We start from the raw sequence: 60,948 nt of genomic DNA on the forward strand, positions 1-60,948 counted from the left end.
TACGACTGTTACCTCCGGAGAACCAATGACGACGACGGTGACCGGCATCAAGAGACCGGCTCCATCGGGTTCGTCCCCGCCCGTCCGTACGTTCAAGCTCAAGAAAACCCGTAAGTACAACTCTTAGCTTTTATCTTCGTAGTTTAATCTTCAAGTCTTTTTAACACTTTTCTTCTTTACGCAGGTGTGGATGTTGGCGCATTCCAGGGTGAGGGGCCGAGTACTACCTCCCCGCCAATGACGGTAGGCTTGGTCAGCCTACCTGAGGCGTCGACCCAGGCGCCTGCGCCTGCTTCCGCTGGTTCAGTTGCTCATTCTGAGCCGACTGTTCCAGCCGAGATGACGTCACCGCCGGCTGTGAGTGCAATTTTTACAGCATCCTTCACAGAGCCGGCGGTTACTTTTGCCGCGGATTCTGCGGCAGCGACCGCGGCGGCGACCACGGCGGCTGCTACCATGCCCCCGGCAACGACGGCCGGACCCTCAGGTACGCGTGGGGCTTCTCGCATCTTTCCGCCACCTTCCCATCTGCCTGACCTCTTGGATGGATTTCCATTGGGTTCAGGTGATGGGTTCGGCGGCTATCGGCCTGTAATTGACCCTACAGGTGCGTAGGGTTCCTTTGGCCCTTTTTCACTTATATATTTTATCATCTTTTCCTAACTGCTTTTTGTTTTCTGCAGTTTCGGATTCCAATGAAGTGTATGTTCCGCGATGGAACATACGCCGAGGAACAACCCTTCGTACCCCTGTGGAGTGCGTGGAATGGGCTCGCCACGCTGCTCCCCATGGTGCGTTGGGGGAAGCCATGGCTAGCTACCAGGAGGGTAGGCTAACCAACGAGCTTCGAGTTCTCCAAGCCCGGATGCAGCCGCGCGTCGAGCTGCTTTGTCGTGAAAACGACAAATTGAAAGCAGCTCGCGCCAAGGAAGTATCCCAAGCGCGGGCTCTTCGGGAGGAGAACCAAAAGCTGTCCGCAGCTGCTGCGGAGAAGGAGAAGGCCTTCAAGGCCCTCGAGGTTGAGGTTCAAGCGCGACTCGAGGCCCGCTCCAAGGCTGCCCAAGCTGTTAACGAACAGCTTCGGCTAGCTAAGGAGACTGCGAGGAACGCGACCGAGAGGGCCACCAAGGCTGAAGCCGTTGCTGAGCCTTTACGCGTGGAGAACGAGGAGCTCAAGGCCAAATTAGAGGCTCTCCAACGCGCTCATGATGCCTTGGCGATGGAAGATGCCAAGAAGCTCCAGGAGATCTTGGACCAGAGGGGCGTGCTTGACCATACCGAGCGGAAGCTTAAGGGCGTCGAAGAGGCTGCCGCAAAGGAAGTGCTACTTGCCAACCTTAACAAAAGCGAAGCCGAACGCGCCTGCACCCAAGCTCAAGCCGCCCTTAAAGAAGCTCTGGTTGCCAAGGAATGGCTTCTTCGAGAAGCGTTGTCTCAGGTAAGTCTATCTTCATGTCTTCACGCTTTTCTTTGTAGATAGGGTGCTGACACTTGTATATTTTCTTATGTAGGTTGTGCATCGGGTCTTTTCAGAGACATCCTACGACGATGCAATGAGCGCAGCCCTCAACGCTTCTCACGAGGATGGGGAACGGGTCGGCTTCCTGCTTGGTCTAGGGTTTGTTGAGAAAGGCGTCCCGCCATCCAACTTCCCTTTGTACAATGTAGATACCGAAGCCATATATGACCAAGCAGTAAATCAATACGCCGCCTTCCCGCATCCGGTGGTGGAGAAGGTGAATGAAATTGCTGCTGCTGATGACGGGCTACCTATCCTTAAGGCTTACCTTGAACAGCCACGCTCTACTGACGGCGCTGGTCCAAGTGGTAGTGGCCCTGAAGCCTGATCCTGAAGATCCCTTCCCGCTGCTAGGATAGATTTAGTTTGTATAGATTTACTTTCTTGTAGGCGGGTAGTCACCCAGCCATTGTAACGAATATTTATGAAATGTAAATCTTTGTGCGGCTAAGACCGCTTGATTCATTGGATTCCTTGCTTTATAAACTTTATATGACTTGCATTCTTTAGTTTAAATTAGCAATTTTCCAAGTGTTTAGGATAAGTTAACCTTTGAACGTGGTAGATAGGTGTGAAGTTTTGCTTCCTCCTTCGTGATTGTGCGGGTATGACCGTCACTTGCACTTGGTAGGATAGCTAAACTTTACCCATATCTGACCTGCGTGTAGGTTTTCCTCATCTTTGAGGATAAGTTAACCTTTGAACGTGGTAGGTAATCGGTGTGAAGTTTTGCTTCCTCCTTCGTGATTGTGCGGGTATGACCGTCACTTGCACTTAGTAGGATGGCTAAACTTTACCCATATCTGACCTGCGTGTAGGTTTTCCTTATCTTTTTTTTTTTTTTTTTTTTTTTTTTTTTTTTTTTTTTTTTTAGGATAACCTTTGAACGTGGTAGATGATAGGTTGAAGTTTTGCTTCCTTGTTTGTGATTGTGGGGGTAAGACCGTCACTTGCACTTACAAGGATGGGTAAACTTAACTTTCATCATACCTGCGTGTAGGTTTCCCTTATTTTTAACGTTGTGTTTATGCGGGTTTTGCCGCCTTCCACACGTAACGACTTACTACTCCCCGTTTATGCGGTAAATACCGGCACCAGTGGGAAGTTCATAAGGATAAAGGTAAACACATTATGAAAGGAGAATCATTTCCATTAGAAGTGGCTCTAGGCCTTTTCTTTACAAGTTTTGGAATTGATCTACATATAACATTTGCGTAATTGAGCTCCATTCCATGTTCTTGGGATGGGAGTGCCATCGAGCCTTTCGAGCCGGTATGCGCCCTTTCCCAGGACTTCTTTGATAATGTATGGCCCTTCCCAAACCGGGGCCAGCTTTCCCGGGCGCTCTTGGTTTGAAGCCTCGTTGTTACGCAGTATGTAGTCTCCTATCTTGAAGTTGCAGAGTTTTACCCGCGTGTTGTAGTACTTTTGCATTTGTCGTTTGTAGTTCTCTTCACGCACTGCGGCTAAGTCTCTGCGTTCCTCGGTTAGCATAAGATCCAACCGTCTTTCCGCATCATTGTCTTCTGGCTGAATCAAGACCCTTGGCGAGGGTAGACCAATTTCGACCGGGACCATGGCTTCAGTGCCATAAGTGAGGCTGAACGGGGTTTCTCCCGTACTGGCCTTCTTCAGCGTTCTGTTTGCCCAAAGGACGTGCGGAAGCTCGTCCACCCAGCCGGATCTGTGTTCCGATAGTCTCTTCTTGATGCCTTCGACGATGCTCTTATTTGCTCTTTCCACCTCACCATTACCTTGCGGGTGTGCCACTGAGGTAAAGGTGTGGGTGATTTGAAGTTCTTTTAGCCACTGTTGTAGCTTCTTGTCAGCAAAGTTGGTGCCGTTATCGCTCACCAAATTCTGGGGAATGCCGGTGATCATCGCTACACCCTCAGCTGTCGGCCATCCCATCATGCCGTGGACTGAAGATACCACGGCGTTGAATCTTGCCATCCCGTCTCTTCCGAATAGGATGTCGTACGTGTGGTGTGGCTTTTTCATCACGACAAAATCCACGTCTTCTGTGCGTGAATGATTCCCATCAGTAAGAGTAACGGGGAAAGATAGGATACCCAGGGGGGTTTCTGTACTGCCGTCAAACCCTTCCATTGAAGCGTAGACCGTTTCCAAGCGTTCTTTGTCTTCGTCATCCAGCTTATCAAAGAACTGCCTGTACATCACTGTCGACGAAGCGCCGTTGTCAGCAAGAGTGCGGGAAGTGATGTAATGCCCCAGCTGGCTTCTGATGACGATGGGGCCTTCTTTGCTGGGGCCTCCTGGCACTCGCGGGAAGCGCACCTCAGCTTCCTTCCACGCGCATGGTTCTGTCACTCGTCTTTTTCTTCCTCGGACCTTGCCATGAACCATGTTGATGCTGATGTCGACGGGCTTTCGTCCGTTACCTCTGTACCGGTTGTCATTCCTTCCTCCCTTCCTGATTGATGCCACGAGATGTGCAAGTCTTCCATCCTTGACAAATGTCTCAATAATATCTTTCAAGGATGTGCACTCTTCAGTACCATGACCCTTTGTCCCGTGGAAATCACAGGATTTGCTTTGATCCGCATTAGGTTTCTGCCGGATCAATGGGGCTTTTGGCCATGGCAATTTTTCCGTGGCAAATATCTCCGTGACGCTCTTCGTGAGTGGCGTCCACCGGTGTTTTCGGTTTGAAGGGTGTGTGTTGTCCCTTCCGCCAACAAGAGGGCGAGAGCTGGATGAGGTGTCAAAGTTTACCCTTGACTGCCAAATACCTAGCCTCCTCTTTTTGTTCTGCCGGGCGATCCGGACATTGTTTTCTCTTGTCCTCTGCGTGTAGAGGTGTGTACTCTGGGGAAGATCCCTTCCCAGTTGCTTTTCTGTCTCGGCAAAGCGCTTTGCCGCCGTCATGATGGCATCCCATGTTGATGGCATGCCATCCTTACCCGTCAATGTGCGGATAAGTTCTGGGTATTCGGCGCCTTGGATGAAGGCGGCGCGAACCAGATCCTCACTTATGTTGCCGAGACTTAGCTTTTTGGAGTTGAAACGAGTGATGAAGTCTAGTAAAGATTCATCCTCCTCTCTCACGCAGTTGAGGATCATCCACTGCTCTTCAGTGTACTTCCTCTGTTGGCTGAAGTGCTGGCTGAACTTGTTTTGAAAGTCCGCCCAGTCATATATGTGGTGGATCGGTAAACGATCGAACCATGCCCTGGCCGCTCCGACCAGAGTCATCTGGAACATGTAGCACCACGTGGGTTCCGTCCAGTTGCTGACGGTAGCCCCCGCAATGAACCTGTTCAAATGGTCATCTGGGTCGGATAGACCATCATAAGTGCCGATGTTGGACATTTGTTTGGCACTTCTCGGGGCGATTGCTTCCGCAATGTCCCTTGCGAATTTTGACTTTCCTGCATTTGTAGCAGTTGGTCTAAAGGTTTTGGAGAAGTCACGCGGGTTTCTCTCCGCGATTGGTTTAAAGGCTTCCCCAAAATTCCTTTTTGGTTGGACGTCCGTCTCCTTACGCTTCCCTTTCGCCTTATGGCGAGGGTTCGCGTCGGTATCGGACTCCAACTCGTCGTCTGAGTACTCGCAGTCACTGCTCATATTGAGGTGTTGGCGAGTACTGCCGAATTCGTCAGCCTGTTGAGCTGAACGCAAGCGTTCATCCAATTCGGCTTGGAATTCTCTTTGCCGTGCTTCGGCCCACGCCTTCACTTGATCTAGTGTTTGGCGAGGGACCCTCGTTCGTTTTTCCAGCTGGGTATCGGTGAACCCCAGTGGAATATTTACTGCACTTGCCCCGGCTTGGGTAGTCGGGGTAGTGTTCGTAAGGATTGTATAACCGCCGGTGTTCCCCCCAGTTGCTGGGGTTGTTACCGGGGTTTCTTGGTCGGTTACAGGCCTTTGGACCGGAGTAACGTTAACCATTTCTTCAGAAATTGTGAAAAAACTAAAATAGTTCTAGCTTTTATGCACGGATGGCGCCAATGAAGAAACACTAAGTGACCCGGTACAGATTATAGATAATCTGGGGGTTAAGTAATGTTTCCCACGAGAATGAGGTCCAACAGAGACGGTTGTTCTTCAGGGGACCTGCAAAACAAACACCGTAAGCTCGTCACTGAGAAGGGGGGGTTCCTCCTTGTGACCACCCTCCGGCGTGAGAATCAGACTAGATTGCTCTGAATATAAGTGTATATTAAGAGATTGCTAGATAACTGGATAGCAGATGATCTTACCATTCCAAGATGTTGGAGTATTTATAGCCGAATGTAGGTTTCCTAGAAGGTACAGCCGGCTGAATAGTATTCCTGTTCTACCAACAGTGGACTATGCACAGGCCATACTGGTTGGTGGGTAGGTTACGGCCAACAGTGACAAAGTCGGCTGCACTATTCCACCAACTGTAGATTATGCACGTCCCACCTACTGTGGATTGTACGCAGGCCATGCTGGTTGGTGAATAGGTTACGGCCAACAGTAACACTATTCCACCAACTGTAGGCTGCGCATGTCCCACAGTAAGGGTTGGTGAGTTGGCAGCGGCTAATAGTGACAAACAGTACTAGAGGGTGCTCCTCCTCGCACTGTTGTCGGTGAGCTGTCACCCTGTGATTGGCTCATGGGCTGTTCTGGTCAGATCGTCTGTCCTATCCATACCTTGGTAGGTATAGTACAAAAGATCTTTCAGAATCATACAGACTGGCTCATTTAGGCGGGATTGTTCCCGCCTTGCTCATTCCTTCATGTGACTACTGAAGTATCTAGTGTCTTGTGCGTGTAGCCCTGCTGTCTGCGGGTAGCCTTCCCTGATGGCTTGTATCCGCAACTGCGGGAACAGGCGGGGTACTTCACCATTGGGAGGCTTTCCCTGGGTGTACAGCTTGCGTACTGCGCGTAAGATTCTATGAGCATGGTGGGTCCTGCGGGAGCAGATGGCCTTTGCGCAGACGTCCCTGTTCAAGGTGAGTCTTGCGGGACCAACTGGTCTCTGCTGGGACCTACCTCTTCATTAGGTCATTAAGTATCTTAACCATATTTAATCCTAGATTAAAATTCTCACATAATCTTTTAATCTTTCTTCTTTTTAATTTATGTTATCAATGGATCATGGGTGTAAATTGTTTGACCCATGAGTTAAACTTTCATCCATCTTTATTAATGTGATTATTTAATTTTGAATCTTAAATTTAATTTTCTGAACATAATCATTTAAAAAGAACTTTTAAACATTAAAGTCAAGATTAATTATACCTAAAAAAAATTGGAGTCCTACAATTAAAGTTTTTTTGCTAAATTCAAATTCTTTGTTTTTTTGGAAACCGTCAATTCCGTTTTTTTATTTCATAAAACATTTATCATATAATCAATTTCAACAAAGAAATAAGACCATATACAAAGAACAACTTAAGCTACAAAACATAGGAAAATAGGTATAATCGTATTTTTTTTTAATTATTTTGGTTTAGATAATTCCTGCAAAATGTAGGAACATGAGTACAATGTTGAAACAATTATAAGTTTGATATTCTAAATCTTCTTTGGAACTCACAACAATCACTATAATTTATACAATGACTTTTAAAGTTAGTATATTTTTTTGTCATTTACTTTAATATGAAATGTACCAAATCATTCTGTACACTTCTATTTTTTTGGTTTTATTGTTGTGAATCCATTTTTATTGTTTCTTCGAACTCATAGCAATATTTAATCCGTCTCTATGTTTTTCATATGAATGTTTATAGTCTAGAAACTGATTCAAAATTTCATATTTGGTGGCACGATTAGAACCTGTTTATTGTTGAATGTTGATGTATTTGACTAAAACATTGCTTAATACGTTTTTGGTTGTAAAATGACTTTGATTTTTGTTTGTTACTTTATGCACTCACTTGAATACATGTATAATTATATGTTAGTGGTGTGTACAACAAAGGTCCCAATTAGATCTATTAATTGTTCACTCCATTTGGTAATTTTAACTGAACCATTATGAATAAATATTGTCAAGATTGGTTTCGAAAAGAGATGCTGAATTTAAAGCATCCTCTAATTGTTGAAATATAATAATAACAAAGATCTAATTTATGTTAAAGCAATTATGAGACACCTAACTTAATGGTGGTATACATAACTCTGATTATATACAAATAACATCATGCTTAGTGGATCTTATATATATTACATACACATATGCATTATGTAGGTAAATGATTGAACGCAATTGAAACGATGTTATGAAACTATTTTAATAGTTTATTATATACACATAAGTATCTGCTTTTCAAAAATAAAAGATATAAAACATAAATTTTATAAATAAAAGTAACATTGTTATTTTTGAACTTTATTTTATTTGTTGCTACGTAATTCATATTAACGTAACAATCTAAATGTTATGTTATTTTCTACTTCATTTCTATTTTACTATCTTTAATTTTGTGTTATTTTTATTATTTGACAAATCTCATGTAATGCACGAGTTCAAAAGCTAATATATCCATATACACAAACATGTATTAAGGATGACTTTGTGTACTGGCTTATACCTTCACAACTAAAAATGTGGCCATGAAAGAATATGAGCTTCCAACATGTTTTTGATCGAAAAATAAAAAATTGGTGAATTCCGCACCTTTACTTATCCCTTCACAACTAAATCATAATTTAGGTTAATATATTAAAAAAAACTTGTTCGTTTAGTCAGTTCCAAAACAGGATACATTATTGGTCTGGTGATATGTATTTGAACTGGTCTAATTGAATCTATTTGAAGCAGTCATATCGGTTAAATTCACAAAGCTGACCATGTTGTTGGACTAAATTCTTTTCATCCAAATCAAAATCTCATTTATTGATTTATTTTTTATTTCACAATTCATTTTTTGTTTGTAAGATTTCATATTTATTAACTTTCAAATTAACTATACATCAGTTTAGTATTTTATTTATTTATTTATTTTGAAATTGTTAATAATACTTCTGATCATTTAAAATCGATCCTTGAAACAGGATGATCTTTTAAATTATTGATTAAAAGTGAGTGGTAGCATGCCAAATTTGTCGATGGTGGAGCAAGCTGATTCCACATAATTCATGTCTCCTATATATATTCTTAACTTAAAGATTGTCTATTTTTCTAAATATACCATTTACTTATTTTTCTTGGTGTTTAGAAAGGAAAATTACTTATTTTCTTATTTTTTTTTCCTATGTTTTTTCAATTTAACAGTCAACAAACCAAAAAGGGCAATTATGTAAATTTAACGGTGGATAACAAAACAGGCATATGAGTTATAAACAGGGGCGGACCCACATAGTGTGGATCGGGGTCCCGGGACACCAATGTTTTTTAAAAATTTATTAGAAGCGGTATATTAAATTTTTTGAGGACCCCATAAGATTTAATACTTGGAACCCATACTATTAATGTTGATGTGGTCTGGTGGAAAGTCCCTTGTTTTATCTTTGAAAGGTCATGGGTTCAAGTCTTACAAGGCTCAGTTTTTGGTTTTTTGTGTTAATTTTTAGTGTTAATCAATCATTTGATTGCTAATGTTGCAATGATAACTTTGGAAACATTCAAACACCTCTAAAATACATATCATTGTTTTCAACTTTATGCATGTTTTTCTTTAGAAACATTCAAACACTTTAAAATATCAGTTTTATTTTTCACTAGTTTAAGTTAATGGTTTTCAACACATGCTTATGAAAGGGTGGATCTAGGTTCTATCTCAAAAATGTTTAAGAAAGGGAAAACAAAGTGTTTATGTGTCAACCCGACCCATTTTGACCCGTTCAGGTAGTGATGATTGAAAAGAAAGTTTTATTATGATATTGTTTTTTATTATGTTCTTCGCCTCGACCCGACCTGAACAACGACCGACCCGAAAAATTTGAACACCGAAAATATGGGACCCCGTTGGCAAAAAATCCTGGGTCCGCCACTGGTTATAAATACACCAGGGTAACATTTGCACATGTGCTTGTCACCTTAGGTTGCATGGTTTAAAGTTCTGATCTAAATAATTCAAATGTGAGTTCAAAAAACTACTTAACTACTTACAAGTCAACCTCACACTGTAAGAAACATAGCTGAAATGAGTTAAATTTGAGCTTTTCAAATTTACTAGGACGTGTTTGAGCTTGGCTCGACTCGTTTACGCCCTGGCATCAAAGCTTTTAAGGGCAACACTTTAAGAATTGTACTTGTTCTCAATGGCAGCCTCTAAAAATTGTGCCTTGCTCTCAATGGCAACAAACTAACAATTGATTAGGGGACCGGTAGTAGTTGAACACACGGAGCAGTTTGTGATTATTTAAAATGGTTAGTTGAGAAATAAATGATTGGTTTAGTGAGCCCACCATCAGCAAGAATACACTCATTCTAATCGTGGTTAGATTTTAGAGTTTAATGCATAATAGTTAATCATAGGGATGAGCTCGGTACCGTACCGGTACTAGTACCGAAAATCCCGATCCCGAAAATCGCAAATTTTTGGTACCGGTACCGGTACCGAAATGTTCGGTTCGGTACCGGTATTTAAGGTAAAATTCAGGAAATACCGGTACCGTACCGATCCCAAAAACTCAAAACCTTGGTACCGATTTGGTACCGATGGTACCAAATCGGTACCGGTACCGGTTCGGTAACGGTACCAATCGGTACCATATCGATTTTTGCTCATCCCTAGTTAATCATGGTAATCCGGGTAATTCTACAGATTACAAATCTCAAATTCTCTCATACTCTAATGGAGCGCGTATTGCTTGTTCCAAATGTTTTGGATTTCGAGTTTTTCCCACCGAGTTTAGGTTTTATCGTCATCCATATGTTTAAGTCATTTTACACATTAAAAACTAGTTATGCAGAATATTAACATCGGCCTCTTTGTGAATTACTTATAAAATAATAAAAATACATTTTGTAAAATTCTTTAACTTAATTGTATTTTCAGCCTAATACATTTTAATTAGTTTTGTAGTTTGGACATCTATAATTACTCTTAAATATATCGTTACGATGTGCTTATTTTTATCTACATTTCTGTACAAACTTCGTTCAAATACAAGATGCCCTTCTTTTCGGCGTGAGGCGACGTGCATATTTTACTTACATTTTGGTATAGATTCGTTCAAAACATAGTCGAACTTTGTTTTGACGTAAATATTGTTAGAAAGTGAGCCATGGATATATTTTTCCTTTCTTTTTTAAATATGCTTTCGTGTCTCTTAACGCTTAATTTTATGATGACAAAACTTTTCCTTGATTTCTGAATGCATCGTAGCGTCCAACTGTGAAGCGGACCAAATGTCGCTAGTTAAGTTCCCACCGGCTTGTAAATTTTCAAATCCTAAATTTAACTCCTTTGTGCATCTTTCCATAGTTTTAAACTACTGCGTCAAAGAGTTGAATGATTTACGTGATTGTAAAACAATTGGAGAATAATTTCAATAGTCTTTGTCAAACCAGGGTTATCAAAGTGGTCAAACGACAAACCCCCTTAAATCATGAACTTTAAAAATTGATCCCGGACCATATTAAACGTCAAATTTCCAAATATTTCCATTGTGCGCCATTGATGATTGACCTTGAGAGTGAGTGTCTTTTCATCGTCCTGCAATGTTTTTCTACTTGATTTTTCATAGGCGAGTTTGACTACGGTTTGAAAAACGTACCACACTTCTCGCACCGAGTATGCCTTCTACTTGACATCTCGCATAAATTGAAATGTTTAATAAGATTGGGGTTTTGATTTAGGTAAAATATTGACAACTTGGGGCTCGATTGTTGATTAAGTACCAACATTAGCTGATGATTGGGATTGCTTGGTTGCTATTTGGGAGTTGTGAGAACGTATGAAAACAAGTGTTGTTCCAAACTGGTTACTTGTATCAGTTCATGAACTGATGGTTTCGAACCGGTTCCCCTTTGAAAATTTCAAACCGGTCCCAAACTTATGGTTTCGACCGATTTGGTTTGGGTTCAGGTTGTCGGTTGGTTAACCTGTTTCCTTTCACCTCCTTGATATAGTTATCTTTAGCACTCTTTCCCTTTTTTACTCTCTTGATAGAAACCGTTTAAATCCTCTTAGGAATCCTTGGATTCGATTTTGGGGACAAGAAAGCAAGGGCGCGTCTTAATTCAAAAGGTATTCCTTTTGGTGCATGCATGTACTACTTTCTTTTTGGAAAATTAGTCTGACATCCACATCTTCCTTATGTGAATGCTCTAACCATATGTTTTAATTCACAACTACAAAAGATGGGTTTGCTTTATAGAAAGGTAAGAGCGTATTCAAAAGTATCCATAGTTTAATGTATATCAATATTTCAATTGGATAAGAAATTTGGACATTGTATTACTTTTACATATTCAATTATTGATCCTTTTGTACACATAAAAATCGTGGGTTATTGTGGGTAACAGTCATCTTTCATTTTGACGAGAGCAAAGAAGATAAAAGAATACACAAATAACATATGTGTTGGAGACAAATTCAAGATGGTCAATCTCTCATTAAATTTACGCTTTTTAGTAGGTAAACACTCACGAAAGAAAAGAGGTAGAAAAACAATTTGTTCCAAATTTTCTGATGACATTTTATTTATGCACCAAAACTTTAATATGCAACAATGGCGGTGGTCTCCTCACCTGTAGGAGATCATACACAATGAAATGGAATCATGCAACAGTGTTCATGCATATAATTAAACGTGGATTTTAATCTAATCTATTTATGTTCCATGTCTCGCGAGTCTATTTCGCTTTGCAGCATGTCTTCTCAAATCCCTCAAACCCTTGCGGTTACCTTGTCCGACAATCGCGCTAAATTCGGGACTTTAACACATAAAGGTACCAAAAATCCTACCAAAAAGGCCATGACCAAATCTTCCAAAATGATCAAAGTCGATTTCTCCTCAAACCCCAACACCAACCACAACAATAAGAACAAACACAAACACCAAAACTATGATTTAACCAACCCAAACCCAACCCAACAAAAAATCCCTACACAGGAAAACACCCTTCGTGTAACACGTGTAGGTTCCACTACCCTACTACAACGCAATGTTGTAAATGCTCCAACTGTGTTCATTTCGACCACTTTATCAACTCTTGTCGAGAACGCATACATACCCAACATAACTCATTCACCCCACGACCTGTTACACAACCATTTACCCAACCATACGCCCTACCGCATGCTCACGCATACCCAACCACGCGAGCCTGCTACAACTATGGTGACCCAAGTCATCTTCCCGACGCATAACCTAATGGCAAAACATGCTGGGGCGCGGCAATATTTGTATCATAGCTCAAAAGACACTAAATAGTTATAGTGACAATAACTAATTAATTTATTAACATCAAAGTACACATGTCTTAACAAAGAAAACAAACCACAATACATCATCTCAAAACCGAACATTGTTCTTTATTCTTTTATTCAAAACCTACGCTAAGCCTTCATACTTTCACTTCATTCATCCCATGTAGCTGCATGTGATATGCGTAAAAATAGATGTATTTTGTCAACATTATGTTGAGCAAGAAATCACAAGTTGAGATATATATAATAATAATAAAATGACAATTCCTTACGATAATGTGCATTATATCAACTAGCATAACATAAATAAGAAGTGTCTTTCTCTCAACCTAGACATGGTGCCGAGATACTCAAACAGCGTTTGATCATACTATGAGAGTGATGATATAAAACTGTAAGCACGTAGTCATGTAGCATTTAACAACTAATCGAGCAATATCACAAATACACAAATAATGTAATTGAGTTTGATAATAACTTAAGTAAATAAATATAACTTGGGTTTGTGAATGCATAAAGCTCCCCAAAACAAAATAGAAAAAGGGAAGTATGATTACTCACCTTAGAATAGTAGGCGAGTTAAATACGATGAGGACGCGGAAATAAGCGAGCCAACAAATTTCAAATAAAATGCCCTAAAAATGAAATACGGTGAAATATATTAAAAATCGAGAATATACAAACTAAAATTAAATTACAATTCCAACTATAACTGTTGTTATAAGAAAAACAAGTAATAAGCGAGCCGACTGACTAAAAATAAAATAATATGCAAAGGTTAAAGAAAAATCTTCTTTTAAAATCGAACTCAATCAAACAAGAATTATTAATTAATTCCTTCCCTGACTCTAGTTATTGAGAAAACAAGAGCTAAACGATTGTCGGTTCGTCGTTGACCCGAATGTCGGTATGAGACCGGATTCGGGTCAGTTAGGATCAAAATGATTAAATATGACTAAAACATAAAAAGGTCAGAATCTAGTTTGGAACAGTTCATGGTGAAATCGAAAGGCCCAAAAGTATCTTTATTATAAACCTTAACGGGCCGAAATGCAATTAACCCCCGAAATCCCAACAATCATTGGAACTGATTGAGGGCTTTCGTTTGAAACAAAAAATGAACATCTTTCATGTTAAACACTTACCAGAAAAGTGGATAAAACAAGAAGAACCGGAGAAGTCAAAGTCTTGGACTTTAGCAAGTTAAACCATCAAGAACACAATCAAAGAACATTAATAACACTAATTGAAGGTAAAATGAGTTGGGGAAACCATTAGCAGAAGCCAAGGCCTTTATATAGCCTAAGTTGGCTTGGAGAAAACGAAATCATTATAATTGGGCGTTAATTGAAAATTAAGCAAATTTGGAAGAAGATCACCAATAATCACGAAATTAATGCAATTCTTGGTGGGGAATTTTATGTTTAAGCTTAACACACTGTCACACCCCGACCTAGGGCCTAGGCATATTACCAGTAGTTGGTACCTGTTTTGCAAATATATCAGAGTTACGTTCTTTTGGCAAAATTCGTAGAATATTATTATAATGAAATCTTGGGAATTTAATACCTGTTTTGATATTTCAAATACCTGCTATTTTAAAATATGGTTCTTCACAATATTTTAATTAAAACATATGAGCCATCAGATCACCTCTAATGACTATGTCCACAATCTTCTAATATGTCTTGCTTGTCTGTTCTACCTTTACTGTTTTCCCTGAAATGTGGGGGGGGGGGGGGGGGGAAATACGTTAGCTATGTGCTGGTGAATAACGCTGACTCAATAAAAAGATTTTCATAATTCATCATAATATAATCATATACAAAATCACCTTCGTTATGATACAACACCAATAGTATTCAACGACTCAGTGGGCCTCATCCCATCTCATCGGAACTAAAAATACCAATAGACCACATAATCGGACTTCACTCGCCCTAGAGACAGTCACTTGCCTCATGGTCAGTATGTTTGTAGTGGCCTATTACAAATCATATATGTATGGATCCAGACACATGTATTTTGGCCTGAGTGTTTAGTACTACCTTGTATCAAAACATTTTAGAGGATTTGAACCAACCCTCATGCAAATACTTTCATAGCTCTTTACATATGGATAACGGTCCATAGTTTATAAGAGTAAACATTTCATAAACATAGAGGATTCGTACCAATCCTCATATAAATCTTTTCTGACTCTTTATCTATGGATAACCCTCCATAGTAAAATTTTAAAACAGTACATAGATGTATTCACGTCATAAAACATATAAAAGGGTTGGACGTATTCATCTTTTGTTGATTTCAAGATTTCTCACCAACAGATGTCTGATTTTTATCTCGGACCTATAGTACGAGAATAACATTCTATAAATAACTAGATCTATGACCTAGCATTAGACCTTAAGTCTATTTGCATAACCTTTACCTTGATATCTATTTCATTTATAAAACATTTATATACTACGTTTCTTTATCATGAAGAAACGTACATATATCACATTTCTTCATTCATAAGATATATCTTTATAATAAAGAATAATACTTTATTCATAACCTTATCTTATGAAAGTTACATTTCACTTATTATTTGATCAAGGTATAGACTATACCCCCTGACTAGGGTCTAAGCCATATATAATAAAATAATCAGGCAGAATCCCTACTTGGTATAGCTTATCTATACGGAATACTTAAACTTCTCGTGAATAGCACTCCTACTTGCACGTACTTCTAGACAACGAGCGTATCGGAATTGTCGGGATTTGGGCACGAAAACCGAGGTAAAGTGGGTGCGAATGTGATGGAGACTTCATCCCCATGGCTGCCTATTTATAGCCTGACTCTGTGAAACTTCGCGTATCGCGAAGCTAGGTGCACTAGCTTAGGTGAGTCATCGTGTAGGCTTGCCACGTGTCACTCCAGTCTGCCACGTGTCCCGTGGCGTGTCCTGCATCTTCGCGTATCGCGAAACTGCCTTTCTTGTCATCTTCGCGTATCGCCGCGAAACTGCCTTTCTTGTCATCTTCGCGTATCGCGAAGATGCTAAAGTTTCATTTTCAGTCCCTGGTCTTTGGTAGCTTGTTACATCTTGATCATAACTCAAAAATAAGTGCGCCATCAAAACGCCACATTATGCCCATCGCCCGAGTCCGTGTCCGAGTCCATGCACGTGCGTATCGGGTGCTTCGTACCCTCTGCTAGGACTAGTGAGAGTGGTTAGCCATACAAGAACATTGCCATGGATAACTCCTTCCTTATAAAGTGCTTTCATTTCTTTCCCACTTTCCATGTGGGATGGATTTTCCATACTTATTTCCTTAACATAACCATGCCTTTAATTTATTTTTCCCATTACTTATCTTATGAATATTTTTTGTCCTTCATTTTTAAATTTTGTCAAATTTGGACCAAAATTTTGTGGGTGTTACATCCTCCCCACCTTGAAATGAATCTCGTCCTCGAGATTCGCTAGAACCGATATGGATATTTCTTTTTCCGATTCTAATTCCCGGATAACTCTGGTCCCCTTCGGAAGTTCCATCTTATTTTGACTAACTTTTTGCTTCCGTCGTTTAAGTTTCTTAACTTGAAAATCTTTAACTTGTAGAAGTCATTTTATAACTTTTAGATTTTTGTTGATTTCTACATTTTTTAAAGGCATAGCTAAAGTTTCATCAGCCAAACATTTGCATAAATTAGAAACATGAATTACGTTATTTATGTTTTTCATTTCTTCTGGCAATCATAGGCGATAAGCTATAGTACCGATTCGTTCTAACACTTCAAATGGTCCCATAAAACATGGACTTAATTTTTCTTACTTGCCAAAATCGTACAACACCCTTCCAAGGTGAAACATTTAGTAAAACTTTGTCACTTACTTGGAATTCTTAACGGTCTACGGCGAACATTAGCGTATTTCTCTAAGCCGTTCATGGATTTGTAATATCTTATCTGTTATTTCTTGGAATATTTCTCGTTCAAACATTTGAATATCTCCAATTTCAATTCAATATACCGGCGTTCTATATTTTCTTCCATACAATACCTCAAATGGTATGGCCTAAATACATGTTCATAAATTTGATTAAAAGAAGATGATCATCCCAACTTTTTTCCCCAGATCTATCACACAAGTTCGGAACATATCTTTAAGCATTTGTTCTTTATGATCAGATTCTTTCTAATCTAATTCTTAAGTTTAACACTTGTCAATACATAATGATTAAATTTTCTGAGTCTGTTACTAACTTCACATCTCATATGATGTAATCAGTCAATAGTTCAGAACATCATTAGGAATTGTAAATTGCTAAACATAGTGATCAGTTGTGTTTAATCATTTACCTCACCTTTTGTATTCTAAATATTTACTGATGTTAGTTACATCACTTTTTGGATTTAGTCTATTGAATCTATTCCTTTATTGATTTCTATTACTAATTTTCCTTATTTTTTGACAGTACCTTTGTAGTTTTACTCAATCATATTTCATATAATATCAATCATATATTTTCGAATTCTTTCTCTTTTTTTTTCTTTTGATCATCTATATCTAATGTCCTATATCTTATGGTTTGGTAGGAATTTCTTTTAATGATATACTATCCTTGTATATCTTTATATCTCATAACATTAAATTCATCCTTTCCTTTCTTGTTTTCCTTCGAGATGATAAACATGATAGCTGTTCTTAACATCGGAAAACTCTTTTCAAATTGATTATCTTTCTTTAAAGATAATGAATTTGAGTATTCTCGTATATTGGCACAGTCTATATGCTTAAAATTTCTCGTTCCACCATGAGTTACAACTATACACAAAAATTTAACTAATTTATCTGACATTCCATTGATATGATCATGTTTGTTCTTTTTCCTTGATTGTTGTCAGATATCTTTGATTTTCTTCTAACACTTATATCTTTATCTTATGTCATTTTTAACTACCTTTCTTTTCAAACAATCTTTAAAGTGACGTGTTTCTCCATGTGTTAAACATACTTCTAATTTTCTTTCTACATTCTTCTTTTAAGTGCTATACTCTTTTGCAATATTCACACTTATCTATTTCTTTTAGTTGGCACTTCCCAACATGTTGTCTTTCACAAGTTTTCTTGTTGACTTGGAAATATTTTCTTTTATTTCCTTGAAATCTTTTGGTTTCTTTTCCTTTTCTTTCCATCTTTTCTTTCTCCTAATTCCTCATTATATTATTCATTAAATATCCGGCTACTTCCATGACCGATTTAACAATCTAGATCTTTACCAGGTCCCTTATTTCTCTTGGTAACTCATATATAACGAGTTATTTTATTACGCTCTAGAGTAACTAAATGTGGAACCTATCGTCATTATTCAAGGAATTTAGTATTATATTCCTTGAGATTTATACCAACAATCTTATAATTCCTTACTTGGATTTGAATCTTAATCCCTCTCATAGGTTGAACAAATTTCTTTTAGAATAAATTCTTTCCCGATTTGTACACTGTTCCTTTATTAAGGTATTCCTCCGTACAAGAGCTTCTCCTTTGAATATTTGTGAAGATTGCTAGATAGTTTCTTCACTTATATACTTGCATAATGGAAATAATTCCTTATTGTTCTTCTAGTCATCTTACAGTGACTATAACATTCTTATTTTCTTAAAATTCTTCACGATCGTAAACTTCAATTTTAAGTTACATTCCTCTTGAAGTTCTAGCTTTCTTGGTTTCGTTCTCTAAATGTAAAGCTATCATAAGCTTCTTTGTTTCTTGAATGAACAGCCTTACCTTGACTGACTTTAACTTGCAGAAATGTCCTTAATTACTTCAAGAACTGAAGTCATAGTCTCATTAATAGTCTCCTTAATCCTCTTTTTATATTGAGCGGAAATTCCTCATTAGCACCCTACTTATTTCTAATTTCATTGGAAGAATTGTTTTTAGAGTTTGCACTTTCCTTTCTTGTCATACTACAAGAAAATAAATTTCAGTATTCAGGGAACATCATAGTTACATAAGTGTGTATCATCACTACTATGTTTCCTTATTCATTTCTTTCAATGAACAATCAATTTCTTGATCTTGTTGTCCTTCTTAGTATTCTCGTCTATCTTTTTCTTTTTCCTTTTTCCTCCATTATTATTTCTTTCTTAAGCATTACTTTTATAATATCGATATCATAATCATCTTTGATATTATATATTCCTTTTAAGGAATTATATTCCGCACTTAATCATTCAAGGTTTATTGAATATTCAAAATATTCATGTCCCTAAGGATTTCCTTCTGGATAGGTCATGACTTCTTGTCCTTTTAACATTACTGATTTCTTAGGAGTGACTTGTTCCTAATTCATATTTAGATGTTCTTCTTGAGTATAAGTCAAGTAGGGATTTTTAGAGTAAAATTTTCCTGTCCCTGAGGATTTTCTTCCGGATAAGTTATACTTCTTTTTAACATCATTTTTTTCTTGGATCTATTTGATCCTGTTCCAATCATATTGTGATTCGAAGTAATCCAATCTTAGTAAAATATTAGCATCGAAGGAATCTAAATCTTCCTTCATTGTTATCTGCATCGTTATTATTTAGATATGGGGATTGAAGCAGAACTGTCTCCCTACATCGTTTTCCTTAACGAAGATTGGAATAATCTTCAACTTTAGATTGACAATCGGGTGAGATTATATTAAGGATAAGTGTACGTTCTTATCTTATCCGTACCTTGTACTGTTAAATCTTATTTGTAATAATTTATTTAATATTTGCATTTTAGATACTTTCAATCAAGTACCTAATTTACTAGCACCAATATATCCAAATAATAAGATTGAATCTTATCTGTAGCATTTATAATTATTCAATGATTGACTCCTTTTAACTGAATACCTAATGATTTCATTATAAACTTATTTCTGATCAAAGCCTATGTATAATAAAATACCTAATTCGCTAAGATCGATGGCTCTGATACCAACCTGTCACACCCCGACCTAGGGCCTAGGCATATTACCAGTAGTTGGTACCTGTTTTGCAAATATATCAGAGTTACGTTCTTTTGGCGAAATTCGTAGAATATTATTATAATGAAATCTTGAGAATTTAATACCTGTTTTGATATTTCAAATACCTGCTATTTTAAAATATGATTCTTCACAATATTTTAATTAAAACATATGAGCCATCAGATCACCTCTAATGACTATGTCCCCAATCTTCTAATATGTCTTGCTTGTCTGTTCTACCTTTACTGTTTTCCCTGAAATGTGGGGGGGGGGGGGAATACGTTAGCTATGTGCTGGTGAATAACGCTGGCTCAATAAAAAGATTTTCATAATTCATCATAATATAATCATATACAAAATCACCTTCGTTATGATACAACACCAATAGTATTCAACGACTCAGTGGGCCTCATCCCATCTCATCGGAACTAAAAATACCAATAGACCACATAATCGGACTTCACTCGCCCTAGAGACAGTCACTTGCCTCATGGTCAGTATGTTTGTAGTGGCCTATTACAAATCATATATGTATGGATCCAGACACATGTATTTTGGCCTGAGTGTTTAGTACTACCTTGTATCAAAACATTTTAGAGGATTTGAACCAACCCTCATGCAAATACTTTCATAGCTCTTTACATATGGATAACGGTCCATAGTTTATAAGAGTAAACATTTCATAAACATAGAGGATTCGTACCAATCCTCATATAAATCTTTTCTGACTCTTTATCTATGGATAACCCTCCATAGTAAAATTTTAAAACAGTACATAGATGTATTCACATCATAAAACATATAAAAGGGTTGGACGTATTCATCTTTTGTTGATTTCAAGATTTCTCACCAACAGATGTCTGATTTTTATCTCGGACCTATAGTACGAGAATAACATTCTATAAATAACTAGATCTATGACCTAGCATTAGACCTTAAGTCTATTTGCATAACCTTTACCTTGATATCTATTTCATTTATAAAACATTTATATACTACGTTTCTTTATCATGAAGAAACGTACATATATCACATTTCTTCATTCATAAGATATATCTTTATAATAAAGAATAATACTTTATTCATAACCTTATCTTATGAAAGTTACATTTCACTTATTATTTGATCAAGGTATAGACTATACCCCCTGACTAGGGTCTAAGCCATATATAATAAAATAATCAGGCAGAATCCCTACTTGGTATAGCTTATCTATACGGAATACTTAAACTTCTCGTGAATAGCACTCCTACTTGCACGTACTTCTAGACAACGAGCGTATCGGAATTGTCGGGATTTGGGCACGAAAACCGAGGTAAAGTGGGTGCGAATGTGATGGAGACTTCATCCCCATGGCTGCCTATTTATAGCCTGACTCTGTGAAACTTCGCGTATCGCGAAGCTAGGTGCACTAGCTTAGGTGAGTCATCGTGTAGGCTTGCCACGTGTCACTCCGGTCTGCCACGTGTCCCGTGGCGTGTCCTGCATCTTCGCGTATCGCGAAACTGCCTTTCTTGTCATCTTCGCGTATCGCCGCGAAACTGCCTTTCTTGTCATCTTCGCGTATCGCGAAGATGCTAAAGTTTCATTTTCAGTCCCTGGTCTTTGGTAGCTTGTTACATCTTGATCATAACTCAAAAATAAGTGCGCCATCAAAACGCCACATTATGCCCATCGCCCGAGTCCGTGTCCGAGTCCGAGTCCATGCACGTGCGTGTCGGGTGCTTCGTACCCTCTGCTAGGACTAGTGAGAGTGGTTAGCCATACAAGAACATTGCCATGGATAACTCCTTCCTTATAAAGTGCTTTCATTTCTTTCCCACTTTCCATGTGGGATGGATTTTCCATACTTATTTCCTTAACATAACCATGCCTTTAATTTATTTTTCCCATTACTTATCTTATGAATATTTTTTGTCCTTCATTTTTAAATTTTGTCAAATTTGGACCAAAATTTTGTGGGTGTTACACACACATGTCTAGGTTCGTGATTGACGAGAATATGGAGATTTGGATCGAAAATGGCATATTCTAGAGGTTTCAAAACAAATCCGCTGACAAGAGGGGTCCCCGCGTAGCGTAAAGGACCGGTATGGGTCCCCCGCGTACTACGATGGACCCCATCGATGAGTCTGGATCATTGATATATTGCAAAATACATATGTCTCCCCTATAGAGTTTGTATCATATTTGATTAGTTTTAGTTTAATTTCAATTAGAATTTTTATACTACTAACTTATTCGTGTTTTGTAGGTCTCGGGACTTAAAAGTTGCTGCAAAGACCAAGAAACAAAGCTAAACGAGCTAACATCAAGAACTAGAACGAACCAGCATTGAACCGGTACGTAAAACGAGACAAACATAGCAAGCCGAGCCACACAGCCAGGGTAGAGAGCCCTTCCGCGCGACGCGGAGTGGTTGAGAAGTAGAAAAAGGGCACGTCACGGGACACATCCTTCTCATCATATGCTCCTTGCATGTTGCGAGGAGCCCATTTTTTCGTAAAGTTTTGACGTCTGCTAGGGTCTTTTAGGCTTAACTCTCATATATAAACATACTTATCAAAACCCTAACATAACACGTGACTTAAGAGCCACCAAAGACGAATCTTGAAGCTAAGATTTCATATTTTGGAGTTATCAGAGGCTAGGAATCAAGGTTTGAGGAGCTGAACGTGTGGGATTGAAGATTTCACGGGTTTTGTCATCCTGATTTCTCTATTCCGTTTATTTTACTTTGTCACCATGATTTTCGATTGTGGATTGTTTGATGTTTGTTTGATTTAATAATGCTAGGAATTACATTATAGATTGCCTAGGCTTAATGATGAAGTTGTGTTGAAGTTTGATTTTATTTTAGATTATTCTCTTGTTTTTGGTTTTATGATTTAGTAAACAGTTTGATTTTATTCATTTGATGTGTGTGTGCTCTTAGGTTTGTTTGATGATATTTATTGTTTCACAGATTCTTTGGTGAATGTATTTCATATAATAGGATTATGTCAGGTCATTTACTTTGTGTTCTTGATTAGTTTATAGTTAATTTGCAATAATACCATAGAAACAATAATAATTAATCAAATAGATATAAGTGTGCTACTAATCCAAATATTTGTGAGGTGATAGATTATTTGATAGGTCTTGGTTGCTAAATTGCTAGATTTAGTTCTTCATGAGAAGTCAGTCAAGGTTTGGTTTATCAATTTGGTCTATCTATTCAAGTTAATATATTAAACCACATTTGATTTTCACGCCATGAGGTAGGATTTCGTATAAAGGTACTTTTTCATACCTATTTAGATAACTGTGAGGAAGTCTGACATTAAAACTGGTGTTTTCAATAACTTAATAGAAATCTATAGGTGTCTTCTTGAGAATGGTCAAGGGTCATGTTCGGGTTTTCTTTAAGTAACTATTTTTCGATCCCATTTCCATAAGAAAATATTTTCCGATCAACTGATAGCTGCTATATTGGGGATTCTAGCCTAGGTGGTTTCTTATTGTTATTTGTTTAAATCATATTAAATCTTCCCTTGCTTGTTTAATTAGTTTAAATTTAATTTTCATTAAAACTCCACCCTTTACATAGTATAAATAAAAGGAGTCATGTGGGTTCGATTATCCGGACTTACTTAGTAGCACTAGAGTCGACCGATACACTTAACGGTTAGTAGTTTTAGTTAGGTTTTAAGAGTTTAGAATTATTACTTAATGTCTAGACTAGCGTATTTTTAGTTAAAAAAATTATAACTACTTTTAGCACATGTAATTTTTGACCAAAATAAGATTCTTAACATATTCTCAAGTATTGACATACAGGGGGTAATCCTAAGGACGATTATCAAGATTCAAAGACAAAATATTTATATAAAGATGTAGAAAAATAAAAGAAGATGACTTGGACTTCATCCAGAAGAAGGATCCATCTATCCAAGCCATCAAGTTCCTAAGGGCAAAAAAGAAATTGTCTTATACCCAACAGAGGGCATATACAAATCAAATTGTCTTAAAAAGCCATGCAGGGTCAGCATCATTCAAACATTAAACCAGAGAATTCAGGCTTTTGCATCACCGCCCTCATCATCCTCTCTAACAGCCACCTCCTCGACATCCTTCACCACTTCTACACCCTTCACACCTTTAACATCCTTAACCCTAGAATCATCTTCAACCTAAGGATCCTTAACTTAAGAGGATCCTTCACCCTTGAATGCCGCTAAGGTCTTCGCCCAAGACTTGATATCCCAGAAAGAAGTATTCAGACCCTTAGCTGCAGCCTCTTCAGCCATTTTCAATTTGTCCTGAGCAATGATGATGGCGGTATTTTTCCTAGCACCAGCCACATATTCCTCCAGCTCCTGTACATTTCGAGCTTCAATCTCCTCCTTCTCCTTGGCCATAATAGACCCCAACCGACCACACTCATCCCTCATGGAATCAAGTTCCTTGGTTAGATGATCCATTTTCTCCCTTCTGGCTTAGGTGAGCTTCTCACCATTCAACACCTTTTTCTCCATACTTGTAGCGTGCTTCTCAGTACCTTGATAACAGGAGCTAAGATGGTTCATCCTTTACAACATTTTCAAAAACAAGGCATAAGGGAATAGGGCCAAACAGTCAAAGATAAGAGGGAGGATAACTTACTAAATGAAGGGTAGTCTCCAGCTTATCCAGGGTCTCCTCATGATTCAGATCTACAAAAGAATCCTGAACTTTCCTCTTCATTCTCGAGGATGGCTTGGGAGGAACATGTAGAGTGCTTTGGGTCATAGGCTTACGGGCTACGAGAGCATGTTTTTCTTCAGTAATAACCACTCCACCAGAAGAGAGGATGCCATCAATATCATCTATGTTGAAATCCAGGCTGGGCTTCTTGGATCTTGATGAAAGGATCACATCAGGTCAGTATCCTATTTAAAATACATATACATATACTAACTAAACTATGCAGGATTCTTATCTTGAGACAAGGCGGATTGAGAAGGTTGAGACTTAGAACTAACTTCAACACTTGGGGCCTTTGGGATGAAACTTCTTTCAGCAGCTTCAAGATCGAAGATGAGCTTCAACTTAGCAACAGTATCCTCTTTAGGAGGAGCAATTTCAGAAAAGTATTCACATGCACAATAATCAAGATTAGCATCAATAAAAGATGAAGTCAAGGGTCCTAAAATCTAAAGATCCTACGCTTTGCAATCCAAAGAATCGGAAGATCCTCTCTACTGATTATTGAATCTCTTCTCACAAAAAAAGAATTTACCCTTCCAGTTTTAATCGTTTTGGGTATTTATCAAGATAAGGGAATCATGGCTAGGTTTAGTTTTGAAGAGATAACAATGAGAACTGTGAGGACGAAAGTTATACGAATAAGCAAGTTCAAACACAACAAAGTTAAGATCGTGATTCTGGATCAGCTTTTCAAGATCAAGAGGACTCTCCATGCCATAGGTATGAGTTGGGCAAAACTCAGGCAAGTAATCCTAAAGAACTTTGTGGTTGGGCTAGAAAAAGGATAATTAAAACCAATTAAGGATGATAAGGGAAACAACCATTTCTTTAATACTAAATCAGATTTGGATTTAGGATCGAATGGTCTAAAAATAACATTTTTGTTTATAGCAAGAGAAGATCTTAATGCTTCAATGTTGGAATCGGTAAATGAACACTTATCTTGACCGGAGAACTCAAGAATGTGCTGATCGATGAGCTCACCCGATGCTACATCAGAGATGGACATACAGAATCTACTCATTTTCTTCCCCATGATCTATCGAAGGAAAGCAAACTAGAATAGATGAAGAAGTAAAGAGATTGCCTAGAAAGCAATGAGGAATCGATGAGAATAAAGAATGAGGATGAAAAAAGAGATAATAAACCACAAGTGCAATTATCACGCTTTGATTATCGCACCATTTCATATCAGTTCAAGTAACCGTAATCAATTGTTATGGGTAAAAATCTAAGGATCCTGACAAGAAGAATCATCATAAGGATCCTCGCAGTGTATCAGGATCACAGATAGAAGACAATATCCTCAGTAAGTAACGCTATTTATTGACATTTTCTTTTCAACTTTGATGTGGTCTTGCGGGCAATGACAAGCAATTAGTTCCCTGCAGAAGACTTGGTCAACCATTAAATATTAGAGACGTTGGAGGCGGCTACAACCGGTTAATGATGAGGATATGCAATCTGTAACCATCCCATGATCCTCTCTAGGACATTTAGTGCTTGTTATGGCTAGCTATACTATAAATAGAAGAAGCTTAATCGCATAAGACACAAATTACACACACCGTGAACACTTGCTTGCACTCATAGAGCGATCATAACAACTTCCAGCCTTGTAATCACTAGTTTTATTAATATATTTGAGGAAGTGGGATAGTTTTCCCTTCTTGAAGTTTTTTTCCGGAAATCCTTCAAGGTTCAAGGGTTTTTCCTCGCAACATCGTTGTGTCACTTGCATTTTTACATATTATTTAGCCTAAATATTCAAGCATCCTACCTCACAATCAAAGTTTGGTTACTTGATTATCCTTGTGTGATTTTTGAACAAAACAATAGTAACAATAATATATAAATTAATAGTAACAAAATAGTTTTTAATTTGATATATTTAGTTGAGACTATTAAGTGAAAAAATTTTGGAGGGACTCATATTTATGTGAATAATGTTAAGGGGAAGTGGCAATTGATTTGATAAGTTAGGGGGGGAGGGAAACATTTAGTAAAAATCCTATGGAGGGAGTACCTTTAGCAATACCCTAAAGCAGATGAACCAAGACGTAGTTACTATGTTTCAACTTGAAACATATTTGACACGCAAATGTGCTTATAAGTCACAACTATCTTTGTGACTTATGTACTCACCATATATAGGTGCAAACAATCAGTGTTATCACGATTGTCCTATATTCATCAACCTTGGTTTTGATTAACAATGACCAAGCACATTGCAAGTGTTTATTATTGACTGTGCTCAATCAGGTATGGTTACGATAAACTCATATTGACAAGTTACGGTTATGATTAACTATTATTAACGTCATTCATTATTTCTTTATGTACAAAGTTATGCATCAGATAATCCCTCTAAACTATTTATTAAGCTATCATATAATCTATCTAAATATTATTCTAATAAAGTAAAATAAATATGACACGTGTCATTGTCTCAATCTTTCTCACTAATGAATTCCCGCTCATTCTATTAGCTGGATCCTTTTATGACCCGTAACCCTATTCGGATCTCTCTCCTAACACTTCCCTTTTATGTAAACCCTAATCACCGAATATTTTTACCCATCTCTTGGCTCTTTCTATTGGTCGCTCATCAATCTTTTATCAACTGTCAGTTGCTCATCAAGGGGCAAACTGTAGCAAGAAAGCATGGTGATTGTTCACATGCTATCATCGTCCCTTGATTTGCAAGTATGTATAGCTTTTCTTTTTCATTTAGTTAGTTGTGTGAGAGAAATTAAGGGATTTAAGTGACACCACTGTACCATCTCTATTCTTAAATATTTTTTTTCCAAGTCCACTAAAAATCAAAACTTTATATGAAATCCGAAGAGAATAGGGCTTCTTACAACAAATTGATTGGTAAGTTATGTGTATTCTTTTTTTTTATTGTAACGAACATGAAACTCCTTACGGTTTCTTTTTTGATTAGTGATTATTTTGTAATAGATGAACATCTTATGGGGTATTAGACCACTATAATAAGCTCCCAACTAAAATAAATCATTATTTCTGTTTCGAAAATAATAATTATAAGCTATGGTACTACAATGATCTAATTGGAACCAAGGATAGATTAGACATTTAAAAAATTGTTGCAAAATGCAAACACAGTGTAATAGATTTGATGGAGAAGGGTAAAATTGGAATTTGCTCGGTCAATGGTACTGTCACGTTGCAAGTATAATTGTTGCAGGAGATAAATTGAAATGTAAGTATAATTACTGCAGGAGATAAGTTGAAAATTTGGTATTTATAACTATTTTTGTGAATGCTACAGATTGCATATATAATTTACAATTGATTGCTGATTTGTGAACTGATTTTTTTTTGTTTCTGATCATAAATTAACTGATAGTTGGTCATAAATCAAACCGATCACAGTTAGTTTCAAGTTAATCTGGGTCATTTATTGTTGTGTATAGGGATGTTTTGGCTAATTCGAATAAGTTTGCGAGTTGCATTTTGTGTGAATTGCAAATTGTATTGTGTGTGAAACGGTTACGAGTCAAGTTTGTTGCAGAATTAGTTAAAAGAGGCTGTAAATGAGTTAAAGTGTGGATTTCTATCGAGGAAAATGATGGTATCTTTAGATTTGTTCGTTATCTGGTTACACTATAGGTTGTAGTGTAGGTTCGGATTAGTTTTGGAAATCCGATTCAGTCATTTACTGGTTATTTGTTTGCAAAACGAGTTAGCATTGTGATTCTGGTTCATGTCCTTTTCTTTGGGTTATAGTTGGTCGCGAGGTATGTATTGGGCATAAGTTTTTTATTCAAATTTTAAAAGAAAAGCTACGGGTTCGGATCATATTATGGCATTTAAGGGCTGTTGTGTTCGGACAACAACTACGGGTCAAGCTTTTCCATGTACGGGTTATGTGCAGCAGGTTTACGAAGGGTATTTTTGGTGTTACAACAAAATGTTAACGAGTAAAAGTTCAAACGGATCAGTTCTGGATCTATGGGTTGCAAACGGGTCACGTTCTCGATTCAGTTTCAGGCTGCATATCAGAAGTGGGTTGGTTTTTTCGTGTTATCTTATCAATTTTATTCCGGTCAAATTATATTGCAGAATGGATTTTGATCCAGGGGCAAAATTGATATCTGTCAAAGTTTGGGTAACATAGGAAACACTAGATTTTGGTCATCTCAAAATTGTTTGTAAACGTGTTATCTTTGGTAGAATTGATGTTTTTTGCAAGAATGTTTCACACGTATGTTAGACTGAAATTTATCCTATTAGTCTCTTATAATTATTACGATATATTTGTGTGGGTTTAATTAATGTTAAAAATACAGATTATGAGCATTTTGTTCATCGTTTAAATTTGTTGAAAATTTAGTTTGGTTAGGCATTTTATTTATTTATTTTTTTAACTATAATAAAGGTATTCAAATTTCGTCAACATTTCAACCAAAACAATCAAACTTTGCTCACCATTTACAAATATGCTTTGTGATGTTAAATTTCACTTACCTATTGTTATGAATTTAATGATTACCTCTAATTGCATAATAGCAAATGATCTTACATTTTTTAAGAAACAAATATTTAAATAGAAAACATTTGACATCCTTTAAAATATAGTAAGATTAATTTATCCAGTGATGTATATTGAATTAAAGTTTGTAAGACCAATAAATAATTTTTTAGTTACAATCAACTTTATAGTTATATAACACTGAATGCAATTAAATAACCATTACTTTTAAAACGAAGATACATTTTATACATTTATTATAAATAAACAATCATAAGACAAAAACTAAAACTACTAATATTGAATAAAGATGAAAAAACTATCCATACAACTGCAAATGCTATGTACAAAGAGATTTTTATAAATTTATAAACTGTAGATGCAAAACTTCATTGTACGCATAGTATGGGTGGAGGTATAAATATAATTCATTTTTTTACATACATTATGTAATTATTGTTTAAATTAATTTCTATTTTTTTATTTGGGTAATCTCGTATAATACACGGGTTCTAAAGCTAATATATATAATAAGGGTCAAGTTATTCTAGAAAGGGAGACAAATATGAGAAGGATGAGAAATAAAAAATCGTAACTCAAAATTTAATAAAAAAACAAAAAAAGTAAAAACACAAAAATGTTTTCAGCGTCTTCCTCATTCTTAAAAAAAACTCGAAAAAAGACACAATGTTGAGTGAAAAAGACCATTGTATCTTTTTGTTTATTATTGTGTTTTGTGTTTATTTTTGTCATTGATTGTGTCTTTTTTCCTTGACATTGTGTCTTTTTTTTCTTGATATTGTGTTATATTAGTCAACATTGTGTTATATTTTGTTCGGCATTGTGTTATATTTTGCGATTTATTGTGTCCTTTTAAGTTATAATTGTGTCTTTTGTTCATTTTCGTCTTTGTGTTTTTTGTATCTGCATTGTGTCTTTTTGGTTTTTTTTTTGGAACGAGAATGATGAGGGAAACATTTTTGTTTTTTTTATTTATATTTTGAGTTATGATATTTCTTATTAATTTTTTAAAATTTTTTTAAAGGGTTTTTGTGTAGCCACAAATCCCTCTCATCATTCTCATTTTTGTCTCCCTTTGTATTTTAACTTTTCCCTATATAATAAAGTATGAAAACAAGAAATAGAAAGAATACTTATTAATCTACATATACTAGTAAAGTAAAATAAATGTTGACACTTGTCATGTTTTGGTTAACTCTCATAATTTTTTCCCTGCAAAACTAATTTATATAAAATAAATGTTGACACTTGTCATGTTTTGAATAATTATTCACTTTCCTTTTACACTATATTTATATAAATCAATAATTATTCACTTTCCTTTTACACTATATTTATATAATATCTATATATTTTTATAAATATAAATATTAACATATTATTTTACTATATATTTCAAAATACTTAATGAATTCCAAAAATCAACAACAAATCATGTTTCTAAAATGAAAATTGTTTCGGGTTTTTTTGTGCAACTTAAATTTGATTTTATGGGTCAAAAGTTGGTAAATAGATTGTTTGGTATAAGTTAATTACATTTGGGTCAAAATTTGTTAGGGTCAAAAATGAAAATTTTTAGTATTTTTAAAAATTTTAGAATGCAAAATAAATTTATCGTCAAATTTGTGGGTTTAAAGCGTTGACTTTAAAATGTCAAAAGTATGAAAGTTAGAATTTTAAACATGATTTGGGTTTCAAAATTATTTTTAAGGTCATTTTTTGAAATAATCATGTAACATCCAACTTTTGTTAAATAATATATAATAGAAAGTTTGTTATTAACTGTGTGTCGTTAACTTAGTCGTATGTTAAGTATTTGGATAATATTTGGAGTAGAAATTGGGAATGGGTGGTGGGACCCATGAAACCCCCCTCTATATATACCCAACTACTTATTCCATTCTTTTCTTTTCTCATCCAAACACACACACACTCAAGAAACATACACATACTCTCTCTAGCACTCGAATTTAAAATCCAAGCCAAAGAAGGGTGGAATCTTGTGTTTAACATTGTCAAGCAACAAGAATCACGTACAGATTTACGTGTTGTCCAGATCTGAACTCAAACCCGAAGCAAAAGGTGGGTTTCGGTTTAAATGGTTAAGTTTTATGGTTAGAATCGTCATGCAAACAGATATAATGATAGATCGGGTTGTAAAATGTAAGAAAAATATAAACTTGGTAAGTAATAACCTCTTGGGTGCACTTTAAGGTGAAAAGGTGGCGTTAGACTATGAGATATATGGGTTCAAGATCAGGTGCATGGGGTCAGAATGTGTCGGAAGATGGCTTTAAAATGGTAAAAACGACGAAAGGCAGGAATTTCGCATCGCACAGCCATGCTAAGCGAAAAAGCATGCGAAGCGAAAACAGTTTCATGCGAAGCGAAACAGTTCCATGCGAAGCGAAACAGTTCCATGCGAAGCGAAAACAGTTTCATGCGAAGCGAAACAGTTTCATGCGAAGCGAAATTCCATTGCATGCGAAACGAGATTCTTCCCTGCGAAATTTTATAAAATTCATTTTCTGACGCGTTTTTGATAAAGGACCTATTAAGGAAAATAAAATTTTTTCGAGCTGACCTGGCAGCTCAACCCCAGCCAGGGGCGCTACCTCTTGGACCCTGCTAGGGGCTGCCGCCCCTAGACCCCGCTATCAGGGGCGCTGCCCCCGGACCCCCGTTAGTTGAGGGTTTCATAAATTTAGATGTAGGAAGTAGTGGTAATAGATAATTGACACGCTAAATGTATTGTACAGTTAGCCGTGCACAACTAAAGAAGGGAATTACCATTAACGGTGAGAGAAATCGACTCCAGGTGAGTTCTAGCCCCATTTCTCTTTGAAATGTTTTCGGGGCTGTGTGCATACTCCTATGTGATAGTTAATACATTTACTTAATTGATAAGTGTATGATACGTGTATAACTATGTATCGGATGTTATTACTATATGATGATAGTATGAATGAGCATGTATATATATATATATTATATACATGAGACAGGTAAAATATGCACGTATGATAAATGTATGGTTATTCGAGGCAGTAGGGACCAGACCCTTATAATATCTGTGATGATAGGGACCAGACCCTTATAATATCTGTGATGATAGGGACCAGACCCTTATAATATCTGTGATGTTTAATGTAGAATAGCTTATGGTATACCATAGGGTTTTAGGAAATAAAGTATGTAAGTACGTATGCATGTATATAAAATATATATGAAAGGAGTAATAGAAAACTAAGGTATGAATACGTATCTTCGGACGCGTATGAGTAAGGGTATGAATGTATTGTATGTAAATTGATTAACTATAACTCACTCATCATAGCTGACTTTTAGTATGCACGCAGGCAAAGAGGTTGAGGCAGCTGGCTTAAGGAGGGACACAGGGCATGGACTGAAGAGACTGGCATCCATGATGAAGTGTTATGACTGTTTTAATTAATTATTTATGAAAAGACAATTTGTATGTTAAGACAAGAATGAATGTTTTGTAATGTGATGTTTGAAGTTTTTAATTATTCCGTGAAGTTTTTAATTTACTCTGATTTTAGAACTGTGTTTATGAGTAAATCCAACATCAAAGTAGGGTTACCGGAAATGGGGCCTTACAAATCAAAAGGTTCGCGATTTGGCAAACTGACTATTTCCCCCTCAACTATTAAAATTTTAGAAAGCATTGCGAACACTTTCGACATGTCACCATCATGCTTATCAATGCTTAGCTTTTATCAAATTTGAAATATTTATGTCAACATTAATTTTCCCTTCAATGGTAATAAGAACATTGTATGGGAAGCATGGCATGCTAAACTATGCTCAAATGAAATAAAATATTCACAAAATTGAATGGGTTAACATGTTGTTTTTTATGTTATCATTATGATAAAGTCGAGAAGCCCTCTGAAACTTATCAAAATCTTTTTCATGGTGTAGCTCAGAAAAACATAGTTCTTGAAGAACATCAATTGTTACAATTTAATGTTCTACTTTCGTTTGATGTGTTAAATATATCAATAAAGGTAATGCTCCATTTGTATTTATGCTAAGTGGTTAGAACTACTATCGTATGAGAAGTCTTATTTCCGAAATTGGTTCATAATCAAAATTCTTTCAATTATTTATATATGACACAGAAAATTAATTTTTCAATAAAAAGAAGCATTCTCGGGTACGCTTTTACATGGACATTTTTTTATAAATAATTTTGTGATATAAATAAAATCAATTTATGTACACATTGTATATATACAAACATAGATGTAATACATTTTTTTTCATATACGCTATGTAATTATTTGTTTTACTTATTATTTTATCATTTGAATTATCTCGTGTGTGACACGGGCTCTAAAACTAGTATAGATATCTATATATTCCAATAAAGTAAAATAAACGTGCACACTTGTTATGTTTTGTTTAACTTTTATAATTTTTTCCCTTCAAAACTAATATTCTATAATATATGTAATAAATCAATAATTATTCACTTTCCTTTTACACTATATTTATATAATATCTATATATTTTTATAAATAGAAATATTAACATATTATTTTACTATATATTTCAAAATACTTGGTGAATTCCAAAAATCAACACCAAATCATGTTTCTCAATTGAAAAATTGTTTCGGGTTTTTTGTGAAAGTTAAATTTGATTTTATGGGTAAAAAGTTGGTAAATTGATTGTTTGGTACAAGTTAACTACATTTAGGTCAAAATTTGTTACGGGTCAAAAATGAAAATTTTGAATATTTTTTAAAGTTTGAGAATGCAAAATAGATTTATCGTCAAATTTGTTATGGGTACAAAATGTTGAGTTTAAAATGTCAAAAGTATGAAAGTTAGAATTTTAAACATGACTCGGGTTTCAAATTTATTTTTAAGGGCATTTTTGAAATAATCAAAAGGTTCGGGATTTGGCAAATAGACTATTTTTCGCTCAACTATTAAAATTTAAGAAAAGATTGCGAACACTTTCGACATGCCACCCACATGCCTATCAATGCTTCTAACTTTTATCAAATTTGAAATATTTATGTCAACATTAATATTTCCTTCAATGGTGATCAGAACGTTGTATGGGAAGCATGTCATGTAAAATTATGCTCAAATGAAACAAAATATTTACAAAATTGAATGGGTTAACATGTTATTTTTTATGTTGTCATTATAACAAAGTCGATAAGCTCTCTGAAACTAAAATTTTTTTTATGGTGTAGCTCAGAAAAACATAGTTTTTGAAGAACATCCATTGCTACAATTTAATGTCCTACTTTCATTTGATGGGTGGTAAATTGATAAATATATCAGTAAAGGTAACGCTCCTTTTGTATTTAGGCTAAGTGGTTAAAACTACTATCGTATAAGAAGTCTTATTTTCGAAATTGGTTCATAACCAAAATTCTTTCAATTATACATATATGACACCGAGAATGAATTTTTCAATAGAAAGAAGCATTCTCGGGTACGTTTTTACATGGACATTTTTTTATTAAGTTCATTTAAAAAAATCATTTTGTGATATAAATAAAATCAATTTATGTACTCGTTGTATAGATACAAGTATAGATGTAATACATTTTTTTTTCATATACGCTATGTAATTATTTGTTTTAATTATTATTTTATTATTTAAATTATCTCGTGTGTGGCACGGGCTCTAAAACTGGTATAAATATAGAAGATAATAAAGAAAAGTAAGAAATGATGTGACCCACCGAGTTCAAGTATTTAGGATCATTTGTACAGAGCGATGGGGAATTAGACAGTGATGTGACCCACCGAGTTCAGGTAGGATGGTGTAGATGGAAAGCAGCCACATGTATATTGTGCGACAAGAGTTTCCCGACTAAACTAAAGGGAAAATTCTATAGGGTGGCAGTTAGACCTGCAATGCTATATGGAACAGATTGTTGGGCCATCAAGAAGGCACAAGTGCGGAAGATGGAGGTAGCAGAAATGAGAATGCTACGTTGGATGTGTGGGCACACAAGGCTAGACCGAATAAGAAACGATGTGTTTCGCGAGAGATTAGGGGTGACGAACATAGCAGACAAGATAAGAGAGTGGAGATTGAGTTGGTTTGGACATGTAAAGAGAAGACAGACGACGAATCCTGTTAGATCCGTAGAAAACATTACTATAGAGGGGATGAGGGGTAGAGGACGACCGAAATTGACTTGGGATGAGAGGATTAGGCATGATTTGATAGACCTAAACCTCTCCGAGGACATGGTTGAGGATAGGAATTCGTGGAGAAGTAGAATTAAAGTTAAGGATTTTTAGAGATAATTGAATACTTTAGGGCTTAGACTTAACTTATTTAGATCACATGCCATAATGGTATTTCCCTTACATATATTATTATTATTATAATTATTATTAGCTTTTATATAGCTGTTAAACTGTGATCTTATTATTAATATTATTATAAGTAGTAGTAGTTTTTATATAACTGTTAAACTTTGATTTCCTTTATTTTGCTTCATACATATGTACTTAGAGCCGAGGGTCTCTATGGAAGCCACCTCTTTATTCCTTTGGATAGAGGTACGGTGTGCCTACATCCCACCCTCCCCAGACCCTACTTATAGCTTTGCTGTCGGTGGGATTTTACTGGGCATGATTGATTGATTGATTGAATAAAGAAAAGTAAGAAGAGTGGCCAGCAAGCTTTGAAAACGAACAAATGCACGCCCACACAATTTCCCCGCGCCACTCAACTGGCGGGAAGCTGAAACCCTAATTCCAAATTTCAAACCTTCAAAAATATCACACTTTCCAATGCTATATAATCAATCTTCTTCTTCGTCCCAAAACATCTCATTTACTCTCTGCAACAAACTAAGAAACATGTATGTGGTGAAGAGAGACGGGCGTCACGAGGCGGTTCATTTCGACAAGATCACTGCGCGTTTGAAGAAACTCAGTTATGGGCTCAACACCGAACACTGTGACCCGGTCCTCGTTGCCCAGAAGGTGTGTGCTGGTGTCTACAAAGGCATCACCACCAGCCAGCTTGATGAACTCTCCGCCGAAACCTCAGCTGCCATGACCACTAACCATCCTGATTACGCTTCCGTAAGTTTTTAAATGATCCCTCACTTATTGTTCATTTTATTTGCTAATTGGTTTGAATTTCTTACAGTTGGCTGCCAGGATTGTGGTTTCGAATCTGCATAAGAACACTAAGAAGTCATTTTCAGAAACGTAAGTCAATAGGATTAGTATAAGCTTCAATGAATTATGCTATATCTGTTGGTATTGAAATCATATGATGTTATTGGCCTTTGCAGAATTAAAGATATGTATTCTCACATCAGTGAGAGATCTGGCAAGAAGGCCCCCCTGATTGCAGATGATGTTTATCAAGTCATCATGAAGGTGGACATATGCTTTATAACTTTATTATGTGGCTTTTAGTTTTTATGGCTTATTAATTGTTTTATTATATTTATGGATCAGAATGCTGCTAAGTTGGACAGTGAGATCATATACGATAGGGACTTTGACTATGATTATTTTGGTTTTAAAACACTTGAGAGATCGTATCTGTCGAAGATTGAGGGGAAGGTTGTTGAAAGGCCTCAGCATATGTTGATGAGGGTTGCGGTCGGGATTCACAAAGACGACATTGATTCGGTGGTCAAGACTTATCACTTGATGTCACAGAGGTGGTTCACTCATGCTTCTCCGACCCTGTTCAACGCAGGGACACCGAGGCCTCAAGTATGATTGATTACTCTTTTTCCCTTTTAATAATTTTTATGTGAGTTTAACCGTTTAACATTATGTGGTATTGCAGTTGAGTAGCTGTTTTCTGTTGTGTATGAAAGATGATAGCATTGAGGGCATATATGACACTTTGAAGGAATGTGCTGTTATCAGCAAATCTGCAGGTGGAATTGGTTTATCTGTTCATAATATCCGGTCAGCCGGAAGTTACATCCGTGGAACAAATGGTACATCCAATGGCATTATCCCAATGCTGCGTGTGTTCAATGATACTGCCCGTTATGTTGACCAAGGAGGAGGCAAGAGAAAGGGTAGGTTGTTTTTCATTTTATATATGTTTTGTTCATGTTTGGCAATTGATTTTACGGTTCTAGGTGCATTTGCTGTTTACTTGGAGCCATGGCATGCTGACATATTTGAATTTCTTGACATGAAGAAGAACCATGGAAAGGTAGAAAATGCATTTTCTGTTTAAATAGTATAAACTCTGTTTGCCATATTTTGCTCTAAGCAGTTAATGCGGAAAAATATCGGATATCGGCCGACAACTGATATTTGAGATATTGGTTATCGCGGTGAGATATTGGTGGGATATCGGTAATTTTAATATCATGCAGAATTTATATATATAGCACTTTAATACTAACAATTCAGTATATTCTCCTTCTATTAACAAATTAACCTTTTGCAACACTAACAATTGTAGCAAGTAGGAACTGATTGATACTTGAAACACCAACATTAAACACTAAAAGTTGAAAAATAAGACTTAAAATGCTGATATCGGGAATATTGGTGATATATTGGTGAAATATCGGTAAAATATCGGCCAACACCGGTCAATATCGCCGATATTATCAGTACCGATATTTCACACGAGGACCGTGACCGAGATACCACCAATATACCACCAAGATACCACCGAGATTGACTGCATAGATTTTGCTTACACAAATGGCTATATAATATATGAGTTATGCAGGAAGAGCAACGGGCCCGGGATTTGTTTTACGCTCTTTGGGTACCTGATCTATTTATGAAGAGAGTGCAGAGTGACAGCACTTGGTCTTTGTTTTGCCCAAGTGAGGCTCCTGGTTTGGCTGATTGTTGGGGTCAAGAGTTTGAAAACCTCTACACCCAATATGAAACACAAGTAACTTCTTTAATCTTTATGTTAAAGTTTTAAATTTTGTATTAGTTTTATCAGTTGTAATAGATTCTTTCTTGAAATCTCAGGGGAAAGCTAAGAAAGTTGTTAAGGCACAAGATCTTTGGTTTGCTATTATGACATCTCAGGTAGAAACAGGGACCCCTTACATGCTATTCAAGGTAATTTGTTACTAAAGTTTAAACTTTCTAGTAATGATATTTTTATTCTTTTATAAGTAAGTTATGCTGCTCTCTTGTTAGGACACTTGTAATAGAAAGAGCAACCAACAGAATCTCGGTGCCATAAAGTCTTCAAATCTGTGTACCGAGATTATTGAGTACACAAGTCCAACAGAAACTGCTGTGTGTAATCTAGCATCCATTGCATTACCACGTTATGTTCGAGAGAAGGTATAATAGTTAATCAATATATGACTAGCACGTCATCCTTTCGAGTTATGCTTATTATTAAGCTGCATTTCAGGGTGTTCCAGCAGAATCTCAACCATCAAAGCTTGTTGGTAGCCAAGGTTCTGCGAACCGATACTTTGACTTTGACAAACTAGCTGAGGTTTGTTTCTTATTCCCCACCCCACGGCCTGACTCTCTTTGGTTATGCTTAGAAATCTGATCATAAATATTTATTTTTATTGTTTGGCACAGATCACATCAATTGTGGCTACAAATCTCAACAAAATCATTGATGTTAACTATTATCCTGTTGAAACTGCAAAAAGGTCAAACTTAAGGCATAGGCCCATTGGTATTGGGGTTCAAGGCCTTGCAGATACTTTCATACTCCTCGGTATGCCCTTTGATTCGCCGGAGGTACTATTCTTCCTTCAGAAACACTTTTGTTGAATATTGTCAAGTTTCGATTTGAAGTAGTTAAAAGAGTTACAAAAATCATATTCTTACATGTATCTATTATTATTATTATTATGTATAAAATCATCTTTGAGGGTTTACATATTAGAAGTGCACCCTGGGCTTGTTCCATATTAGCCGACCTTTTTGAGTTTACCTGTTATTAATACGTAACCCAAATTGACTAATTAATAAGCAAACGGGTTGAAACTTGAAAGTGTTACGTATATGGGTGCAACTGGTTGACTGAGAATATCTGTAATGAAGGCTCAGCAGTTGAACAAGGAGATATTTGAGACGATATACTATCATGCTCTAAAAGCTTCATCCGAGTTAGCTGAAAAAGAAGGTCCTTATGAAACATACAATGGAAGTCCTGTTAGCAAGGTATGTTGTGCCCCTTTGAATGTGTGTGTGCTTTAAAAAGTGATGCTTGTCGACACATTACTGGTTTCAGAAGATAGCAACTAATAATAATAATGATGACTCTTTTAGGGAGTTCTGCAACCAGATATGTGGGATGTAACACCTTCAGATAGGTGGGACTGGACCGCACTCCGTTCAATGATAGGCAAATATGGTGTTAGAAACTCACTGCTTGTAGCCCCGATGCCAACTGCTTCAACAAGTCAAATTCTTGGAAATAACGAGTGCTTTGAACCATACACTTCCAATATCTACAGTCGTAGAGTTTTAAGGCAAGTGATTGTATCTTTTTTATTTAATAATATTCATATCCAAATACCATTTGCTGTGCCTGACCAATAGCTTTGTTCTGCAGTGGTGAATTTGTTGTGGTGAACAAGCATTTATTGCATGATTTAACTGAGACAGGCCTTTGGTCCCCTACTCTTAAGAATCAGATCATATATGAGAATGGTTCCGTTCAGAAAATTTCAGAAATTCCTCAAGATCTGAAAGAGATTTACAAGTATGATTTGCAGCCACCATCCTCTTTATTATCTTACTGCTGTATTATGTATTAGTTCTGGTCCTAATTTGTGATAATATTGATTCAGAACCGTGTGGGAGATCAAACAAAAGACGTTGGTTGACATGGCTGCTGACCGGGGTTGCTACATTGACCAGAGTCAAAGTCTGAACATACATATGGACCAACCGAACTTTGGCAAGGTTTCATCTTTGCACTACTATGCTTGGTCAAAGGTACAGTCAAAGTTTTCCACTTGTATTATTAATATGTTATTCACGCAGTTAGTAAATGTTTGTTGTTGTTGGGTATAGGGGCTTAAAACGGGTATGTATTATCTGCGATCACGTGCCGCAGCTGATGCTATTAAGTTCACTGTTGATACTTCCATTCTCGATGTATGTATATTGTTTAAGTTGTCTTATGTTTTGTTATCTTGAAACATAGTGACCTGATAATTGAAATGCAGAAAAAACAGAAGATAGCGGCGAATGGCAATGACAATGAGGATGATGACAACACAAAAAGGTCACAGATGCTGTGTTCCCTAATGAACAGGGAGGAATGTATGGCTTGCGGTAGTTAAAAGTTATTGACTAATATGGTGGCTTATGTGTTTAAGTTGCATAATATTATGGAATGTTAAGCTTGGATGATGTGGGTTTCAGTTTCTTGATATAGTTTGGGAAGTATTATGTACAGTGACTTATGCAACTTGGTTTATAAATATGGTTTTAGTTTAATGAAAAGCTTCTATCTTGTTTGTTAAATGCATTTTAATTTATAGTTTGAATGAGAAATAGCACCAATGTGATACTATAAGATAACTCCCAAAATGCATCTTAGTGCATGCGACTTCATGTGTGTTTTTAATGCTTCAATTACATGAGAATGAATGTATAAAAAGTCAACAAAATTGTTGGTGAGTTTCACAGGTTTATATGGTATCTAAAGATATGTGCTTTCACGAGTCAACCGACATTGTCTTATGTAGACAAATCCTCAAATAGTTACCATGGGCCCTATGATCAAGGCTTAACAACGTTTCTATGAGCACCTATCTTGATGTTCTAATGCGAATGCATCGAAGTCATATGTTGGACAAATATTACCCGCTAGACCTCCAATCTAAGTTAGTGCGACTAACCACGGGTGGGGTGTGTTAATCCTGAATAGTACTATTCATGTTGGCCACGTCTACAATAGTTAATGATCGTAGATTCTTGGGGACTTTGGGTGCATTACTGTCTTCAACCCATGTAATAAAATGAGATAGCGTTTCTACTCGTTTCCAAACATGTATTTCTCCATGCATCCCCCCCCAAGAGTTTCGAAACAGTTATATTAAAAAGGGGCCGTGAGACTCACCTGATTCTCAAACGTGCACCAGCTAGATAGTTAAATTCTAAGTCTCGTCCTACAAACATGCAAGAACAATTTAGGTCTAATGTTTCATTTCAGACACTTAAGTGTTTCATGATCGTGCTTCACTCAACTAGTTAGACTTGTTTCATTCGTGTGTCATTTTACTAAACGTGATTCGACGACACTTTGGTGATAAGTTTTGTGATCCGTTATTATATAAGCTTATATAAATATTAAATTTTTATTTTGCCGTATAACACTATGTCGGGTTTTCAAATCCAACATGTTCTCTTTTAACTTTAAAAAATATATATACACATTATATATTTTTGTTTCTAGAGATTCGTTAATTATGAAAGTTTCATAAAATATACTATGCATTTATATCTTATATTTTTCAAAATACCGTTTCCATTTGTTAAAATTTCATATCTTTAATAATATTTAGTTTCCCATAAAAAAACACATGCATACTTTTTAACAAACTTATGCATTTTCAAATATATCTTTAATTTCCCCGCACATAAGTATACTAAATAATTATGTTCATACATCAAACGAACGCATTCATAAAAAAAATGTCCTTTCTAAATCTACAATGCTATCTTTTAAGCGTCACGATAATCTTTTAAGCTTGTTATGCATATATTTCTGAGTATGACTTCTTTGGGTGATTTCTAGGCATGAACAGGTTGTAAAGTATGATCAATCACAAGATTAGAGAATGTTTATGCTTACTTAGAACTAGAATGTGATATATTTAATTCCGATTCGTTAAAGATAAAACCGAGGGTGGCTAGATCGATCTCAAGGGGAGGATAAGGAGGAGATCAAATTCAAATATATTAAGTTTTATTTATGTTTATCTTTTATTAGTTTCCTAGTTGTAGTCAAATTGGTTTACTAGTTTCCTATTTCTAGTCATGTTAGGATTGTTAGCCTATAAACACTTGAAGTTTTTTATTAAGAGAAGTTGAAGTTTAAGTTTTAAAAGAACGTTCAATAATTCGTTTGCTGCTTCCAAGTTCTTATATTCTTCTCCAGCTACTAAATTCAAGAAGTTGAATTAATAATATCGTCACAATATTTAATTCCTAAAAGGAATTATTAGTTCTTGTTTTTTCCACTTCCACCAATCAGAACCATATATATATTTCACCGCCGATTTCCGTGATTATGACTCAAGTTTCACAATCCAGTTTCTCACCAATTATTCTCCGACAATTGGTATTAGAGCGTAGACGATCTACGATCTTTGGGAAGTTCAAGAACGGTGTGGGGCGACTAACCACATCAAATCGGAAACTCGAAGACCTGGTATTATGGTGGATGAAAGACCGTTTGTGCAAGCAAGGGAACCAAGTTCAACTTCGTTGCAGTGTCCGAAGTTAACAAAAACAAACTACAACACGTGGGTTGTAATTATGGAATCAATTCTTGATGCTCAAGGATTATGGGAGGTGGTGAACGGAGAAGCCATAGATGCAGAAAGAACAAGATGGCTAGGGCTATTATTTTACAAGCCTTACCGGAAAACGTGTTGATGCAAGTTGCAAGAACCCGTGATGCTCAGGAGATTTGGGAATCATTACGGGTAAGATTCCTTGGGGCTGATCGTGTGCTACAAGCTCACTTACGATCATTAAAGCGAGATTTTAATCAATTGAAGATGGGTGAAAAAGAATCCGTTGAAGACTTTGCCGGGAAGATAACGGAATACGCCTCGCAATTTGATAGTTTGGGTAGTCCAATGGAAGATCATGAACTCGTTAAAAAACTGCTCGATAGCGTTCCGGACAGTTTTATTGCTATTGTAGCAACTATCGAACAGTGAGCCGATCTTAACACTATGGTGTTTGAAGATTGTATAGCAAGGTTAAAGGCTTTTGAAGAAAGAATCAAAGACAAGGAAGCAATGGCTGAGATGGGAAAATTATTGTATGCCAAAAACGATAATTAAAGAAAAAAGGACACCGATCATGACCGAAAAAATTATGCTCGGGGTCGTGGCTCCTCGGGTTATGACCAATGGGGCCGTGGTCGAGGTTCGAGTAGAGGACGGGGTCGGTTCAATTAGAACTATGATAACTGAAAAGACGGTAACCAACCTAACACGAACAACCAAGGCAGAGACGGCAATCAAGGTAACCATCAAAATAATCAAAATCAAGGTAGAGATAAAAGCGGTGTTCGGTGTTATAATTGTAATGTTTTTGGCCACTTTGCGTGGGAATGTCCGAGACCACCGACTCAAGAAGCGAATCTGAACCAAGCCGAGGCCAAGCCGCCAACTCTTATGATGGCCTCAGTTGAAGTTGATAAAGAACAAGTTATGTTGAACAAGGAGAAGGTTCATCCAATCCGTTATGCAAACGACTCGGTAAGCGATTCAATTTGGTATTTAGATAATGGGGCGTCTAATCACATGACCGGGTGTGAAGCCCACTTTGCCCAAATTGATTATCGAGTGAGCGGTTTGGTGAAATTTGGAGACGGGTCCAAAGTGAATATTAAAGAGAGAGGTTCCATTATTTTCGATTGCAAGAATGGTAAGCAGTGGGTTATGAATGATGTCTATTACATACCTGACTTATGTAGCAACATATTGAGCATCGGTTAGTTAACCGAAGAAGGGTGTAAGGATTGGATAGCAAACGACCACTTGTGGCTATACGAGGAAGGAGATCGCTTGCTAATGAGAGTCCCGAGAAGTCCAAACCGTCTTTACAAGATCGAGCTCAGAATTGGAACCCCGGTATGTCTTTTAGCTTCCATTAAAGACCAAGGATGGTTATGGCACGCTAGACTTGGTCATGTTAATTTTGATACATTAACTAATATGAAGTCTAAAAATATGGTGCATGGCGATATTCAAACTTTGCATGGTGAGCATGTTTGCAATGCATGTATGCTTGGCAAACATAGTAGAAACCCGTTTCCTAAAAACGCCACGTTCCGTGCCACAAGACCATTCGAGTTTGTTCACACCGATTTATGTGGACCAATCTCACCTCCTACTTTGGGAGGAAACCGGTATTTTATGCTTCTTGTAGATGATCATACGAGGTATATGTGGGTTTATACTATTAAAAATAAGAATGATGCTTTGGGTATTTTTAAAAAGTTTAAACAGGAAGTAGAGTTAGAGCATTTGCTAAAGGTTAAAGCTCTAAGAAGTGATCGAGGTGGCGAGTTTTTCAACAAACTTTTCACTGAATATTGTGATCAAGGAGTAAAAAGAATGTTTGCGGCTCCTTACTCACCTCAACAAAACGGTGTCATCGAAAGGCGAAACCGAACGGTCCTAAATGCAACAAGAAGTATGATGAAAGCTATGGACCTTCCACAAAACTTATGGGGAGAAACTATGAGACACTCGGTTTACGTGTTGAATCGGGTACCTACTAAAGCATTGAAAACAGTAACCCCCTATGAAGCCTTGAAGGGCCGAAAGCCCAACATAACACACTTACGAGTGTTTGGGTGCTTAACGTACATGAAGATACCCACCGCCAACCTCCAAAAATTAGATGACCGAAGCATGGAGGTTGTACATCTCGGAACCGAACCGGGATCAAAAGCCTACAGATTATACGACCCGGCTCAAAACCTTATTTATGTGTGCCGGGATGTCTGTTTCGAAGAAAGCCAAAAGTTTGACTGGTCTCTACATACCGACTCGTGTCAAGTCAGAACCGGACCTGAGTGGGTTGAATTTATAATCGAGCCGGTCCAAGAAGAAGTTCAACAAGAAATTCCAGTCGAAAACGAAGACCCAACAGACCTTAACGTGCCTGAATTTGAAGACCAACCAGAAGGAAATCCCGAACCTGAGCTGCGAAGAACTGATCGTCAATCGGTCCTTCCTAAAAGGTTTGAAGATTATGTAATGTTTTGTGAAGGAGAATGTCTTCTCCTAGATGAAGAGCCAGCTACTTTTGAAGAGCAAAGAATTCCAAAAAATGGCGAGAAGCAATGAGATCCGAATTAGTCTCAATCGAACAAAACAATACATGGGACTTATGAAACCTACCATTGGGTCACAAGGCGATCGGATTGAAGTGGGTGTTTAAAACCAAACGTGATGCAGGGTCAATAACAAAGTATAAAGCAAGATTAGTCGCGAAGGGGTACGTGTAAGATCACGGGGTAGACTTTGATGAGGTTTTTGCCCCGGTGGCGAGAATGGAAACCGTACGTTTGATTTTAGCAACTGCAGCGAATTATGGTTGGTTTGTTTACCATTTGGACGTTAAATCGGCGTTCTTAAATGGCGAGCTGAAGGAAGAAGTATATGTGAAGCAACCTCATGGTTTTGAAGTTCCCGGGAAACACGGTATGGTTTATAAGTTAAGAAAGGCTTTATATGGTCTTCGTCAAGCCCCACGAGCTTGGAATGAAAAACTCGACAAAATGTTGAAAGGTTTGGATTTTATTCGATGTTTGAGAGAACCGGTGGTGTACAAGCGGAATACAAGAATCGACATTCTCATTGTTGGTGTATATGTCGATGATCTTATCGTGAATGGTTCGAGTCAAGCCGAGATTGAGAAATTTAAAAGTCAAATGAAGAATGAGTTCGAGATGCAAGATCTCGGAATGCTATCTTACTATTTAGGCATTGAAGTAACACAAAAGAAGCATGAGATAAAGTTGAAACAAGAAGCTTATGTTAATAAAATTTTAATGAGTGCAGGTTTAAGCGAGTGCAACCCGACTCGATTTCCTATGGAACATCGGTTGCAAGTGACGAAAGATGAAGCAAGAGAACCAGTTGATGCAACTGAATATCCGAAAATAATCAGTAGCTTAAGGTATTTAACACACACGAGGCCTGATTTGAGTTACTCAGTTGGAGTTGCTAGTAGGTTCATGCAAGAACCGAAACAATCCCATATGCAGATTCTGAAGTATATATTACGATATGTACAAGGCACGAGTGGATATGGTTTAACGTATAGATGCGGTAGTAGAGATTTGATTGGTTTTTGTGATAGTAGTATGGTATGGATCAAACGGATGGACGAGGTACCACCGGAATGGCGTTTTATTATGGTGGTTCATTGATCTCATGGCTCTCACAAAAGCAACAAACTGTAGCCTTGTCGTCGTGTGAATCCGAGTACATGGCAGCAGCAACCGCGGCTTGTCAAGTTATATGGTTAAGGGGATTGTTAAGCGAGTTGACCGGGCATGAAGAAAAGGTGGTGACGTTACATGTGGATAATAGATCCGCTATTGATTTGATGAACAATCCCGTGTTTCATGGAAGAAGTAAGCATATCAATATTAGATTTCACTTCATTCGTGAATGTATTGAACATGGTGAAGTCCAAGTTGAGCATATTAGTGGAGAGAAACAAATGGCGGATATTCTTACAAAAGCGCTACCGAAGTTAAAGTTTGAAGAGATGAGGAAATTGCTCGGGATTGAAGATCTGAAAGGAACGAATCAAGGTTAAGGGGGTGAATGATATATTTAATCCCGATTCGTTAAAGATAAAACCGAGGGTGGTTAGGTCGATCTCAAGGGGAGGATAAGGAGGAGATCAAATTCAAATATATTAAGTTTTATTTATGTTTATCTTTTATTAGTTTCCTAGTTGTAGTCAAATTGGTTTACTAGTTTCCTATTTCTAGTCATGTTAGGATTGTTAGCCTATAAATACTGAAGTTTTTTATTAAGAGAAGTTGAAGTTTAAGTTTTAAAAGAACGTTCAATAATTCGTTTGCTGCTTCCAAGTTCTTATATTCTTCTCCAGCTACTAAATTCAAGAAGTTGAATTAATAATATTGTCACAATATTTAATTCCTAAAAGGAATTATTAGTTCTTGTTTTTTCCACTTCAACCGATCAGAACCATATATATTTTCACCGCCGATTTCCGTGATTACGACTCAAGTTTCACAATCCAGTTTCTCACCAATTATTCTCCAACAGAATGTGTAAAGATGAAAAGATTGTTTCTGCACTTGAAATGGCTCCAACACCTTGCTTAATCCCTTTGCTTCTTAAATCATGGATTGTTTTATGTGTGTGTGGCGTGAATGAAAATCGAGAGAGATTAGAGTGTTGGTTGTAGTGTAGGTTATCTCCTTTTGCAACTAAAGATGGTATTGTAGTGATAATGATATGGAAGACCAACTTCACAATAACTTAAGAAAGTAATGGAGTTTGAGTATGTGGTGAAATAAAATCTAAGTTATATGGTGAGGTCGGTGGGTGGATGTTCTGACCGTACTTCAAAAAGTTTGTATTGTTCAAAATCTAGTGATCATACTTTGATGGTGTACACGAAACATAAATGAAAGAAAGAAAATATTCATTATGGACTAATGGTGCACAGCAAACTAATTTGTTGACTTTTCGTTCTTTTATTTACATTTTCTTTTCTATCTTTCTTTTTTTCTTTTTCTATTCTTTATTATTTTTAACACTTGTTTAAAGATTTGTATGGCATAAAAGACCCACAATGCAAAAATCGTGGGGGCATAGGTGGTCAAAGTGACCGACTGGGTGATGTTTGGGAGATGTTCGGGTAGTAATCGGGTGTCGGAGTGGTATCGGGTAGTGTCGGTTCATTGTTCGCTTGTTTTCATAAAATTTTGTGTGTGTGTATATATATATAGAGAGAGAGAGAGAGAGGGACATGGGTCGGTAATATTCGATGTTTTAAAACAAAAGAACATTAACTCACTAGAGTAAATTTACTCGTACTCGTTATTTAAAAATATATATGCCGGTCTAGTTTATTTGCTCGACATCGATTATAAACTAAAAATACGTTTATAGAGCGTAACTATTATTTTAAGTTTCGTATAAAAAATACGTAAAAACAATTTTCATATCAGTATTTCTTTTCTATAATACCGTTCTAGTATTCATCATCATCATCATCATTATTATTATTATTATTATTATTTTGTCACAAAAGTTCGTGTGTTTTGGACAAGTTGATATGTGACCCAGTAACCGGCCAATGTTTAGCGATACAAAACATCGAATCAAGTGTGGACTTTTTAATGCATACGATGACATAATCACGGGCCACTGGGGTATCATCGTACCACGAGTGGTACCACGCAATCATATCCACCACCAAGCCAACAATTCAGGAGGAAACTCATGGTCACTAAGTCTTATCCTACCACCAAGATACCATTAGACTAGAAGTCCTTTGGTAATGACAAATATATTTATATGCCTTTTTAATTAATTAAATGACATATATAATTCAATTTGGTAATCAAATCTTCCGAAAAAATGTTGTGATTTATCATTTATCCCGCTTTATTTATACAGCCAAAATCCTGCACACCAAATCTTAAAAAAATGCTTGATCAATGAGTGTATCATATTAATACTTATACGTAAATTAAATATATATTAACTCGAAATATCTACCTATACTAATAAAAGAAAATAATTCTGGACAAATGACATTCTGAGGTTAATTCTCACTATCAAATTCCCGCCCAAATCACTTCTCTTTTATTGATGGAAAATAAAAAATATATATTGGTTCTAAATATAGTATTGATTATAAATTCAACATACCGTATTAGTTGGTCAATCTCCATTGATTGAATTATTAATGCTATAAATTATATTATAAACATACTTAATATAAAAAATTATTAATATACATACAATAATTACGTGCCATATTTTTCTTTAAATTAAAATGTATATAAAAGAGTTTATATTTAAAGAGTACACCAACATTTAATTTTTGAGGCATTTTCATATTGAAGAAAACTGTAATAATTTAGTTACTTTTTACAAATATCCAATGTTTAATAAGTCTTAAAAATCATAGACAAATTTTCCTTTTTTATATTTAGTATAACACTATTGTGACAATTGAACAACAGTGTGTTTATAAGAACATCATGAAAGCTATTTAAAAAATCCTCATTGTTTTAAATGTGGCTTCCAGTGACATTGCTTCATTATTGTATACAGATGGTAGAAAAACCCGCTCTCGATTTAAAATTCAAATGCATTTGATTTGATGATATAAAACGACTATATTTGTAATACATTTTTTTATATAATATACAGAGGCTTAATTATCTTTTATTTTATTTGTATTAAATTATTTATTGTAATTTATACATTAACGGGTTTCTAAAGCTTGTTAATTTATTTATAATTCTTAAATTCTATAACCTATTTTACGCTACACCCGCCACCATACTGGCGGGAAACCATTTGTTTTCATTTAAAGAAACCCTAATCACTCCCACAAACCTATATACATACAATCAAAAACATCATCTAGTAATTGCATCTAACAAACAAACAAAGAAACATGTATGTGGTGAAGAGAGACGGGCGTCACGAGGCGGTTCATTTCGACAAGATCACTGCGCGTTTGAAGAAACTCAGTTATGGGCTCAACACCGAACACTGTGACCCGGTCCTCGTTGCCCAGAAGGTGTGTGCTGGTGTCTACAAAGGCATCACCACCAGCCAGCTTGATGAACTCTCCGCCGAAACCTCAGCTGCCATGACCACTAACCATCCTGATTAGTGATTACGCTACAGTTAGTTCATCAACCCATATATATAATTCATTAGGTTTTGTTAATATAAACGGCTACTATATATAAAACATTTTAATACTGTTGTTTGGATTTGCATTTGATACAGCTGGCTGCAAGGATCGCGGTATCGAATCTGCATAAGAACACCAAAAAATCATTTTCTGAAACGTACGTAAGAGATCGAATTGGATTAGTATGTGCCTAGCTCGATAAACTGTAGTTTAATCGTATAACGTTATTGGCCGTTGCAGAATTAAAGATATGTACTTTCACATCAGTGAGAGATCTGGCAAGAAGGCTCTCCTAATTGCAGATGATGTTTATGAACTCATCATGAAGGTGCACAAAGTTACTATGTTATGTTTGTATATATATGACAGAAATATATTTTGTAGCTTATTAATTGTTTTATAATATTTATGAATCAGCATGCTGATAAGTTGGACAGTGAGATTATATATGATAGGGACTTTGATTATGATTATTTTGGTTTTAAAACCCTTGAGCGATCATACCTGTCGAAGATTGAAGGCAAGGTTGTTGAAAGACCTCAACATATGTTGATGAGGGTTGCGGTAGGGATTCACAAAGACGACATTGATTCGGTGGTCAAGACTTATCATTTGATGTCACAGAGGTGGTTCACTCATGCTTCTCCGACCCTGTTCAATGCAGGGACACCAAGGCCTCAAGTATGATTGATTACTCTTCTTGTTTTTGTTTTTGTTTTTTTTTTTAATCTTTGTCTGACTTTCACTGTTTAACATAATGTGGTATTGCATTTGAGTAGCTGTTTTCTGTTATGTATGAAAGATGATAGCATTGAGGGCGTATGTGACACCTTAAAGGACTGTGCTGTTATCAGCAAATCAGCAGGTGGTATTGGTGTCTCTATTCATAATATTCGGGCAACTGGAAGTTACATACGTGGAACAAACGGTACATCGAATGGCATTATCCCAATGCTGCGCATGTTCAATGAAGCCGCCCATTATGTTGACCAAGAGGTGGCAAGAGAAAGGGTATGTTCTATTCATTTTATATTCATTTGTGTTCATGTTTGCTAATTTTGTTTGATGATTGCAGGTGCATTTGCTTTTTATTTGGAGCCATGGCATGCTGACATATTTGAATTCCTTGATTTGAAGAAGAACCATGGAAAGGTATAAAATGCATTTGCTGTTTATAAAGTATTTATGCTCATAGGATCGGTTATATGAATTATGCAGGAAGAGCAACGGGCTCGGGATTTGTTTTACGCACTTTGGGTACCTGATCTGTTTATGAAGAGAGTGCAGAGTGACAGCACTTGGTCTTTGTTTTGCCTTAGTGAGGCTCCTGGTTTGGCTGATTGTTGGGGTCAAGAGTTTGAAAACCTCTACACCCAATACGAAACACAAGTAATTTCTTAAATCTTTATTTTAAAGTTTTGAATTTTATATTATTAATTGGTTAAAAACTTAGGGAAAAGCTAAGAAAGTTGTTAAGGCGCAAGATCTTTGGCGTGCTATTACGACATCTCAGGTAGAAACAGGGACCCCTTACATGCTCTTCAAGGTAATTTGTTACTAAAGTTTAAACTTTCTAGTTATGCTATTTTTATTCTTTTATAAACAAGTTATGTTGCTCTTTTGTTAGGACACTTGTAATAGAAAAAGCAACCAACAGAATCTTGGTACCATAAAGTCTTCAAATCTGTGTACTGAGATTATTCAGTACACAAGTCCAACCGAAACCGCTGTTTGTAATCTGGCATCCATTGCATTACCACAATATGTTCAAGAGAAGGTATAATTTTTGGATTGGCAAATGATTATGGTTTTTTAATATATATCCTTTCGGGTTTATGCTTATTTGAAGTTGCATTTCAGGGAGTTCCAGCAGAATCTCAAAAGTCAAAACTTGTTGGTAGTCAAGGCTCTGCAAACCGATACCTTGACTTTGACAAACTAGCTGAGGTTTGTTTGTTATTCCTCACCTGAATCCGATAATAATAATTATATAACGGGTGTTGACAATGTGACCATAAGTATTAATCTTTATTGTTTGGACAGATCACGTCAATTGTGACTACAAATCTCAACAAAATCATTGATGTCAACTATTATCCAGTTTCAACTGCTAAAAGGTCAAACTTAAGGCATAGGCCCATTGGTATTGGGGTTCAGGCTCTTGCTGATACTTTCATACTGCTTGGGATGCCCTTTGATTCGCCAGAGGTAATATACCTCATTCCTCGTATTATTACAAGTATCTATGCATAGGGATGCAAACGAACCGAATGAACATGAACAAGGCCTTGTTCATGTTCATTTGCTAAGGAGATAATGTGTTCATGAATGGTTCACGAACACTTACTGAACAAGATTTTATGTTGGTGCTTGTTCATTAAGGAAATGAATGCGTTCATGAACGGCTCATGGACACAAATAAAATTGGCGGAGCCTAGATATTGAGATCTACGTATTCGTCAATGTGAATAATGAGAATGGAAAAGGAAAATTGGAACAATACAAAAACAATGCGAGAATATGGTTTACTATTTTATGGTAGGGGTAATAAATTAAAAAACATAAAATGTTTAGATAAAATAAATAAATTACCAAAAACATTCATGAACATTATGTAAGAACGAACATAAACGAACATTAACAAATTACCGAACATTCACGAACACAACTGAACGAACGAGAGCTCTGTAACTCTGTTCATGTTCGTTTGTTTAACTAATTGAACGACATTTTGTTCATGTTCATTCATTTACTAAACAAACGAACTTCCCACCGAAAGGGTCACAAACTGATCACTGAACGTTTTGTTCGTTTATAGCCCTATCTATGCATGGTTGATAGATTGAAACTTGAAAGTGCCACCTGTAAGGGCGCTGCGCATTGGTTGATTGGCATTATTCGCATTGCAGGCTCAAAAGTTGAACAAGGAGATATTCGAGACAATATACTACCATGCTCTGAAAGCTTCTTTGGAGTTAGCTGAAATATAAGGCACCTATGAAACATACAACGGAAGTCCTGTTAGCAAGGTGTGCTTATACTGCCACTTTACAGGTTTCTAAGACAGTGACTAATAATAATGATGATGATGATGATGATGATGATGATTCTTTTAGGGAATTCTGCAACCAGACATGTGGGGAGTAACACCTTCAGATAGGTGGGACTGGACCCGCACTCCGTTCAATGATAGCCAAGAATGGTGTAAGAAATTCACTGCTTGTAGCCGATGCCAACCGCTTCAACAAGTCAAATTCTTGGAAATAATGAGTGCTTTGAACCCTGCACTTCCAATATCTACAATCGCAGAGTTTTAAGGCAAGTCATTTCATTATTATTATTATTGTTTAATAATATTCAATTCTAATAATGTTATCCATCTTTGTACAGTGGTGAATTTGTTGTCGTGAACAAGCATTTGTTATATGATTTAACCGAGATGGGCCTTTGGTCACCGACTCTCAAGAATCAGATCATATACGAGGACGGTTCTGTTCAGAATGTATCTGAAATTCCTCAAAATCTGAAAGAGATTTACAAGTATGCATAAATATACTTTTTTTCTATTTTAAATTTATGGTCTTGATTTTTGATATTATTGAATGATCAGAACTGTGTGGGAGATCAAACAAAAGGCATTAGTTGACATGGCAGCTGACCGGGGATGCTACATTGACCAGAGTCAAAGTTTGAACATACATATGGACCAACCGAACTATCAGAAGCTTTCATCTTTGCACTTTCATGCTTGGTCAAAGGTGCCACTTGTGTTAATATGTTTTGTTGCCTGATGATGTTATTTATGTTTGTTGTCGGGTGCAGGGGCTTAAAACAGGTATGTATTATCTGCGATCGCGTGCTGCAGCGGATGCGATTAAGTTCAGTGTTGATACTTCAACTCTCAATGTATGTGTATTGTTTTAAGTTTTCTTTTATGTTGTTTATTTTGAAATAAACTGACTTGATAATTGAAATGCAGAAAAAGGTCAAAGATGGTGTGTCCACCTGTTCGCTGATGAACCGTGAGGAATGCATGTCTTGTGGAAGTTAAAACTAAGTTATACCTATTTGGGTCGGTTTGTATCTTGTCCTCTCTTGTCTAGTTTCTTACTAGCAGGGTTTTTATCTATAAAATTGCTTCCGTTCTAAAAAATTATAGAATGCAACTGGCATGATGCGGGTTTCGGTTTCCAGATATAACTTTTGGGCAAGTATTATGTACTGCTTGATGCAACTTGGTTTATTTTTAGTTTATTTAAAAGTTTCTATCTTATATTTGTTAATTGCAAAAGAAGGCTCCACTATTTTTTTATAGTTAATAATTATAGTTTGTTTGGTTAATTATCAATGATTGATCACTAAAATGCTATTTCCAAAAATTTTCATTTTTGTTGATTATATTAAAAGTTTAAAAAACAAATAAATTCAAACTCTTTAAAGATTATTATTATATAAACACCTTAAAAGTTATTGTTAGTTTGTTACAAATAAAACCCATAGTTCAATACACATATAATTACTTCTACCAGGATGTGTTCACTACTTAAACTGAAAAAAAATTAGAAAAACTCAGATTTACTAAATCAAACCAAATGTATAAGAATGTGTAATTTGTATTCGTCTGGGGTTTTTATTGTTGATTATTTTTGTTACCAAAATTTGAATTTGCATAACCTAAATGGAGTCTGAATAACATGCAACTTAAGTGTCACCTTCATTCAAGACTTCTAATTCCTAACATCTGGGAACATCGAGGTTCGAGAGGGGCAAAACCTCCTTGACATGGAGTTTCCAAGGAAATCGCTACCTTGGGCGGGTCCATAGGGTTGAGCCGCTAGTGGGGGTTTCGCTACTAGTCCACGTGTAAAATTAAAATTTTATTATGTAGTTGAAAGTCTTTGGAAGTTGTTCAGGATCAGCATGATTTTTAGTTAAGTTGGGATTGATCAATGGTACCCATGATCAACGTCAACATGGCTATAACAAACAATCGCTATCCATAATAACTTAGGCCATCAATAGTAATACTTTAGTGATCAGTAGTAATAATCGAGTTATAGTTGACATACAATATCAACAGTAATTAAGTTATTCTGACAAACAATTACTGATGGTAACTAAATATACGTCAATCGTTTCACAAATTGTTGTGTCATTTCAACTAAACGCTGTGATTTTTTTAAAAACAGAAAATCACTAGTTCTTATTCCCATTTTGATTATCCAATTAAGATTTCGAGAGTACCATCTAAATATTTCAATATGAAAGTATATTCCAAGAGATGAATAAGTTGTCCCAAACTATAAAAACCTACATCTTTAAAGAATAATACTAAATATTACTAATAAAAATATGTAACAGAATAAATATATAGTATTGTAACAGAAAAATTTAAGTATGTTGTTGCTTTTGTACAAATAGTGTACACTTTACAACACGTACCAAATAGGTATGCATATGTTGATTACACCATCTCCAACATAATGCCCCAGGGTGAGATGGAAGAGAGGTAAGGAGAGTCGCCTACTGAGAGATGAAGGATAGAAAGGGAGGAGAGAGAACCAGATCCACGGAAAGAAGGGGGGGGGGGGGGGTGGGGGGACAAAACCGAAGTGAAGGATACGCATCCCTTCAATTTTGTATATTTTCAAGAAAACGTTACTTTCTAATGTTACTAATAAATACCTCATACAAAAAGTATGATTATAAGTACAGTTCAAAAATATGTCCATCTTTATAACTTACTAGGAATGACAAAACTGGCTAGTCGGTTTAAAACGAGTTCAAAGCAAAATGAATTAACAAATCTTTTTTAAAAATGCATCTGTTTGATTTGGCTTAAATGAATTCTTGACCAAACGAGACTCATGCTAAGATGAGTCGTTTTGGAATAAAAATGCCATATTTTTCTATGAAGGCTAGCGGCATGAGTGGAGGCAACAACGACGAGGTGGCAACAACAATGGCAAAGGTACAGGCAACGATCAACGACTAATGGGCAGTGACAAACTATAGTTGTGAATGGTGACTAGTGTTGACCTATTTGGACTCTTTTAAGTTTTTTATAAGCGTGATATGTTTTAACTGGTTATACATACAATTTGAATAGACACAAAAGTGACAATAAAAGTTAGTTACAATCTAAACCCGTTTCAATAATCATGACTGCCATTCCTACACTACACTTTCAACTTTACAAGTACAAATAGGTCATCATCTACCAAGAGCCGCTACAGCACACATAGTATACAAAGCACCGTCGTTAATATGTTTATGCTCAATGGTCTTTTTCCATGTAGCAGCTGAGGAATCTAACCATTTCCATGTCATGCAATCTAAAACTTACAAGACGTCGTTTTTCCATGTCATGCAATCTTCTAATGATCTTCACCTTTCATCTCCATGATAAATTATGTCACTGTGACCTGCATATTTATCACATACAACCTCCTAGATTTCAGTATTACAAATACATGGTGATAGTCAAATATTGTAATACTATTCAAGCAAGAAACAGAACATATAAGTTAACAGCAACGAACCTTGATGATCAATTGCATTTATTTGCGGTCCTGCCATTTCGACTCCATCATCATTAAGTAATATTATCCCCATTGAAGTAACTTGAAAAGGGAACGCAAGTGGCGGTGACATTGGAGATTTCGCCACCTTTATAAAGCGCTGCCCTGCATCAACAGTGTCAAAATTGCAAAATAATAAACAAAATTTTAACTTTTTATTTTAGGGTTTATAAAAGTCTCAAACCAACCTGATCTAGATTCAAGAACAAGACGAATGTTAACCGCATGAGCCCAGTGAATTCCCAAAGCAGCAACAAGACGGGAATCAAAAGTTTCAGTATTATCATTTGCAATGCTATCTGCTTCATGGATTGTATTTATTAACTAAAATCAAGAAAAAAGAAACTACAAATGCGCGATCACAACAATAACTTTATACCTTGGAATATATACTGAGAGATTTGATTAGCGCCTCGAGATCTTACTTGATTTGTCATCACCACGGGTATTCGTGAAAATTCAGCAAGTGACCTAAAAACGTGAATTAAAGATATAAGTTAATAATAAAGCACAAAAGAGTAGTTTTACAAACAAAAAAGTAAATAAACAAAACTGGTCTCACTTGATGAACGAAATATGCCAACCCAATGGATGTTGTCTTTGAGGGCCTTGTTCGTATTCACTGAATATGAGCATTTCATGTAATAAGATATCTTGAATGTTTATTAAATAAATGTGAAATATAAGATCTGAAAATACCCAGAAACAAGAGCAGCCATGCTATCAATGATTAGCAACTTTACTTGGTGTTGCAGGACCGAAACTTTGATTTCTTGCAAACTGGAAAAATGTAATACTTAGAATTAAAATGGCACAAAGATGAATAGTATTATTAATATTATTTGCAAATATAACCTCTCAGTAAACTCAGACAAGGAACCAGGTCTTAGAACTGTGATCCTACCTGCCATCTACACGAAACAAGAAAAAAAGATAACCTTTTAATAAATATATTTAGTAATTAGTTAATATGTATTTCAAATAAGCATTTAAAGACATATAAAGCATACCTCTTTTGCAATGCCCTCCAAGCAAAATACTTCTGGAAAACTATTAATACCAATTTCAATTAACCTGTAAAGAAAAAAAAAATAAAAATATCTTCTTTATCCAAGGAAAATAAAAACCGATCAATATTATTGGTACTGGTACCTTCTTGAACTAAACTTGGATTCTACATCAATGTAAATTACATGACCATCTAAGCCTCCATAACAAGATGGCAGTGCAGCCAAAAGAGCAATCTTCAAGCAGAACTGCAAATTCAATAATAACAAAAAGATGAACAAGTGTCTACAGCCTAAAATGTGACTAGTTAATGATGCTTCATTAGTGTCCACCATATGTTGATTATAGAATAATGCACCAGATATTTTCATGCATAGAAACAATGTAACTAGTAATACAACTTTTACTATCCTAATAATAATATAGTTGCAAATGAAAATAGCCCTGTATGACTACCAGTATACTCAACAAACCATATGGATGAAAATAGCATTTTTAGTAATTGTCTTTTCATTGCAACAAAACATTGTTCTTGTGATAAAACCATAGAAACTAATTATGTAACAAATCGTTGTTCTTGTGTTCTATTTAACATACATGTTTTTTCCACTCATCCTAGCCCAACAATTATTTTAGAGTACATAAAAAATTAATAAAGTGAATTATTGACATACTTGCGTTTTACCGATTCCTGAGGGCCCTACCAACTCTGTCAAAGCACCAAACGGTAGTCCACCACATAAAGCCGCATCAAGCCCCTTCAAATGTGTGGGAAGATGACCCATCAAATACTCATTTTTCACACGTTGATCCAGCAATGATTGAACCTAAAATAACAGCTGAATCAGCCATGTTTAACATCCACTGCCAAGAACAAGATGGGGTCTGATTTCTTCATAACCAACCCGATCAGTTAATAATGCATAACCAAAAGTTGAGAAATATAAACAAATACCGTCTGATAACGTGGAGAAGTGATTTCGCTAATAAGAGCTACCGAAAGTTTCACTTGTGCCAAACTCACATCTAATAATTCCATTAACTCAAATTCAGTCAACGATAATGCATCCTAACAGAAAACATTCAGTCCAAATATAAATATCAGAATATAATTTTATTAACAGCATAAAAAGGTTATCAAAATGTGACCCGTTAGGGTTATTATAGGTTTAAGTAAAATGAATAAAAAAAGCCATAACTCAAAATATAAATCAAAAACTAAAAAAAAAATCCTAATTTATCATTAACAGTTAACACACATGATATGCTTATCAAACACATAAACATTCATTTGAATTCAATTCGGAACCCTACATTTACCGGTAGCATTACGCCTTTGAATCCAGCATCAATATCAACATAACACCAAAATCCATCACTGTTTGATTTAATTTCACGAACAAAAACCCTAAACCCTAAATCTCTAATCATGAACATCAATAATTGGCATATAGTTAAAATCAGTAGCGTATATAGCATATATACCTTAGCTGTAATCATACTTCGAGCCGCAAATACGTGGCCGATTGATTTCGGCAGATCCATTTCAGTGATGAGCTTGTTCGCCATCCCAAATTATCTTCCCCTCACAAAATTACTATTTATTTTTTTAATATTTTATTAATTATTATAACCACTGATCATATTTCATAAATAAAAATAATAGTTTTTATTTCCTTGATTAAATGATTTTTTAAACTTTGTTTTAATAGTGTTTTTTGTTTTTTATAGTTCGTCTTTACAATTCCAAAACATTTTTCATGATTTAAAAATATCCCATCGTCGCATGGTTTTATATTCGAGTTTTAACGTTTGATACCTAGCTCGTCTTTAAAATATATATATTTTTTGGATTACTAATTTATTATTATGAATTTGTGTTGGTATCGCTGATACTGACCGAATTTGTGTTGGTTCGCAGCTGTAACATGTCGGTCTTTGTGGTTTCACACATGATAATTTGTTGTATTTTAGCATTGTCGGGTTTATTTCTTTTGTTTAGTTTCGATGTCGTAACTTGATACAGACTGAATTCGCGTTGATTCGCAGCAAGTTTATGGCTTAACGTTTTTACTTATGTTTTTTTGTTTGATTTAATGGTCCCGTCGCAAAACGCGGTGTCTTAAATTCTAGTTATAATTATTTACATGAAAGATCTTGTTTTGTTTGTTCACGTGTAGGGCCGAGCCCGGCCCATTTAAAATAAATAGCTTAAGAGTCAAAACTCGCAACCATAATTATAAAATCTGAGGCAGATGCGTTTAGAAAGTGGGCCATTGCGACAGCAGCCATTGGCCCAATTGACCCACTGAAAATTAAGAACACTAATTAGAATCGAACCACCTCACTTTTTGGAAGATGGTGGGGGCTGGGTGGGATGGCGGATGTGACAACGGTGAGTTATCGGAGATTTTTAAACTTGTTAAATCTTTTTCCTGATTAAGTTTGCTCGTTAGGGGTGGCAATCTTGACCCAAACCATTTTAAATGGGTTAATTTGGGTTGTTTTAAAAATCATATGGGTTGGTTTGGGTCATAGATTTTAATAAGATGGGTCAAAATTGGTCACTTAAAATTCCACCTTCTTATTTTCGGGTCAAAATGGGTCGACAAATTTAAATAAATGGGTCAATTTGGGTTAGTGTCTTAAGGAAATGTGGCAAGCTCGGGTTGAAACGGGTTTGGATTGGGACGAGTTCGGTTTAGGTTTCGAGCCGACATGAGCTTTTGCACTAGACGGGTTGGGTTTCGGTATCCTTTGTTTCTTTTTGGTCGGTTTCGGAGCACTGGACGGGTTGGGTTTCGATTTCTTTTGTTTGTTTATGGTCGGTTTCATATTCGTTTTCGGCCTTTTGTTTTGTTGTTGTCTGTTTTTTCAGTTCCATTTCTGTTAGTTTCAGTTTTTAGTTTCGTTTAGATCGTTTTTTTCGGTTTTAATTAATTCGGTTCGTTTTTTATTTATGTTTCGTTTCCGTCGGCTTTCGGTTTCAGCTCATTTCTCGGGTTTTTTTTAAGAACAAGGACAACGACGCAAACGTTTTAGTTTTTTTTACATTTTTCGTTTTTTATTTATATTTTGAGTTATGATTTTTTATTAATTTTTTAGAATTCTTTTGGGAGGTGTTTTTATTAACAATAAAAACCCCTCCCAAAAAAATTCTAAAAAATTAATAAAAAAATCATAACTCAAATATAAATAAAAAACGAAAAATGTAAAAAAACTAAAACGTTTGCGCCTTACCCTCGTTCTTAAAAAAAAAAAGCGATCCGACCCGTTTTGACCCTAACCCGTTCGGACCCGAACCAAAACAACCCTTTTTTTAGTTGACCCATTCCGAACCTAACCCGTTCCGACCCATGACCCGTTTCGACCCAACCCAACCCATTTGCCACCCCTATCGCTCATAGTTTGAAAGGGACAATGGATAGCGAAGAAATTTGAGAGAATTAGTTTTATCTGCACTTGACTGCTTGTTGTTAGATTGGAATGATATACATCATGTTCAATTGTTTGGTATAAAAATTTAAGATTAACTATTTAGTGTATATAATATATTATATGATTATATTACTTAGCAGGTAAAAGGATATTTTACCTGTTTAGACAAAAAAAATTAACAGGTTGATTAGTGTCTGTTTGTTTAGTAC

At 36.1% G+C, this 60,948-nt stretch overlaps 2 protein-coding genes and 1 pseudogene across 2 annotated transcripts; 2 read left to right on the forward strand and 1 right to left on the reverse strand.

Moving 5' to 3' along the window:
* The first annotated feature begins 35,934 nt into the window (after positions 1 to 35,934).
* LOC143538514 (ribonucleoside-diphosphate reductase large subunit-like) lies at positions 35,935 to 40,544 on the forward strand. Its single transcript, XM_077032065.1, has 17 exons — positions 35,935 to 36,185; positions 36,253 to 36,314; positions 36,401 to 36,488; positions 36,570 to 36,833; positions 36,910 to 37,150; positions 37,214 to 37,290; positions 37,822 to 37,992; positions 38,076 to 38,168; positions 38,250 to 38,399; positions 38,473 to 38,559; positions 38,652 to 38,816; positions 39,123 to 39,242; positions 39,351 to 39,553; positions 39,637 to 39,786; positions 39,875 to 40,022; positions 40,101 to 40,184; positions 40,256 to 40,544. The coding sequence occupies exons 1-17, from the start codon at positions 35,958 to 35,960 to the stop codon at positions 40,370 to 40,372; spliced, it is 2,448 nt and encodes an 815-aa protein (XP_076888180.1). The 5' UTR covers positions 35,935 to 35,957; the 3' UTR covers positions 40,373 to 40,544.
* An 8,922-nt stretch (positions 40,545 to 49,466) lies between these two features.
* Positions 49,467 to 51,139, forward strand: LOC143538506 (ribonucleoside-diphosphate reductase large subunit-like; annotated as a pseudogene).
* Positions 51,140 to 56,083: 4,944 nt separating this feature from the next.
* Positions 56,084 to 58,870, reverse strand: LOC143538492 (DNA repair protein RAD51 homolog 2-like). The gene is made up of 12 exons (XM_077032048.1): positions 58,787 to 58,870; positions 58,257 to 58,370; positions 57,976 to 58,128; positions 57,446 to 57,549; positions 57,304 to 57,367; positions 57,149 to 57,204; positions 56,993 to 57,073; positions 56,856 to 56,915; positions 56,673 to 56,764; positions 56,482 to 56,592; positions 56,255 to 56,398; positions 56,084 to 56,137 (listed from the first exon to the last, which is right to left on the reverse strand). Exons 1-12 carry the CDS (start codon positions 58,868 to 58,870, stop codon positions 56,100 to 56,102), a joined length of 1,101 nt encoding a protein of 366 aa, XP_076888163.1. The 3' UTR covers positions 56,084 to 56,099.
* Between the last annotated feature and the right edge of the window lie 2,078 nt (positions 58,871 to 60,948).

The sequence above is a fragment of the Bidens hawaiensis genome, unplaced genomic scaffold (genome assembly GCF_021521415.1).
Source record: "Bidens hawaiensis isolate Kalapana, Puna unplaced genomic scaffold, B.hawaiensis_p1.1 tig00011635_1, whole genome shotgun sequence".
Classification (NCBI taxonomy): domain Eukaryota; kingdom Viridiplantae; phylum Streptophyta; class Magnoliopsida; order Asterales; family Asteraceae; genus Bidens; species Bidens hawaiensis.

Coding starts and splice junctions, on each gene's coding strand:
- LOC143538514 (XM_077032065.1), top strand. CDS start 35,958: ATGTATGTGGTGAAGAGAGACGGGCGTCACGAGGCGGTTCATTTCGAC. Junction 38,400..38,472: donor CACGTTATGTTCGAGAGAAG/GTATAATAGTTA, acceptor GCTGCATTTCAG/GGTGTTCCAGCAGAATCTCA. Junction 40,023..40,100: donor ACTACTATGCTTGGTCAAAG/GTACAGTCAAAG, acceptor TGTTGGGTATAG/GGGCTTAAAACGGGTATGTA.
- LOC143538492 (XM_077032048.1), bottom strand. CDS start 58,870: ATGGCGAACAAGCTCATCACTGAAATGGATCTGCCGAAATCAATCGGC. Junction 57,550..57,975: donor CAGGAATCGGTAAAACGCAA/GTATGTCAATAA, acceptor TTGAATTTGCAG/TTCTGCTTGAAGATTGCTCT. Junction 57,368..57,445: donor TCCAAGTTTAGTTCAAGAAG/GTACCAGTACCA, acceptor TTTTCTTTACAG/GTTAATTGAAATTGGTATTA.